Genomic DNA, 61,594 nt, shown 5'->3' with positions numbered 1-61,594 from the left:
ACTGATCTGACCAGGACAGTGCCACTTCAGCATTGTCACACACTTTGTTGGCTGGTACTAACATTCCCCAGTAAATCTGTGTGTCACAAGTTAGGGCATGCAAACCCTGAACTTACGTTTAACATTTCAATTCAACTCTACAACAACCTTCAGTTTATCCTAATAAAAGCACATAAGGGCAATGGGGGCACAGCAGATCTGCAAAACTGTGAAGTGGTTCCCTTATACTGCAGGTACAATCATCCCTTTAAGCTCAATATGCAAGGTTTTCTACAGTAACACACTCTCCCCTGTCCCAGGGATGGGCTACCCTGCTCTCCTCTCTACGATCTGGTATGGCAGGATTCTCACTTCTTCCTTCCTTCTAGCAGGGAGTTTGTTGTAAGATGCTATGGAGGATGACACACCAGAGGGCTGTGCTGCCATTCAGTGAGACCTGGACAGGCTGGATTGCTGGGTGCAGAGGAACCTAATGAGGTTCAGTAAGGTCAAGTGTAGGGTCCTGCACTTGGGAAGGGATAACCCCACGCACCAGTACAGGTTGGGAGTCGACCTGCTGGAGAGCAGCTCTGCCGAGAAGGACCTGGGAGTCCTGGTCAACAGCAAGTTAACCATGAGCCAGACACGTGCCCTTGTGGCCAAGAAGGCCAGTGGGATCCTGGGGTGCATTAAGAAGACTGTGGCCAGCAGGTCGAGGGAGGTTCTCCTCCCCTTCTGCTCTGCCCTGGTGACGCCACACCTGGAGTGCTGTGTCCAGTTCTGGGCTCCTCAGTTCAAGAGGGACAGGGAACTACCGGAGAGTCCAGCAGAGGCTGCAAAGATGATTGGGGGGCTGGAGCATCTCTCTTACAAGGAAAGGCTGAGAGACCTGGGGCTCTTTAGCCTGGAGAAGAGAAGACTGAGAGGGGACCTCATCAACACTTATAAATATCTAAAGGGCAGGTGTCAAGAGGATGGGGCCAGGCTCTTTTCAGTGATACCCAGTGACAGGACAAGGGGCAATGGGCACAAACTGGAGCACAGGAAGTTCAGCCTGAACATGAGGAAAAACCTCTTTACTCTGAGGGTGACAGAGCACTGGAACAGGCTGCCCAGGGAGGCTGTGGAGTCTCCTTCCCTGGAGATACTCAAAACCCACCTGGATGCAGTCCTGTGTGACCTGCTGTAGGTGAACCTGCTTTAGCAGTAGGGTTGGACTAGATGATCTCCAGAGATCCCTTCCAACCACTACCATTCTGTGATTCTGTGATATGGGTGCCTGGCAGGAGTTACATAGCCTTGATGCTCTTTTATAATATCCAATCCCTTTGTGTTTTTAAGGAGGCTATCCTTCTGATGGAGAGCACATTTGTGTTTAATCACAAACCTGACTTGGCCTTTTTTACTTCTCCCATTCTTAGGCTTCATTCGTATGTCTGATCTCAGTTAGCTCTTTGCTGGGAAGGCTTGTTTCACACCTTAAGAGTCTTGACCTACCAAGTTCTTGACTTCCTCATTTTGTTCCTATTTTCTCTCCAGAAATCCTTGGTCATTTCTATTTCAGTTGTCTGTCCTCAAAACTCCCTTCTGGACTTCCTTAATTGGTATCTAGTTTTCTTCACTGTAAAAAATTAAGAAGTACTATTCAACGGCACTCGATGTTTACATTCCTGTCTCAATTGTCTTCCAGCACCACCAAGTATTTATGCTACTTTAAACTTGGATCTCAGTAAGTTCTATTAAATAGCAAGACTTTCCCCCTTGGAAGTGTAAAGGGAGAAAATAGGGAAGTTCTGGGCCAAGTCCAGGAAGGGAATTAGAGAGAATGATCATATACTCTTGGTTGGATGTTTTTCAAGGAAATCCCGTAATTCTTCAATTTAGAGACACAGAGTAATTTAGATTACACAAAACATTAGGAGGTTACCTAATCCAACCTGTTGCTTGAAGCAGGGCTAACTTCACTATTAGACAGGTTATTCAGGAGCTTGCTTAGTCAAGTTTTGAATCTCTCCAAGGACAGAGATAACTCAGCCCCTTCCAGACCTCTGTTCTGTGATCTGACTGTCCTCCCAGTGAATACTCTCCCCTTGGTAGCTAGCCAGAATTTTCTGTGGTGCAATTGGCCTATTTCTCCCATTTTTTCCCTGTGATCTCCAAGAGAGTCTGTCTCTTCCTTTCTACGTCCTTCTGCTAAGTAGCTGAGACAGCATTAAAATTCCCTTCTCAGCCTCATTTTAAGGGTGAAGAAATGCAAATCTCTCAGTATGCCATATGCTCAAAGCCTCTAATCATCTTGGTGACCCTCCACTGGGGTTCACTCTGGTTTGTCAATATTTTTCTTGTACTGCGGAGCTTAAAACTGGACAAGTGCTCCAGATGTGGTCTATAATCACTTCCCTTGACCTGCTGCCTGCTCTCTTTCTGATGCAATCTTTCCATTCAATTTGTCTACCAAGTCCTTTCTGCAAATCTGCTTTCTTGCCAATGGACACTCAGTCTGCACCGGTGCACAGGCTATTACATACCAGATGCAGAACTTAACAACATAAATGACATTTGTTGTTCTCCCTTCACCCACTGAAGCAATCATCCTATCATATGCTATGATTGGTCAGACATAGCTTTACCTTGGTAAATCCATGTTGGCTTGTACACAATCCCTTCTTTTCCATGTGCTTAGAAATGGCTTCCAGGAGGATTTGCTCCATAACCTTCCTGGAAAAGGAAGTGAGACTGATGGGTCTATATTTCCCTGGATCCTCTTTCTTGTGTTTCTTACATACTGCAGACAGCTCCAACAGTACACTTGCATGCATCCCATCTGGTCCAGTTAGTTTAATTGCTCCTAAACTCCACCGTTCTCTACTGTGCCCCAGTGCTGAATGAGAAGACAAAGGCCACAAAGTTTAAGGAAATAAGGACGTAGAACGAGGATACTTCAAATGGAAGCAGTTCCAAAGATCTTCATACTTTCTAGCTGGAGAGACTGGAAAATGTTAATGTCCAAATTTGGAAAGAACTGACTCTTCACATTACAAGTGCGGAGATAAGAGATGGTGATCTCTTCACCCTGGTACCCAGTGATAGGACATATGGGAATGGTTCACAGCTGTGCCAAGGGAGGTTTAGACTGGACATGGGGAAGCATTTCTTTACAGAGAGGGTGGTCAAATACTGCAAAAGGCTTCCTAGAGAGGTGGTTGATGCCCCAAGCCCATCAGTGTTTGAGGCGTTTGGACAATGCCCTTAACAACACCCTTTAACCTTTGGTCATCCCTGAATTGGTCAGGCAGTTGGACTAGATGATCACTGTAGGTCCCTTCCAACTCCACTCCTCTCTCCTCTCCTCTCCTCTCCTCTCCTCTCCTCTCCTCTCCTCTCCTCTCCTCTCCTCTCCTCTCCTCTCCTCTCCTCTCCTCTCCTCTCCTCTCCTCTCCTCTCCTCTCCTCTCCTCTCCTCTCCTCTCCTCTCCTCTCCTCTCCTCTCCTCTCCTCTCCTCTCCTCTCCTCTCCCTCTCCTGTGCCAAACTCAGAGGCAGGCACGTAGGGGCACAGTTGTTTGTGTCTATGGTAGTTAAGGCTGGGATTGAACCACTCAACTGCAGTTGTCTCCCTACACACCCAACCTCTCTCCCTGAGGAGCTCTGGAAACAGAGGCCTGTCTGTGTCAGCAGGACGCCAAGGCTTGGAACAGATTTACTGCAGAGCTGAGTGGAGCACAGCCAGCATCCCTGTGAGCACTCCACATCACAATGTTTGTGACACATAGCTATGGAGGTTCCCACTCATTCAGACTGCAACCATAGTAATGGATAGCTAGAGGGTAGCAAGTTCAGTATCTATGCATAAGAATGGGGGAAAAATTAGTAGGGCAGCTTTGAGTCTGCGACAATAAAAATTCTGAGGGGGAAAAAAACAGGTGGAATAACATGCAGAATGCATTTTCCAGAGGTTATTATGCCACACTAGATATTACTAGTAAAATTGGAGAAGGAGATTTAGTTTTAAGGTAGAAAAAGTGGGGGACAATTACAGATAGTAGTGGAAGGCTGGGGAGAGGGCGAGTGAAATTTCTCAATAATTGATTCAGGAACTGCACTTTTGTATATGTGAATATACATATATGAATATAATAAATATATAATAAACAATATATTATCATACATAAACCCACATAATACATAATAATATACTACATCTATATAGATATAATTATTTAATTGCTTTTTCATAAAACCTAGAAAATGATCAAGAATTGTGCTGACTGAGGAAGATCAGAATGGCATGCGTAGTCCTTGTTACATTTGTCCAAGACAGATGAATTCAAACTAAAGCATGTGTGCTTAATAAGGTTTCTTCTCCAACAGCCCAGAGGACTTTTAGCAGTATCAAATTCAAACGTTGAATCTTTTAAGGTCTTTCGTTTGATTTTTTCTTTCCAAAGTGATGTATCATATATACTTCATTCATAAACTAATTAGTTTATTGCATTTTCCCTTAGTCTTTATTTACATTCTTCTTTATTTAGAATCACGTGATTAAGAAACAACTTGTTTATTTCTGCACACCGGTCACTTTAAGGTCTCTTGGTTCTGTGCTCTGATCGCAAAAGAACAGCCCCACAACCCAGCAATCCCAGCAAAAACGCATGCTGCCAGGCTCTGCTTGTAGCAGCATGCCTGCGCCCCTGCTACTTGATGCAGTACCACACTCATTGGCATTTAAGACAACTGGTTATTGAACCGGTGTAGAATGTAGAGATGAACAGAGAACATGTGTGCAAGGGAAATACAAGGCTCAGCCTTACTAGAAAAGCAGAGAGGAAATCTCGCAAGTCAGAAATCAGCCTTACAGGAAACTTACACAGATTTCTAATGCAAGATATATCATGTACATACTACAATGTATATGAATAAAGCTACAGTAATATATATAGAAAATTACTTATATGAATAACATTTTCTTAAAATAATAATTGATGCTCCCTCAGATCTCTCCTTACAAACATACAGGAAAAAAAAAAACCCTGATAAATATCAAATAAGCATTTATTCAAAATAAAATTATTTTTTACTATTATTCGCTACCACACGATTGTCTCCACAGAACATAAAACTTAAGGTAAACAGTACTGGAGTGCAATCTCGGGTATTCAGAGGATTAGTAACTCCAGCAGCAGTTCCATAGGCAACTGTCCCTACTAGTTTGGAAGGTAAGTCTCAAGGGCCTGTTTTGTGCTAGCTATCGTAGTTTGTTTTCCTCTAGCGCTCCAAAACATCATTCAAGGATTTTTTTTTTTCACTGGTTTACACAAATCTCTGCAAATAATTGTAACTCAGTCTTGTCTTCTGGGATAAAATGTCTTTTGTCAGTCTTGAATCTGTGTATTCCATTGGATAATTCTTAATAAATAGCTTGTGGCTTCTGCATGTTTCATCTCTCTACTAAAACCTACTCTTAGTCATACAATCAATGGGAAAACATCCTTTGTCTTCAGAACCTTGCCTTTGTTCACCAAGCTGTATTGTTAATTTTAAAAGTCCCTTTCACCTGTGGAAATGAAAGGTTTTCTACTGCTTTCTAGAATATGACATGCAACTGCTGCTTGATCTAATGACTATGCGGGGGAAGAGAATCTTAAACTTGGAGGCAAGTGGGTAAAGTGGAACACTTTACAGTTCCTGTGCTAACTAAAGCAAGTAAAAATGGGCAATGAAAGGAAAATCAGTATCAAAATCAGATATTCTCAATAAAAAGATGTGCATTTTCACTATGGGACTAGAAAATTTTAGAAAATTACTTGCTGTCGGTGCTCTGAATTTGAAAAAGTAAAATAAATTCTTATTACAACAAGAAATAGAAAAGACCTGAAGAACTAGCAGTTTTAAATTGTGTTAAGCATAGTTCAGAATAATTTACATCCAACAGGCTTCAAATGAGCTAACTGGAGCTTCCTGAACTATTGATACTGGCAAATCCTGGATATTGTGAACAGGCAGTCTGCTGTTCACCCTGGGAAAAATCATGGCAAATGTGGTATGAAAGCCAGTTATCGAATTATTAAGAGGTGTGAATGTAATATTTATGACTCTTCAGAAAACAGACAGCAGGAAAAAAATAAGCTCGTTCAGTGTTGTAAATTCAGCAGATAAATGCAAGTGCTGCTGCAGTATATATACTTCAGTTTCTTTCAGAGGTCTAATTCTGCTTCGTACAACATTCTATGAAGTTACATAATTTACAAAATAAATGCAACACTTGTGTTTTAAAATAGTTTAAATCAAACATCTTGAGAAAATTCAAATAGATATACCCGGCCAAAAAAAGATGTTCCTGTGAGACTTTGCTTGAATAGTTACTGGCCTACTGCGACAAGATATCTCAGCTTCTGACAGTAGCAAACACTACCCTGCACCATGGGAGAACACCCGTTAGTCTGCTACCATACCCAGCAACGTCTTTACCCAGTTAAGCGTACGGAGCAATCTAACGCCTTTCTACACTTTGACAGCTGGCAAACTAGCACTTAACACTCAAAAGCGAGCCGTGTTTAAGACCAGCACAATATCTGACTGTGTACAGCATATTTTCAAAAACAGCGTTTAGAAAAAAACATGGAAGGGCAGAGGAAGGCTGTAAGGAAAATAATTCAGGAATCTCTTGGAAAGAGTTGTGGCTGAAAAGAGACTTGGAACTGTAACCAAAGAAACTGCCTTCTGCTGCTGCTGCTGCTTTCTCTTGTGTTCAGGGCACCAGTAGACTGTTTCCTGAAAATAAATAGGTTGCTTTCCAATGGAAACAACTTGCAAGATCTGGACTACTACCAAGTAGCTCATGTGTAAAGGGACGACACAACAAAAACATTGCTAGGAAACATAGCAGATGGTGCAGTCGTAATTGTGTATAGCTGATCCGTCATTGTACACAAAGATTCTTGTAATACTTACTAAATTGTCCATTGTCGTGTTTTCTTTTTTTTTTTTTTTTTTCCCAAATGTTAAATTAAACCCCAACATAGGTGCTGCAGGTGGGCAAGTTCACTATATATGTGACAGGCAATTATGACTGTAAAGGGACTGGCACAGCATGGGTCATGGCAGTAAAGAAGTACACAAACTGTATTAAACGGAGGTGGGTCACTGCAGTTACGTGACTTTTGAAAGTCTAAAGAAGGCTCTGAATAGCGCAATGAACAACGATCAGATGACTAGCAGCGCTCCGCCTGCTGCTTGTGTCGAAAGTAACGAGATCAAGAGGGTCGAATTCTGGAAAAGTTGTGTGATGCAAATGTGTTTAACTGAATTTCACTTCAGACAGTAATTTCATTTCTTAGTATAATCTCGACAGCATATCAGAGGTTTAGCACCTTATTGAGAGACTGTGCCTAAAAAGCCTTTGAAGAAATTAGTGCTGCCATCCGAGTAGCTCAGTTCTGTGCCATCATAAGAAGGCAATACTTTTTTAAAGATGCTTGCGTGGGAAAGGAGAGAGAATTTCTGTAACTGGGAAAGCACAGGAAAAAAATTGGGAAAAAAACTTGTGGTGATTTGCATAAAGGTGATTTAAGAAGGACAGAGAGAAAAAAATCCCAACGGGTTAAAAGCTGTGCTTTGTTTCTACTCTGTGTAGTGGCTGAAAACGTCGCTGTGTTACCATGCCTTCAGTTTAAAAGCCTTTCTTACTGCGATGGTAGCAAGAGAAATATTTAATCTATTTCAGCCTTTATGGCACCACAGAAGGCCCTAGAGAACACACATCTCAAAGACTCAAAATGGAATTGAAAAAAAAAAACCAAAACCCAAAAAAACTAACAAAAGGAAAACCAATCCCTTTTAACTTCCTCATATTGTTATTCTTTTTTGTCCTGACATGGTAAAATGTTTGCATTTCAATACAGAATATAAGGAATATCTGAAGGCAGTGTTAATATATAGTCGTTCAGAAGGTAATTCTAAATTCGTTTTTTTTTAAATAATGTTCAAAATCTGTTTCTCTTTTCTGGTGTAATCAATTTGAAACTTGGTATATGCAATAAACCCCCAGTACTGCATTTTACACTATCAATCAGGCTGAAAGCAGTGTTAACGCACATCGCATTTAACTAACGCTATAATGCAAACTACAGCCCTTTTCCCTGATAACATTGTGTAGGGACTAAATTACTTCAGGTCCTGATGACCTGCCAAACTCATAAAAGGCCCTTCGGTGGGGCTATGTGGGAACGCGTGCCACAGGTACCTGCGGGGCTCACGCAGAAGCTGTTCCTAGAGAAAGAGAAGGCCCAGGAGGAAGCGCGTGTGCTGAGAGCCAGCGTGAGGCGCGTCTCCCCGGGACTGACAGGCTCTGGAGACAGCTCCTGTCCAGCCCGAAGCACCGATGGACCCGGCACTCCGGGAGCGGAAGGACCTGCCCGCGGCAGCCGGCGCACGGGAAGGACCGGCAGCAGCTGCTCGTGGAACACGGACAGCACCGAGGAGGCCGGCAGCTGCCACTTACAAAGGGCACAGAGTTACCTACGGGCCCGCCCGAGCGGCGCCGGGCCGGCCACCCCCAGCAGCAGCGGGGCAGCGGCCTGCGCCCCGCTCCCTACCCCGCCGCGGGGTTCAGGGAACGCCCCCGGGCCCTCCCGGCCACCGGCCCGCAGGCCGGGGCCTGGCAGGCGCACGGCGCGGCACGCCGCGGGGCCGCCACCAGGCGCTTCTCATTGCCTCGGTCCCCAACTCCCGCGGGGGTGCCCGGCACCCCCCGAGTGAGCCACGGAGTCCGCCTGCGGTGACAGCGTCTTCGCGGGGGCCGTAAGCGCAGTTATGTCACGGGCCGGCAGGCCTCGCCGGGGGCAGCCCGCAAGCGGCACCAAACACCCGAAACACCCTGACCCACCCGCTGCCCCCCAGCCCAGCCCGGCCCGGCCCGGCCCATCCCCGCACCGCGGGGGACGCGCCCCTGTCCGCCCCCCGCCCAACCGGGCCGGCGCCTGCGCAGCGCGACGGCGCGCCCGCCACCCCCCCACCCCCCCGTAAACAGCGCCGTCACGTGAGCAGCCGGCCTCGGCGCGGCGCCGCTCGCCTGACGCCGCGGGGGCGCGCCTACGGGGCAGCGGGCACGCGGCCGGCACCGCCAGCCGAGCCGAGCCGAGCCAGGCCAGGCCAGGCCGGGAGCACCTGGGCCGCGGGAGGGGAAGCCCGCCCGCACCCCCGCTTCCACAGGCCGCGGGGCTGCGCGCGCCGCCCTCTCTCCCTTCGGCGCGGCCGCCGCGTCCTTCCCCCGCGGCGCCGGGGCAGCGCTGGGCGGCGGAGCGGGGTGAGTTACCGCCGCCGGGCCGCGGCAGGTAAAGGAGGAAGGGGCGAGCGGGGGGGGCGGGGGCGAAGGGCTCCGCCGCGTTGCGCGGCCTCGCCCTAGCTTCGCTGGGGCGCGGCGGGAGAGTAGGGCTGGGCTGGGCTGGGCCTGCCGCGGCGGCGGCGGCGGGGCCGCGGCCTGGCCTGGCCTGGCCTGGCGGCGGGGCCTAGCGCGGCATGTCGGCCCGGGTAGGATGCGGCCTGCTTCCGCCGCCGTACCGCCGGCACGGGCAGGGCACGAAGGCCTCGCCTCCGCCGGCCCTTGTGCAGAGGCGGGCCGCGGTCTGGCTGCGGGCCCGGGGGGCGCTCACCGGCCGGGCTCCGGCTGTGCCGCTCCGCCCTGGCGCGGCCCCGCGACTCTGGCGCTGACCTTGCGGAGGCTGCGCCCCGCGGGCCCGGGGCCTGCCGGGGCCCGGGCTCCTTGCCCCGCTGCCTGACATGGCGCTCTGGCCCCTGCCTCGCTGCCTGCGGCGGCCTTTTCCGTCCCCGCCAGTCTCGGCGTCCGTGCGGGACCCTGCCGCAGGCCCCCTGCCCGGAGCCGTGCTGCTGCTGGCTTTCCCGCACCGCCTTCCCTGCCCCGCGTTTATTACGTCTTGCCCCTTCGTAGCGGTGCTTGTCCCTTCCCGCCTCTTGAGCCGTTGATGTCTTCTTGCCCCATACAGACCTGAGGAACAAACACCAATTTAGACCCTGCTGTTCTTCCTGCTATTGGTCTGACCTGTTCCGGGCTCCTCCTCCCGTCTCTCAAACTTAGCATCATCAACAACAATTTCTGTGTTTAACTCTTGTGTATAGTACCAACTGTAGGAGCAAATGCAGTCATCGGCAGTACCCGGGGGATTCAGTGGCCTGGTAGTATTTTCAGAGCCTATTCTTGGATGTGATGTGATTTCCAAGGCAATGTGTGCACGCTTCTTGCTTGCTACTGGAATGTAAATAATATCTGTAAGGCGTTAGAAGAGCCATTGGTTGTGAGTGTGCTTTCTATATGGTCATCACAACGGAGACATGTTACAGCCATGAGGTGAGGGTTTGGAAGAAGAGCGCTTTATGCACTGTAGATTGAGTTCGTAGAAATAGCCTACAGAAGGAAGCGTGAAAGTGAGGAAGGAAAGACAGGAACATGGGATGACAACAACTGTTCTATACAAATAATACTTGTGGTGTTGTCTTTTACGTAGCAGTTAATCCATTATGTAATTTCTATACATTTGCTTTTATAGAAAGGGATAGTAACATTGCTAGACAGTGGAAATATTGTAGGATTAAGTGTAAGTGTGGTAAACATATGGCATCTTTCTAACACCACTATTTTGTGGATTGTTTTGCTTAATAAATTGATCTGTTAAGGTTTGGCACACACTGTAAGGGAAATCTTGAAAACTTGCATTTTATATTCCCTGGAATAATTTAACTTTGAGTGGTTTTTACACTTAGTGTGTACCTCACAATGGAACTGCTACTCATCTCCCTTTTTGTTTTACTGAGTAGCTTCTGCTTTTAATTTCTGTAGTTACCTTTAAAGATTGCGCATACGAGTGTGGAGTTCTGAACACCGAGAGGTTTTTCAGCTGTCATTTCCTGTTACTCAGTTATTCAGTTTTTATGTGCATTTTACATTGGCCAAACCCTCAAGAATTTCAGGCAGCTGAAATGGCACCTAAGTGGGAACCATCTTGGCTAGATCTAATTTAATGTAGTTAACTGAAGTAATTCAACACAATGGTAAGGTGTTTCTAAGAAAGCAAAAGCTCTAAAAAGCCTATAATTCTTATCTGCCGTACTTCTGTCACCTTCTCTTTTTTTAGAAGGCTTAGCTCTACTTCATGGAGTAAGTACTAGTGATGTTGTGCAAAGAGCTGAGCCAATGTATGCTGTCAGAAGTTTCTTTAGCTGTTTTACTGGAAGTTTGTAGTATAATATAAAAATTATTTTTTCCCTGGTCAACTTAAATATTCTTAAGTCCAAGTCTTAAAAATACTAAGAGGAGATACATTATTTGTAGGAAATAATGAACTTCCATTGTTTTATTATTTTATTGAGGCATATTATGTCGGAAACTTTTTTTATGGCACGGGAATATTTTTGAAAGGCAATATTATGCAGTAGCAATGACAAAGCCCACTAAATTGGGATATGAATGTTCATTATGTAGCAGCAAAAAGTGAAAAAGACGACCAGCTTGTGACATCTGACTGAGTTGTGTCAATATAGCTGCATGGTGGATGTGTATTTCTGTGGAAAACTTCACAAGGCTTAGCCGTTAAGCTTCCAACTATTTCTGAAAAAAACCCTACCCTAATTCTAATGTGTGTTTGCAAGCGACTCGCTATCAGAGAGACATTGACAATGTCAAAAGGTGTTGCAAATGAAATTATTCTGTCTGGGGTGACTGACAAATAATCAGTGCAACCTGTTACACAGCTTAATGTTTATACTAGGTTCAAGCTGAAAATACTTGAAACAGTTCTTACAGAACTTGAGGTTGGAAGAGAGTTGAAGAGCATAGCAGTGGTGATAGAAAAATAATGTGTCCTCATCTTTTTCTTTTCAGGGAAATGTCTCTTGGTAGTGAGCTTACAAATTCTAGAGGTATATACAGTGATGGAGAGATTAATAAAATTATGTATAATCTTTGATTATGCTTAATTTTCATGGGATTCAAGAGTATTCATTGATGGGACAGTCCAGGAAAACAGCATTTTTAACAAAAGACATTTGAAAGATTTCACAGTGTAAAGGCATTTTTGTGGCAGAACACAACTTCTAGTGCAGCACTATGCGCCTCTTCTAGCTGTAAAGCGAGGGTGAGGAACGTGGGGTTTTTGAGGAGAGGTTACTCTGTTCAAAAGGTAACTGTTAGGTTGATTTTCTGTGATACAGTAATTTGATCTTGTATGATTAAGAAAAAGTTTCTTTGTACTTTTTCTGCGTTTCTTTGTCTTCTAATTAAATCCTTTGTTTGAAATTTACGTTTTCTTCCTGTTCGCTGAAATGAGGTACAGTTCTGGCTAGTGAATGTAATTCTTCTGGATAGCGAAGCTTTAATAAAGAAAATGTCTTGAGCTGTTTGCCCTTCTTTCAAATACCGTGACAGCAAGTAGTAAGGGGTCTGCTGTGTCAGTGAGGGGAGCAGCATGTATTTTGAGATTATAGATAGGTTTGGGGATGTGGTTATTTGGTGTGTCAGACTACTGAGATTTCAGTAGCAGTGTGGTAAGATTTGGGTCAGTTGGTGTCTCAAGTCTTTAGGGTGAGGGAAACACAAAAATAGTGTAGAAGAGCTGGTTGAAAATGAATTGGATACTCAGATTTATGTTGATTGTTCTTTGATCTGTGACAGGGCTTTGGTGCCACTAAAAAGCTAGATCTTCAATTTTAAATGAGGGATTAAAATAATAAAAGGGGATTTAAATAAGGGAACAGGTGGCGTGTGGATACTTACGTGTTGATATTTCTGGCGTACAGCTTTATCACTACACCTGGGCCTTCTTTACAGCAATATTGATATTTCAAATAAATCTGTTGTGTGTGTGTTGCTGTTAACCAGGTCTTTGACAGTGTCCTGTTTAATGGGAGGTGAATGAACAAGAAAGATCAGATTGGATTATGCTCAAAGGCCAAAGCTCAGCAAACTGTATTCCATCCAAGTGTTGTATCCTTTTTTTGAGAAAGGACACTGAAATTTTATTTCACAGTTCCAAACACATTTTTGTGGCTATATTGCAGTTCATATGCTCATAATTCAAATCTCTTGTCTTGTCAAAAATGCTTTGTCAGTTAATTTAATTCTTGAAGACTGCCCTAGATGATGGGATTTGAGCCAATGTGAACCAGAGTAGAAAGTGTGTTGGTGTGAGAGTTGTAAAGTTGAGGTTTCTTCCTGGCTCTGCCACTGATGCACTGTCTGGTATTAATTTCCTCTTTTGTCCCATGGCATGTTTAGACTGTGAGCTCTGTTGGCCAAAATCTGTGCTACAGAGGACCTGGGTCTTGGTTCTGGCTTTTGGTGCTGTAATACCCATAAACGTTGTAAGAATGAGTGCAGCTTCTCGTGCTTAAAACATGGGCATGTGGCAACTTAGAGCTAATTTTCAGGTAGGTGCTTGTGACCTTAGACTTTAAAGCTTTGTATATGAGGAAGGGGGAGGATGGCAGTAAAACTTGCCTGCGCTCAGCATCAGCGCTTTGAAGCAATGTTGATTGGTAGGTGGATTTTAAGTGTCAGGGTGTCAGTGAGCACATGGGGTGGCTCAACAACACAGCTCCAGTGAACAAAGATAGACATTTGGTACCTTGAGTGGTCTTTTTAGGTACAGTAGTTACCAAGCAACTCAGATGAGGGATTTTTTTTTTTTTCAAACTTCCTGTGTTGTTAGCTAATTTCAATGTCAGTTAAGGTGCAGTTTTCCCTCTTTTGCTGAAAAGTTTTTGTCAGTTATTGTTGTTTACTATTTGATTCCTCTGAGACAGTGTTGAGTCAGCTTTTCCTGTTTGTTTTGACATCTAAGGTGCTATTGATCCAAATAACTCTTTTCCTTTGTATACTTTTCTGACCAGTGTTCATTACTACTACTTGAAGAAATAAATATAATACAGATTTTTTTTTTTTTTTAGGTAATCTGTTACTGTTGTTATGACTAGTCCTTGCTCTTGGTCATTTGATGTGGGTAAGCTGAAGGAAGGTGTTTACAGGACAAGAGATCAAGACTTATATTTTGAGTGTTGCAATGTTTCTGACATAGTCCAGTCAGTTACTAGATTTACAAAAGCTTTTAAAAGCACTGGATGGAGTCAGTGAATTGGAAGCAGCAGACACTATTCAGAAAGGCACATAAATGGAATGTAAGGAATTGTAATGTTACTGTGCTATCTTCAGCAGCTTCAGACTCACTGATTCAGTAGGTCGATAAAGTAGATAGGATCTTCTACATCTAAGATTTTGAGTATCCTAAATAAGCAGTGTGAGCTTTTTTCTGTTCTTTTGTTAGGTTCCTTCAAATTTTCCCCCCTTTTTCCCAATTTAGGCAATTCTTTTTGTTAAATTTCTTTGTAGAAATATTTTGTTTTTCTGAAGTCCAGCTTCTGAGGACTTTCATAAACCAGATCTCTCTTTAAACTGACAATCATTAAACATACCGGAACTTCTATTTTATATTCTTAAGTTTAAAGTACAAGCTAATGTATGAAAGTCAAGTTTAAATGTAAACTAATATATCACAGTCACCCCCTGGGCAGAGAGGGGAGGAGAGAAAGTAATTACAGCGAATATTATTTAAAAGTGTGAAACTTAATTTTTGCTTAGTAAAATAAATGATATAGGAATACTGTTAAAACTGAGTAAAATGAATGTAAAGGGAAGTAGTAAAATACTGAGACAAATACATCTAATGAAAATCCAAATTTGTAGTTGGAAAATTAAACGCTTGCACGTACCTGGTGTTTAAGGGAGACTTAATTTAGAATGCAGCCAAAGACAGAGCATGCTTGGCTTGTACATCAGCTAGGAAACACTCAGGATCTCTAGTGGTTTATACAATGTGTGATCACCTCTGCTTGAGGTGATTTTTTAGATAAGATGACAGAGACATGCTGTTGCAGTTGGATATCTCCACTACACTGTTTTGCTCTGTTCCGATAAGAAAATAACACAACAGGAACCAAAGTATTTTTTTGCCTCTTTCACAGACAAACTAAACAATGTGAAACCTTAATGATGTAGAATATCTCTTGTCCAGATATTAATCTTCATTCCCTTCTAAGATTAGTTTGAAAGGATATGCTTGTTTGAGATCCTAGTTTCTTTCCGTAGGAAGTGATCATTCTGGCTCTTTATCTCTTAATTTTGGCAAGTAATTTAGAGCTGCTAGAGGTGTAATGGAAAGTAGTAAATGGGGACAAGATAAAAATCTGCCATGTCAGATCCTACAGCATGTTTATTATTTCATACCAGTATTTGTTGGGATTTGCAGCAATGTTGTGACGTACCCAACTTGAACTAATTCAAGAACTCAAGAAATGAGTTTAGCCTGGAAGACTCAGACTGAAAAAGAAAATGATGAGAGCATGGAAAGATTTTGTGGTAAACATAATGTAGGAGAAAATCTGGAAGTCGCGTTTAACTGACATGCTTTTTCTCTATAACACGGTTGGTTTTAGTGATGAATCACTTAATGATGAAAGGTTTTGGTTGGTGGGTTACTCTTGTGAGTACCTATTGTTGCAGCAGGGGGACTGAAACCAATTGGTCTCAAAAGTGTAAAAGAAATGTGTTTTATTTAAGACATTGAGAGGAGAATGCTATCTATATCTTTAGCTTTTCTTGGTGGTTGGATCTCATTGCACCCAAACGCCTGTATCTTGCTGTGCCATAGCAGTCTCAGTACATCCCCTGATGTTCTAGAAGCCAGCAGGTGGGAGAAGTTTCACATCTGTCCAGACTGAACCTGGCTGGGACTTCCTCCTCTGTCATTTGCACCTTTGCCTCGTTCGTGAACGCTTCGCTTCCCACTGGTTCTCCATACATGAGACTTTTCATATTCTGTTGCTTCCGATTAACTACCCAGTGGGGAAACACTTTTGAATTATTGTGCGATGGGAGTATGCTTGGTATGTGCACTTCTGCTGTGAGTGATACCAAGCCACTGGCCTTTACGGTTCAAATGGAGGACACAGCTGTGTTCCAGGAGAACAATACGTTCCTCCTTGGGGCTGTTAGAGTTATCTGTGGAAATAAGTGACCATGAAAAAGTATGGGCTTTTTCGTTTTTACTTATACCTCTGGCTTATTTTCCTCGTGTTCAGAATATTTCAAATGCAAAATAAACCGTTCAGAATTTGTGCACTTTAGGCATTGTATAAGGAACAATTTTTTTTTTGTAGCAACTGTTTCTAACAGTTGGCTGTCTAGCAAGAAGTTTATCTTTCATTACCAGTCCTGCAGATTCTACACTTCATGTGATAGTTAATCTGGTAATGCTAGAAATAATTTTCTAAACGTGGTACTGTACGAGTTACGCAAAGAATTGCACAGCAGTTTCCTGAATTTTTATTTCACGTACTTTACTGGGATAACCTCTCTATTTTAAAAATTATAGAGCAAATTCTTTAATCTTAGATTTTGTGGTGGTAGGATTTTTATGCAAAATCACTTTTTTTGTATCCTTACAATGGATTTTTGATGCAAAATTTGCATAGAACTTATACTTGCTCACAGACTCACGCTCCAGAAATAAAGCTTTCAATAACATTCCCCTTGAATTTTCTCTAATAGCTAGTTAGATGTTGTTGAAGGTGGCTGTGGCCATTGCACTGCTTTGAAGTTATTCTGCAGCCCTTTCAGTGTTCTGAATGGCTGTGTGGTAGTCTTGCAAAGTTGTAAGTGTTCTTTTTTCATTACATTGCTGAAAACAGGAATTAATTTCTGTCAGCAGTGATTTTTGTAGCAAGAGCTAACATTTTGCTTGACTTTGCTACTGAACACCGCTTTAATGAAGTAGTCAACACTGCTTTGGTAACAGCAGTGTTTGAGTAACAATTATGTAAATGTTCCTCTCCTATCCAGAAAAAAATGGAGATATATTATTGTAAATGTGTTCAAAGCCCCTGTCACTCTTTAATTTTGGGTAGGAAAGGTTCCTTACGGTAATTCAGTGTTCTGTTGCAGTGCAATTGGCATTTACTAGTGTCAGGGTTCACCATTGTTTTATCCTGTTACTCTTGTGCTTGTGTGATGCTAATACGAAAAAGTCCCTGTCATTACAGGCAGGTATTTTAAGGTAGTGGATTGGGGCATTTATAATTATTTTCTTTGAGCCACTGCAGCTCTTCTGGTTTATGCTGCGTAGTACCAGATTGTCGTAACTACACGGCATAATAAAAATAGATTATACAGTGCAGCATAGCACTTCCTCTGTTAGTTTGCTGCTTTATTTGTTGCCAGATTTGGAAATTATTTTGACAACTGCAGAAAGAATGTGGACTGCTGTAGGTGCTAGTTGGCATGGTGTATATGTAGATGTACTTCATTGCTTGATAAAAATAGTCCATTTTTTGTGAGGGAGTTTTCAAATTATAACATACTTGCTGCTGTAAGATTGTTTGTTGCTTACTGAATGCCTATGATTTGGCCTGACTTTCCTTCTTGCTGGCTGTTTGGTCAGTAGGACGTTGTGTATTAGACTGTTTTGTTGTGGTTAGTGTGTAGGTACTGTAAAGAAACCACGCTGTGCAAAGGCATAGTGCGCTACCTGACCATTGTTTGCTTCTGAGCTGCCCTGTGGGAGAAGGCAGACACTGTCGTCGTTTTGGAAAAACAAAACAAAACCCAACCCGAACAAAATGAAACATTTTTCATGCCCACCTGTAGTTTTTGTAAATTTGTAAAACGAAATAAATTGCATTAATAGGGTTGAAATTGTAGCAGAACTCTTATGTGTGGCTAGGATTTTATCTTTTGATTGCTAAACCAGAAATGTCCCATTAATGTGTATAAAGAAGCATACTTACTGTTCTAGTAAGCATGAGTAGGTACTGGATTTATTTAGTGGCAGGTTGCTGGAATAGGGATCTAGAAAGTAGTTCAAGCACTACAAAGTATATATCACTTCTCCTTTTCCTTTAATTATTGTGTTAATTAAAAAAAAAAAAATCCTGTCTAGTGTGTGGGAGGAGGATGATGAAGGAAGGAGCGGGAGAGGATGTATGTCCTTTTTCTGTTTTCAAAAGCTTGATCAGCTTTGTGTGCGCCAAAACTGGTCTCCCAGACTTTCCAATATGCTAAATTAAGCGAGGCACTACTGCACTACTCCATTTTCTTTGCCTCTCTGACCATATTTGTTATAATTATCTCTGTCCACTCTAAGTATATGCTTATGCTAAACTTATGAAGAAACATTTTGCTGACTTTTTTTTTCCGTTCTGTTGTGTATTACACATTCTTATTAGTTGAATCTCTGCTGCAATAGTTGCATTTCTGCTATATCACAAAAGGGATCTAGAAAATAGGGAATCCCTTCTTGTAAAATGTAGGGGCCGTCTTTGAATACAGTTCCTTAAGTTTTGCCTAAACTTCTTCAAAATTGAAGTTTCTGAAAGGCTCCTGGCCCTTTTGAAGCCAGCTCAGAGTTCTGTTATATTTGATTTAAGTTAGTTTTTCATATAAAATTTCGGTAAATTTGAATGTAATGAATGATAGTTGAAAAATAAGAGATAAGGCCTTGCTGCTTAAAAATAGTTACTTGGTAGTTCCTGTGCTACTGTGAATGGAAATAGAGTCCCTCTAAATTTTGGGCTTAGTATGGCAGGCTTCTTGGCTCCGTTGGTGTTAGTGGTGAAGAAAGATGTGCGTTCACAGTGCTGATGGCGGAGTTTATATTATCTTAGCATGAGATTTATTTTGACAATAATCAGTTGATTTTTAGAAATGCAGTGGGCCGTGCTAAGCCATAAGCAGATTTTTTTTTTTTGTTACAATTCTAAAATACCTTAAGCATTCTTCATAGAACTCAACAGCCAAAACAATTTGCTGGTTTCTTGGGTTTTTTTACAATTTGTAGCTTATTTTCTTATGGTATTTTTCTTGTCTTTCTATAGGGCTGAAAGACACACAGGAGTCTTCATGGATATAGTTGATACATTTAACCATTTAATTCCTACTGAACACTTAGATGATGCCCTATTTCTAGGATCCAACCTGGAGAATGAAGTCTGTGAGGATTTTAGTACAAGTCAAAATGTCTTAGAGGATTCGCTGAAGAACATGCTCAGCGATAAGGATCCTATGCTAGGATCTGCAAGTGCCCAGTTCTGTTTGCCTGTTTTGGATAGCAATGATCCCAATTTCCAGATGCCTTGTTCAACAGGTAAATCTTACGATTTTTTAAGATTACAGTTTAAATACAGTTATACTCTAGTACCAACCCTTTTTTGTAATGTAGAAATAATAATATGGGATTTCTGTCTCCTTCGTGCCCTTTTTGTTGCGCTGCTTACATGCCTGGCATGTAAACTATGTGCAGTTCTTTTTAACTTTGTCGCGTAACAATAGAAGAAGGCTCCTAATCTGGATCAGAAGTAATTTAGGCTTTATCTTGAGTATGTATAAAGTTGTGATTTGTTTAGTGTAAGCGCTATGCCTGATCAGTGAAGCTGCTAGTTACCTTCCAAAAATGTAGTAATTCTGGATTAGCAGTAGGAGCATGAGGGTTGTGCAAATTATTGCCCTTACCTCAGGGTTATTCTGTTAGTGCTAGGCCTTCTAGTACAGAGCTCATAACAGGTTTTGAGTGTTTTGCTTTGGTTGGCTTCAAACAAAACCCTGGAATGGAATGATGATGCAGTTCTTGTTTTTTGGAAACACCTGATTTGGAACCAATTTAGAGTAGTTTTGGAAGATGAAAAAAAAAAAAGGGTGATCCAGTCCCTAAAATTATTTGTATTGATGAATAGTTGGAATAATTACACTGAATTTGGTGTAAGAGACAAAAATACACTCTATGCTTAAGAGATATTTTTAATTTGACTGGAAGTTTAAAAAAATTTTTTTTTTATTACTGAAAACTGTTGTAGACTACTGCAGATAACTTGGATTATATCAACGTTTAAATTTTTTTTTCTGGTGACTTTTACGCACTGTTTCTGAAAGTCTTGATATTTCCTAATAGAATATGTATTTTATTTCTACTAACAGTCTAAATTCTCACCTTCACTAAATTAAATGGTATTACAATATGGAAAACTGTAAATCAAAGATGATATTGACTGGGGCAATGAAAAAGTTAACTACAAAGCCAAAACAAGATATTTGATCTTTTTACTACTTTAGTAGAACATTATTTGAGGCCATCGTTAAAGTTTTTGTTTGTTCTTGCTGTAGTCCTTATCCTTCTACACTTTTGTCTGTAACCCACCAAACAAAACTGTGTCACTCTTTAATGTGCATAAGACTGTACAATGTACAGAACTAAACCAAGTTCCTCTTTTCTGAATTTTTTTTTATTTCCTTCCAATGTAACAGTGATGCAGATTCTTGTTTCCCATTGCATCCTGTGCATCCTCTGGTAAACCTATACTGCATTTAAAATCTTTGAATTAACTCACAGGGTACAGCTGGCTATTTTGGAAGTTTCAGGGAGACTTTTGGGGGCTTTTTGGCACATATTTCTCCTAAAAGTGATCAGCAGTGCAATAATTAATACTATTGATACTTAAATAATCACAATTAATTTTTAAGGTCCATTAAAGTGAGCTAATTTACTTGGGGACTACTATTTCAGGCTATCTGCAGACTAAGGGAATTAAACTGATTTGATTTATGCTTATTTCATGAATTTAATGTTTTGTTTTTAAATCTGAAAGCAAGGGCAGAGCCACGTTCCAGTAAGTAAATTAAAACATGCAGTTTGGATTTAATGTAGCAGGTATCCAAAAGGACATGAAATGTTCTTGCTGTTGCTTATTCTTTGTACGTCTTGATAAGAACTGTCCTTATTCTGAGATGATAGGACCACAGTGTGTTTTTGTGGTTTTTTGGTTGAGGATAATGATTATCAGCTTGAAGCAAAGTTTCTTTGCTTTTCTGTCTTGAGTATTCATGTAGCTCATGATTTGTGTGACTTGCCTGAGGCTGTTGGTGATCTAACACAGCTGATGTAGTCTGCTGGTGAGAACACAGTTGTGCAAGATGATAGTACCCTTAATAAGAATGACCCATACACAAGCTGTGTTTTCCAGACAGTATGTGTGAAATCTCTTCTCTATACCAACATCGATTTGTCTAAAAAAGAAAAAAGCCTAACTCTCCCCGCAAAACTTGTGTTACTTGCATCCTTAGAGCTAGAACACCATTGGTGTGTCATACAGAATGATAGTTTGCTGTATTCTGATTCTTCCAGTTCTTTTTCCCTGCCTCCATGTAGGATCTCACTATGCGTTTATTCTGTAATGCGTTAAGCAGTATGGTGACAGAGTGGTTGGTTGTTCGTGTTTCTCTTAACATTTCACTAGCGTTAGAAGTTACCTCAAAATGTACTTTCCGTAAGGTTTTGCTAAGTATTGGTACATTTGTTGTTACCTATATATGTTAAGCAAGGCAAAACCTGGGTAGTACTGAAATGGTAGGTGGTGTTGTTTCTTACATTCTTGATTTAATTCCTGAAGAAAAGAGATAATTTTTTTCAGAGGCACAAATTTATTTACCACAATTTATTTTAGACCTTAAAACAGTATTTTACGTAACCCATGTCTAAAGCATGGAACAGTTTAAGAAAAGGAGCAAAGTGCTCATGGAAATTAGTTCAGAGGGCCAGCAAAGGGCAGATTTATCAATGCTTGCTGCTCCATGAGTAACTGGAATGTACTCTGTTCTGTCCAGTTTTTAAAGTGGTAAAAATTTCATGCTACAGCTTATTTGATTGCTATGAGCAAGCTGAAGTGAAAAAGGTAAAAATAGTGGGACTGAGCAGGTGATTTGGCTAAAATGGTATTAGGTCTCATAGATAAAATGGAGCAGAAGGATGGCTCGCTAATGCTTCTCTGAAATCCTGGTCTGAGCAGAGTTCAAGAGTATTTGTAAACCTGTGCACAAAACAAGATGCTATCTTTATATGCCTTCAACCCAAAGAACTTGTACTGTGTTCCAAATATGACATTTCTTATGTGAACATGAGTATGTGTGAGTGGCAGAAGCTTTGAGAAAGGCTTATTTCAGGCCTTCTTATCCTCATACCAAATTTATGAAGATTTTGACAACATTTTCTCTGCTTTACTTTGGAGATCAGGTTTTTGTTTTTTTTTTTTTTTTGTCTAAGAACCCCTTCTGTCTTGCTCTTGAGTTGGTTTTGAGTATGGATTTGTTTTCTGCTCTTGCTGCAGAATTGACATTAGTTCTCGTTGGGTGTTATTTACAGGCCTAATCCAAAGTTATTACTCATCAACGTTGCATCTGTTTCGCTCAGCTTTAGGGTTTATGTTACACATCATTCACCGTGAACTAAGCCTTTTGTTAATACTAAGCTCTTCATATAGTGAGTTACCAGTTATCTGACTGTATGTGGTGGATGCTGGTAGCAGTTGGATATATGTTCTTTAAACAGTTTTAGTACTTGCCTATGAGACAGAAACACATAGATTTTTGTAAGTTGATTTCCAGTTGCTGCTTGTTAGAGGCATCTACTCAGAAAATGCAAGTTTTGTAAATTGCTTTAGAGATGCTTCTCTTGAGGATGATGATAGCATAGAATCATGGAATGGTTTGAGTTGGAAGGGACCTTTAAAGGCCATGTAGTCTGACCCCCCCGCACTAAGCAGGAACACTTTCAGCTAGATCAGGTTGCTCAGAGCCGTGTCCGACTTGACCTTGAATGTTTCCAGGGATGGGGCATCTACTACCTCTCTTGGCAGCCTGTTCCAGAGTTTCACCACTCTCATTGTGAAAGAATTTCTTCCTTATATCTAGTCTGAATCTGCCCTCTTTTAGTTTAAAGACATTACTCCTTGTAACAGGCCCTACTAAAAGTCTGTCTTCATCTTTCTAATAGGCCCCCTTTATGTACTGGAAGGCTGCTTTAAGGTCTTCCTGGAGCCTTCTCTTCTCCAGGCCAAACAAACCCCAACTCTCTCAGCCTGTCCACATAGGAGAGGTGTTCCATCCCTCTGATCATTTTTGTGCTCCAGCAGGTCTGTGTCTTTCTTGTACTGAGCATCTCATAGTCAGCAGTACTGGTGTATGGCAAAGAGCATGAGAATGTATGTCTGCTGCCTGTCTATTGATAGGAAGAATGGTATCAGTACCAGTAAAGTGGTCTCATGTTCGTGTCTTGGCTTGAATCCAGTTTGTGCTGGATCTAAGTGGTTTCTTCAGTTAAATGACATTGTTGGTCTTTGCTCTGTGAGCTTGCTCTGTAATTGCCACTGAGTGATAGAATGGGGTTGTCTTTTTTTCAGCTTTGATTGAACAGTTACATGTTTGGAGAGGACAAGAAGATTCTTTGCAGGTGATCCTGGTAATAGCTTTAGGCAGAGGTAGAAACTCTTTATGACCCTCTCAGAAGCTGGAAAGGGTATGGGTCAAATTAATAAATGTTATGCTGAAATCCTTTTAGGATGTGTTTGTGAAGCATAACTGCTAAATTGTAAAGGTATAGTTGGGTTACTGGTTTGTGGGGTTAGACTGAGCAGATTGCTGCTCTTAAAGCATAGTTAGGAAGTTTTCTGTTATTTCAGTGAACCAAGGAACAGGCTATTGGCAATCTTATTATACACTGCAGCTCATAGGAGCTTAGCATAAATGGAGGCCGTTTACTGTTCTGAGGTAGGTATTAGCAGAAAGAGCTAGTGTCTATAGTGGAAGTTGATATAACTGCTCTCTTTGCCAGTTAAAGGACAGAATTTGACAAAGGGAGGCTTTTGAGAATGAAATGAAACCCAAGTTCTTGAAATAATTAGAAGTGTCCTGTATTATGTTTTAGGTGTCTGTGCTTCTGTTCATCAGTGTGGTCAGGTGGATGTTCTTCCAAGAACTGGATGACTAACATAAGAGGGTAGATTACATGGAACAGCTCTTGGGTGTCTTCAGTGTTTGGGTAGTGTGGGGGTGTGTGGATGTGTGGTTTTGGGATTGCCTTTTTTTTTTTTTTTTCTTTCCCAGCAATTCCTTGATCAGAAGTGGAAACTGAAGTTTAGGAGATGACATAACTTTTGAGAGCAACACCTTTTTTCAGCTTTGGATGCTACCCTAGTGATAGATTTTCTGTTTTGTTCTGGTATTTCTTGCTGGAAGACATGCTGGAAGCTTATCCACTAGTTTTATAAGCTTATGAACATAGCAGGTCAGACTGGTCACGTACTAGTGTACTAAATAACAATTCATGCTAAATTGGTATTTATCAGCTATCACAAATTCAGTAGCTTTTCAGGATGTGATTTACAGAGGCAGTTTGATTTATTTTGTGTGTCATAGAGGGAATGGAGTTTGAATTGCATATCAGCTGGAGACATTTCTGGATTTCATAGTAAAGTCAAACTTAACCAATTTAGTTTATGGGTATGCTTATCAAATCGTGCATTTCTCATAAATAATGAGGAAGACTGATCCTATAAGAGTGTACAAGGACTGTTAGGGACATCTTTTTAATTTCCTTTTTTTTTTTTTTCCTGTCCATCTGGATTGCTGCTGGTAAAGTGGTTCCCCCAAGTGCAGTCTGTTCTTTCTGGTTTTAGCCTGTGTTTTCATGAGTACTGTTGAAAGCAGCATTATCTCTGCTAAAATCGTGATCACCTACTGAATCTTTGGTTCCAAACCAATTGTTCTGACTACTAATACTACTTTTGTTTAGCTAGTGTACTGTCTGGCTGTGTTAGCCATTTCAGGCTCTTTTCACTAAAACCAAATGTATGTATATTTTTCCTCCTGCCTATGAAGTAATTTTGAATGTAAACTGCAGATTGCAACCCAAAATTGGGTCTACAGTTGTTTCTCTCAGTTTTCTTACCTTTTTGTGCCTTCCTTCCTCCAAGCTGTCCATGTGAACAGTTGCACAGTGTCTTGTGACCAAGGTAGTAACTTCCCTATATAAAATTTAAATTTACTATATTGGTATTATATTGAGAACCTGGAGAATGCTTATTTTGCACGCTTTTCTGTTTGTAGGTTACAGGCCACCAGTTTTTTTCCTTTTAGGTCCTTCTGAAGACTTTAGTTATTTATTCCTTTTGATCAGTTTTATGGATGGAGAGAGGTTGGATCTGTCATAGGTTTTGCAAGGCCGTTTATGCATTTATGAATCACAGAGCTCATCTAAAGGCTCTCTTCTTAATAAAATAATTTGATTTAAAGTGCTTGGTTTCATGCTGTGTTTTTACTTTCTTGTTGAAATTTCTGCTTTACTGCTCTTTACTTCCAAAGTAACAGGCTCCTGTGGCTAAAGAACCATAAATCAGTAGCCCTGTGATGTAACTCCCATCTCTTTTTAAACTGGGAGTTCAGTCCTCTGTCAAGATACACGCTGTATTAAGTTTATTAATCCTAATTGGTTTTCATATGTTTTTATTCTAAAGACAGGAAAAATCCCTCTTTACAATTCAAATTTAATGGAGAATGGGAGTAAATGTTTAGTTAGGATTTCACATGGTACTTACTGTGATTCTTTTCTTGCCCTGAGCGGTCAGTACAAGTACTCGCAGGCAAATTCTCAGTTAAACAGGTTACGGGCTTACAGGAAAACTTTTGTGAGACAATTGGAATTTGGTATTTTCCTATGTGAGTTATATAATCAATGACCTCATTTCTCTTGAAAATATATTTTTTTCTAACAAAGCATTTTTAATTTTGTTTTTTTGAACTTGTGCCTTGCAAATACCCATAGGAAAAAGGTTTTCATATAAAATACAGCATTTTCATTTACAGTCTTGAGACATAGTGATATTTTTTGACTATTGATACATGTGCTTCATTGCCTTACTAGAGTTTATTAGCTCTTCTTAAGGCTTACCTACAGGTGCTAGTTACTGCTTTAGACTGTTACTGTTCTTTTCACTGAAGCATAATGTTAGGTTTTTGTGTTATCATCTGCATATAACATAGTAGAAATTGTAAAACATTCAACCATTTCTGTATAATTTGTGATGCTCCTAGAATTAAAATCTGGAATCCGCTGTGGACTTGCTCAGTCCTGCTGTTATCATGATTCAGGTGGACATAGCATTTACAACAGCGCAAAGCAGCAACAACGGTGGAGATCTGTTCTGTGTGGTTAGCTAAGCAAAAGGAAATCAGGGATAACATCTACAGAAAATAAATTTATTTTTACATTTGATATTTACCTTGACTAGTGTGTCAAAAACCTGAATATTTCTGTCTAATTTTGGCTGAAGATAATAAAGGGAAGCCTTATGTTAATGAAAGTAAGGATTTATAAATTTCTAAGGTTTTGATGATGTTTTAAGGGGTCTTTTCTTCTCTTTTCTTCATCTTCTACCAGCAAGAAAGGTTTGTTTTCCACTATTTTACATTGCTGCAGAACTAAAAGAGGTCACACTTTTGTTTTAATGCATGAAAAATTTTACTTTAAATTTGCAAGTAGACTATTTTTCCTGTATGCTGTTCTAATATTGTATAACGCATATAAAAATGAGTCAGTAGCACAGCACAGTAGTTCAGAAATTTAAATACTTTACAAGTAACGGAGAGACTCAAAATATTAAGTTGAAGTCAAGTAGTGCCTCTTCCAGTATGAATATGTTCAATGTGACTTGTATTTTCCTTATTTGCAGCTTGTTAAGTTGTATGCTGGTGTACAACTTTTTGTATTCAAATACTTTTTTTTCTTTATTTTTTCCGTTCTTCTATCTTTTATCCTTCTGTCTTATTTTCTGTATTTATTACTGAGATAATCTTCAGATATTTATTACTAAGGTAATCTATATCTCTTTCTTTTTAGTTCTGTCTGGCTTTGCTTTTGTTGGTTTACTTTTCCCAATGCTGTTTCTCTACCTCCACTTCTCTCTCACAATTTAATTTCCTAGTCTCCTCTGTATCTATTACTATTCTCTGTCACTTTTTCTCTTCCCAGCAGGGTCTGTGTCGAATGCTTCTCATCCGGGGGCCTCATGGGGCTGTACTAGCTGAGTTATAGCTCAGGTGGTTTGAAATTAGCAAGGTTCTGTGCTTCAAATTCCTCTAAAATTAAAGCCACAGCACAGAGTCTTGTAAGTATGAAAATACTTTAATTCTAACATTTCAGACTGTCTGTCAATAGTAGACTGAATGTGTCCCTTTTGTTATTAATAAAGGAGGGTGTATAAATTCAGTAACTTGAGCAAGAACATTGGAAAACCTGAGGCTCTAATGACAGCCCAGAAATCTGCTCCGGAGCTGTTTCAGAAGTTATCCAAGTAGTTGTTATCTGTCATGTTGTCTTCAGTAGGTTAGCAGTTTAGTTCTACACTGAAGAAACAGAAGAGGATCTGAAACGAGACTCCTTTGTCACAGTTCCGTGTTTTGTAGGAACATTCTTTACTGAGAACACTAATACCATTGGGAGGACGTACACAGGCTTTGAGAACATGAGGATGGGCAGCTGGAGTTAGGGCGAGGGTCTATCTCATTCCGTTTTCAGTCTTGGGCAATGGCCAGTGTTAGATATATAGAGGAAAATGAAGTCTAACAGGGCAGTTACAATGTCATCTTTTTGCCAGTGTGTCCTTTCTCTCAGTATGTGGCTTATATCAAGTGAGTGACTAAGGAACGTTTGGATCAGTGGGGTAAGACCAGCATTATCAGTCCTCTGCAGCTTGTGTGTGGTACCTGTGTACATATGTACACATACACAGGCGTAAAGGTGGCTCTGGGGATTGGAAAGCAAAAGCTGCCAGTAATTTCAGGAAACATGCTTTTCCTGTAAACTGATGTGTATAATGCAGTAACTAAAAATTATGGTTAAAAGAAAATGAGTACTGATAAGTTGTCAGCTCAAGAGACTCCTAGCATTCAGCTCCTGGCAGCCATCTGATTACAGAGGTCCAGAGTGCCGATTACCTGGTGTCAGGGTCAGCCTTCCTTAAGAGGCTGTTTAAAAATCTTTCTAATATTTGAACTTTAAAATTAACAGGTTGGTTGGTTGTTTGTTTCAATTCTTCATGACAGATGATTGTGGATTGAATTACAGTCGTGATAGACTTGACTCTTCATCAGTGTTTGGCTTTAGCAATGTTTTACAGCTTCCAGTGTTATTTGAAACGTTGTTTACAATATTTTAAAAGTATGCTCGTTATTGTAATCCTTCACAAGAGCATTATTTTTTTAATTTGCAGTAACATCAGATTTAAAAAGGAGCAGGAACTGATGGATTTTTCTGAGACAGTCTAAAAATTCTAACAATTTTTAATTATCTTCTTTCTTATTTTGATTTTAGATAAGAATTTTTAGAAATTTTTAGATACTTATTTCTGTCTTGTGAGTTAGTTTACCTTAATGTACCTAGATAGATGCCTGAATAGTGAAAAATAGGCATTTGGTGATATAGAGTCTGTGTTGTATTTGTCAGACCCTCCTACATGTTTTGTAAAATCACTTTGGGTGTTTGGCTTGTTCTCATAAATTTCGCATCCCACAGGGACCAGGATTCATTAATCACACATAGGATCTTGGGATAGGAGAGGCTACCATTGCAGAACCAAACTTAGAGAAAGTGAGGAGAGAATGGCTGGTACAGTGGCCTGACTGCCTCTTAGGAAACCTATTTTCAGAAGCAACCTCTGGGATCCTTCTCAGGTTAGTGGAGGATAGGAATTTGACAAAGACAATGTTCTCTGACTCTTCTGGGAGACTAGTGCATGCTGCACTCAGTGCTCTTCCAAAAAGGGGTTGCAGATGCAGATATGTGATGTGGGTGGGACTTAGAGTTTTAAAATTGTATCCTGTGAGAAAACTGTGATTTTTTTTTTTTTTAAATTATTTTTTTTTAAACTCTGCACTTCTGGATCAGCTCTTTCTGCTGTTTACCTTTCTTCACTTTTTCTTAGGTGGGAAGGGACAGTGAGGGACAGCTGATCCTCTAAGCCTGGGGACCTTCCTGTGGCAAAAAAACAATAAAAATGTGAGTCCACCAAAAAGCTATGAGGACTGTCTACAGAAATTTTAAGCTTTGGGTGATAGCTGCTTCTACACTGAAACTGCCTCACATGGGAAATTTTCTGTCTTGTCTTTCTTCATTTTTTCCCCCTTTTTTTAGACGGCCAATTTATTTATTTTTCCCTGTCTCTTCCCCTGTCTTGCTCAGCATTACAGCTGCAATGTTTTTTGATAATTTTAAGTTTTAGGGTCTTTCTTGTTTCTTTGTTTTTTCCAGTTATTGGTCTTGATGATATTATGGATGAAGAAGGAGTTAAAGAGAGTGGTAATGACACCATTGATGACGATGAGCTTGCTTTACCTAGCAGGAATTTGAGGAGCCGTGGTGAAGAAACGTCAGTCACATCACCAAGAAAATCGCCACGTTTAATGGCACAAGGTGATCATTCAATAGATTATGTGTGTTTGCACATTTGAAGTCAATTAAATTTTTATAATCCCAGCCCCCAACATTTATAAACTTAAAGTACAGCTTTGCTTTTTGTTTGTGTGAATTCAAGTATAGACACTTGCCTTTTTTTTTGACACTGCAGCTAGAAGTTGTCATCCATAGGGTACTACTCAATTTTAATTCCTCTTTGATAAGTATTTGGTGTCTTCCTTATGGCCTGTGGTCCTTAAACTCATTTTTGAGATTTTGATTCTTTTACTTACATCAGATTAGCACTGTGGATCTTCACCAACAAAAGCATGTTGTGTTTGCAAACAGCATTGGAGTATTAGGTTTATGTGTCTCTATTTCCAGCTAAAATTTTAATTCTATTTTTATTTGTGTATTCCCTTTTTGTTTTAGATTAGGTCATAGTAATTGCAGTCAAAGTCTTTCATCCAAATATCTCAATATGCTTGATAAGTATTTTGATAAAATATTTAAATTCTGTGTGGTAGCTAATTGATTATGATTAAGGTTTTTCTAACTTGTTGAACTGGTAGAGTTAATGACAGCTCTGCTTTTTCCCCCTATAGAGTACACTGAGTTAAAAAGATAAAATTAATTAATAGGGAAGTTGGAATTTAAATGAGAGCCTGTGGTACAAAGCTGATGCGTATGCTTTTTAAAAAGGTGCTGGAATGGTTTCTTGTTTAGAAAATGTGAGAATGACTGGACCTCAGATTCATATACTGTGTTCTCCAAAAGCTTTGTAAAACTTTGAATCACAATATAACTTATGCATTTTTTACTTGAGGTGGAAAAAGCTGAGTGGTAGAAAAGTAGAGTGGGTTTTAATTGTCTTTTTATCATCACTTCTGTTTTTATGTATACTATTCAGAACTTTCATAGCCGTTAGAACAGTGACATTTTTACATCCAAACTGTGGCAGTCTAAAATTGAAATGCAAGGAATTTATAACTTTGTAAAGTAGACAGCTGGGAATTTGTGGGGGGGAGGGCACATGTTGGTGTGTGTGGGTTTTTTTTGTTTTGTTTTGTTTTGGGGTGGGTTTTTGTTTGGTTCTGTATTTGTTGGTTTGGGTTTTTTTAGTAAACTAAGTTTTAATTCTCTTTATGTCCGGTAAGCTGAATCAGGCTAAATCAGTTCTGTTCTAGGTAAGTCTTGTATTTGCAAAGAGAAGGAAGCAGTATAGCTAAGACATTTTCTTTTTCCCTTCCTAGAACAAGTACGGAGTTTGCGACAGAGCACGCTAGCAAAGCGTTCGAACATTGCACCTCTTGTTAATACGAAGAAACCATCTGTAAAAAGTGGATCTGCTCCAAAAACCGGACAGAAACAAGAGAGAAGTCCTGCTAAAGAGACAGATGTTGCTGCACCCTTGAAAACAGAGCAGCCTAAGGAAGTTAGGCGTAGTACAAGACGATCAGGACAAACAGAAGGAAAGGCAGCAGCAGTAACAGCATCCCAAAGTAATACAAAATGTCTTCCTGGTCCTGAAGAGGTGAATAAAATAAAGTCTGAAACCCTTGAGCAGACAAAAGCTGAGGAAACATCCCAAGAGTTAAGTTGTGCTAATTTAGCAGGTGCCTGTTTTCCTTGTCATGGGGAAACAAAGGAAATAACGGAGGTTGCAGCAAAGACTGAATCTGGGAATGCTGAGTCTGTTGGTTCAGTATCTGCAGATACTGAAATTACTGCAGTTAAAAATGAAGCAAATGATGTGATTGTTTCAATGGGCTCTGAAACATCTTCAGAAGAAAAGACTGAAAATAAAGTGGAGGAATTGGAGAAGAAAACAGAAGAGCATGATCAAAGTGGGATAACTGGAAAAGCTAATGATCCATCTAGTGCTTGCGTGAATCCAAGTGAAATTTGTGAGACCTTTTCAAGTTTGTCCACCTCTGTAGAAGAGAGGGTTGATTGTGGTTTAGATTCCCACAACGTGGAAGTTCCTGATGAAAATGTATTGTCAGTAAAGGAGTGCGTAACAGAACCTGTAGATGATGAAAAGATAGTGAAGAAAACAGTAACTTCACCTGAGAAACTGTTGGACAGTACAGAGTTTGATAATAAAGACTTGGAAAGCAAAGAATTATCTTCTGCTGACCCAGGAAATAGCATTGTAGAAAGCACTGTTCTTGACCAAACAAACCAAAATGTACAGCAGCAAATCAGCAGTACTGAAGTAGAAGGCCCTGAGGCATCAAAATTTCAGGATGATGATAAACAAATTAGCATTTCATCAAAATGTGAAAAGAACATTAGGCCCCGGCATAGTAAATCTATAGTACAGAATAAGCAAAATCTGACTGTAGGTACTCGACAGAAATCAGGTGCAGCACAACAAGAAATAATGCGTTCAAGAACAAGAGCTGGTCTTACTGTTTCAGGTCTTCACAGTCCATCTTCAGCAGGTCTGAAGCGGAATGCAGATGAGCAAGAGAGTTACCAGCATCTGAATAACCCAGTTAAAATTAGGAAGAAACAATCTGATCTGGGTTTGAAAGCAAAGAGCTGTGTTTCAGGGGTGACCATAAAAAAGCAGGCCAATGCAATGTTGAAGAAAATACCCCGAGTCCAGGCTTCTGGGCAAGTACAGAAGTCATCAATTCAAAGAGCAAGTGAGAAATCTCCTACCCATCAAAGCTATTCTAAAGATACCCACCACTCTGTGCACTCATTATCAGGGCATGTTTCAAATCTTGGTCAGAAGCATGCCCAGGGTCAGAAACACCAGCTTGCAACTGTGCTAAAACCAAATAGCTCCACAAAGGAAGAGGCAGAGACAAAAGATCCCCCTGTTGTAGAACATCTGAAGGAGGATGATAAAGAAAAAAACAAACCAAAAAGAATTGATAAGAATCTCCAACCTCGCCAGAGAAGAAGTAGCAAAAGTCTTTCACTTGATGAACCTCCGTTGTTCATTCCAGATAACATTTCAACTGTTAAACGGGAAGGCTTGGAACATACCTCTGCTAGTGAAAGCAAATATGTTTGGGTGCCCAACAAGCAGTGTGGCTTTTGCAGAAAGCCACATGGCAACAGGTGTGTGTGGCTTTGTGTCTGAAGAATTTATTACTGGTCTCAGAAGATAACTTTTTTTTCCTCTCTTACCAAATGTTTTGTACTGCTGCTGCCAAAACAAAAAGGTGTAGCCCTATCATGGAAGCCTGACTGTTACACTGTCAATTAATTTCCTTTGCACGCATACTTTTTTTTGTCTTTTAAATAGAGCATTAGAAACTAGTTTGACCAGAAATTTTTACTTAGGAATGTTTTATATGAATACATTTTTTGATAAATGTGTAATTCTGCTATGCCGTTAATACATACTTTAAACTTGACATTTTTCTTCATAGAAAAGAAATAAGACTAAGATGTCTGTGTTCCAGATTGTCATTTCATTTTTTTTCCAGAGACCTCTTAAGTTGAAGATCACCAACCAAAAAAATCGATTAGTTGTTTACGTGTGATTTTTATCTGGAAGAAGTGTGATTCTAATACCTAGAGGTTCAGATTTTTTTTTAAAAAAATTTGTGTAATCTTTGCTGTGAGGCTTTCATGTAATGGGAGTGATGAAGTAGTTGCGGGGTGGGGGATAGGAAGAAATCCATCCTAAAAAAACACTAGAAAACTTCCATGTGAGCACATCTGAAATTGCCTTTAACTAAACCTGATAGTGAGGTTGCATCTGAAGTTGATGTCCCTCTGTGGCAAAAGTTATTCTATGCTGTAAGTGAACTGAGAAAGGCCGTTGGGTTCCACTAATGGGCTATCAATCTAAGAATAAGAATTCTTTTATTACCTCTTCTTATTTTCTGGATTTAATACTGTATTTTCTCCTAGTTGCAGTTCTACCTGCCAACCGTTTTGTTTGTTTGTTTGTTTTGTTATTTCAAATTGAAGGTGTTTCTGATTAGTCCTTTGCTTATGCGAGAGAAACTTTTAATAGTAATTTTCAGTGACTGTGCTTTAGAAATCCATATATCAGAGTGAAATACGGAACAATTACCTTAGGTGCTTGAGGTTTTTATAGCATTCGTTTGTATCGGAAGAAGAGCCCTTGTGAGTTTTATTGACATTATATCATATTTGAAAAAAAAATACATAAAATTAGTTTACTGTGCAACTATAGTAACTACATCAATGTGGCCTGTTGAAAGAATTAACGCTAGGTTTCCTCTGCCTGATTGGTGAGAATTAGCTGATTGAAGGGGCACTCAGACTTAATTCTATGTGTGATAGTTTGTTGTTTTTTTTTTTTTTTAAAATCCCTTTATTGTTAGGGCTGCCCCTTTACCGTTTGGGCCTCTATAGTAGTGTTTAATTTTCTGCAGTTTGCAGTTCCTTAGTTCTTATCATTTCGTGTATTACCACAGTGGTAGAAGTACAGGGGTAGCCTGTGTTTCAGTGAATTGTTTGCATTCAGAAAGGCTGCTTCATGATACAAAAAGGCTTCTGTGGATATTGTTAAAGCAAAATGTGCGTATTTGGGGTTTAAACTGCTTGATATCTGTTAAAAATTCAGCTTTGAATTGAACCCGCCCTGTTTTCTTTGTATTTTTGCTAACATTTTTTTAAACATTCTATGGGTTTTCTTGTTTGGAATGTCTTGTTACAGTTCAGAAAGTCTTGATTTATTTATTTATTTTTTAAAAAAAATACTAAATGGATCTAAATAGTACTGGGAAGATACAGCAGTAAGGCAGAAGTAAATCTGTTATTTCAGTTTATAAAATCAAAGTAATGCTGCAGAAGATACACATACTATGCATTGATATAGGATTAAACGCAACAAACCAATTTTGCATTACCTGCTCTTACTGCTGCTAGAAGAGTAGTGTAATGTATGGATCACCAGCTGAGGTCAGATTGACAGAGCCCATGACTTGCCACAGGTGGTGATTATGGATATCCTCAACTTTGTGATGTCAGTCTTGTTAAGAATTCTTTTTTTTTAATATATCTGTGTTAGAAAACTGTTGACACAATCAGCAGATTCATCAGGAAAAGGTCAGATTGGCTAAATGTGGAATGATATTTAGTACTTAGACACAGTATTTTTGTATATAAAATGTGACTATGTGACTGAGACACACTAATAGAGTGAGGAATTGTGGTATTGAGTCCTGCGCTTAATAACAGAAGAGTTAAGACTGTTGGTCCAGCACTTTATATCATCTCTGTTCTAAAAAATGAAGTTTTCATTTGTTTGAATTACTTTTATTTTGTAGCTGCATGCTACAGCTGAAAACTCAAACCTTTCAGATTTGCTTAATATCGTGAAGATACAAGAGGAAGCAAAACTTCTCTAGTGCCTTGGCATTTTGTACTTGTTTAATAATTGATACAAGAACAAGAAACATTTCCAGTACGGTGCAAAAGAAAAAAAAAAGCTTAACATGATTTTTATCACTTGGAAAAACATAAAAATTTTCACCATTGACTATAGTGATAAGGTTTTTTTCATTCATTTTGTGGATTGCTTTTCAAGGATTTTTTGTTTCCCTTTTGTAACAGCCTAGCTGGTCAGCCTATTTCCTTTTTTTCTTTATTCATTGTACAGGAGGAAAGCAGAAAGTGTGAGACGCAAATATTGTCAAATGACAGTAACGTCAACGTCAAAGGCAGAGCTAAGATCTAAAACCACATTTGTGCTTATATCCTGCTCTATGTTTATTTGAACTTTGGAAATTTTTACCAATGCTGTGGTACAAATAACTTGTAGAAAAAGAAGTTACAGCCCTGCGTGGGGAAGTAATGTGCATAAGAGCTTTGCAAGTACGTCATGTTAATGAAACATGTTTAGAATTCAGGCTGCAAAATAGTAGTCACTTGAACCTTTTTGTGTTCCCTACAATAAATGCAAAGCCACTAACTTCTTGTTAATGTAATACTAACCTTGGAAAATTGATTCAGGTTGAAGGTAGTGTGTGGAGGTGGTTTCATCAGCTTTGTTTGTGTACAGAATCCCCAAAGGTGGGGAAGCTTACGTAGGCCTTTCACAGCCCCAGAGTAGTCTTCCTGTGCCTGCTAGAAGAACAGTAGAAGGATGATACTTGTATGTTGTTTTATTTCAGAATCGCCACCTGACAAATGGAGTCAATTTATGTCTTTAGAAAGACATGCAGTAATTTGCTGGCTACATGCAAAGTCAAAGTATGCTTACCTTGCACTGCAGATACGATGGATTTGGCTGGGAAAGGAAGAATCTTTTCTTAAACATGGGATTTGCATAATCAAAGAAGTTTACAAGTTGTAATGTGTCATGCTTTATAAGAGGCGTGCCTGTTTTTTTTCTGTTAATAGATTGAACAATGAGCTTTGAACACTGACTATTCATATCTGTTTTCACACTTGTCTTCATGCTTATAAGCTGGAACCAACATAGGTGTTTTGTGTGTATTCCTTACCCAGAGAGTGGGTGGTCAGTATTTGGCTTTAGGATGAATTGCTTCAGTCTCTTTGATGTATTGTGTTGATTCCCATTCAGAGATGCACCTTTGCAACATAACTAAAAAATAATTGTTCTTTCATAGGAAAACTTAAGCCCTGTGTTTCTGGGCAAGTCGGATAATTACGATATAATTTTTTGTGCTTAGTAATTTTCAGCCCATCCGAAACAGGTTTTTTCAGTGCAAAGTTTGATTTATTGTTGTTACATATTGTAATATTGCTTTCAACTTGATTGCCTTTGCCTTTGTGTTCCCGTATTGCTGTCAGGTGTTTTCTCATCAGCTAATAACCTAAATCATGCGTAAATTTTCATTCATCTGTCTATAGATGAAAGGTGTGTGTGTATGTGTGTGTATTGATATGCATATCACACAGAAAAATGTTACAGACTGAAGTTACTACCTCAGCCTCTTAATGAGTTCAAGTGATGTTGAAAATACTAAGCTTTGTCACAAACAATAGTTATTTTTCTTGAAGGCACACCAAAGATCTTCAGAGATAGTTGAAGAAAAAAAAAAAAAAAATTTATTGGCATAGAGCTAGATGAAGCTGATAGCTCTGCAGACATGGAGAAATCTGTTAATGTAAGATTTCTTCTCATATGCATCGTATGCATCCTTCAGATGTAAGGACTTGTATTATAAATTTCTCCAATTTTCACTGTAGATGTTCGTGTTCTCTGCAGGCTGGAGGGCTGAACTAATTCCTTCCTTGTACAGATGGACAAAACCAAACTGATGATTGCCTCCCTTGTCTTCACTCTTATCTTCTTTAATGGAAGAAGTTCAACCATTTCTGATTAATAATTCATAGTACATAACTTGAAATAATCTAAGCAGATTTTGTAGAAAGCATTATATCACAAGGGAAGTTTGTAGCTTTAATTTGTTCCTGTTGACTTCCTCTTTTGAGTTCTGTGATTCTAGTAAGGTTTAATAGGCTGTGGGAGTTTGGGCGTTCTCTTTTGTTGTTTTTGTGTTTGTGGGGTATTTTTCCCCCATTTGTTTTTGTTTTATTCTTGCTTAGGATTTGATCATGCAGTTTGTGTGGTCAGACACAAACTGACCTTCTCAGAGCTCACAGAAAAATTAAGTGATGCGGGACTGCAGTTTTACTTACAGACATCTTTTTCCCCACATTTCAACTTTGCTTTAATGTAGAGGAAAACTTGGTAATATTGTAAAAGGCAATTAACTGGAAAGTGCAGGAGTTGATTTAGCAAAAATAGAGTATTCCTGATCTCTTGCATACACATAGTCACTAAAAAGTTTCTGCACAGCTGATGGATGAAGTTAAAAATCTGAAAACGGTTGTTTTTCTGTAGTAAAGATGGTTATAAAGGCATCTGTTTTTTTGAAAATAGTGCTAATGCTTCAATAAACTGTTTTGGAACCAGGCAATTGTATAATTTGCACAGCCAATACAAAAGAGTTGAGGAAGGAGATTAAGGCTCCAAACTTATAACCACCCATATGTTATATGTGCATATTTTTTTATGGGTGTATGCATATACAGCAAATGAATAATTGTTGTGACAACATTCTTCGCAAGAAACAGTAATTAGAATAATTATGATGCCATAGTTCTAGTATGTGTTTGTTGAATAGTATGAGTACGTTGAACTGCCGATTATGCAAGGTGGCATAAATTTAGTCATGGATGATGCTTTTACATTTTCTGCCTCTGTTGCTGCTTTCCTCCACTGTGAAAAGCCTTGCAGCATTAAAAGCTGTCATTCATGTCCACCCACAGCTGTAGAACTGAATGACAGTATAAACAAAATAGCATTGTAATGTGTAATTAACAAATGGAAAGACTGCACTGTGTTTTATTGTACATACGGTGTATCATTTTATTAGTAGATTTTTATATGGATTGTATTACTATGCTGCAGTATTGGTAGGATTATTATTAATACCAGTACCATTAGGGAATCAAGCAAATGGATAGCATGAGTTGTTTGAAATACAGAGTATTATAAACTACGTGTATATATATGCAGTTTATAGAATGTGCATTCCTGGTCCTCCAAGATGCAACATGTGGGTGCAATCCACTGGTAATGGACCTTCCCTTAATTCTGCCCACCCCACCCCCAGGATTTTAGGAAGTTCAGTGATTTTGGTTTTCCTGTTTTGTTGGGTGTGTTTCATGCATTCACCTTTAGTTCAAAGAGCATAGACTTACTTGTCTCCCTGCTTGCTTCCTTTTTGAAGAGGTTCATGTAACATGAAATTATGCCTTTGAGGAAAAAAGAAACTTATATTACCTAAAATATGGATTATTAAAATTTAATCCTTAGGAAATAAGTTTGCACTCTTTTTCCTATGCTGCAAATTCCGTGTAAAGAGATCTGCTGATAGTGTTTCTTTGAAGATAGGTTGTTCTTTTTTCTAGAGGATCAAAACCTGAAAAATCATATCACCTGTGTTAGACTTGTATAAAAAGCAAACAAGGGAAGCTGCTCATGTATATGTGCTCTGACAACGTAGTGCTGATTTTTTTTTTTTTTTTTTTTTTTAAAACTCTCATTTAACTTGAGTTCTGAATCAAGCTCATACGACTACACTGATGTGGAGCATGTTCACGGCAGCTTTAGCAGAGCCTGTCTTCTCTACTAGTAACATCTTTATTAGCTGAAGGAGAAACAATTGCCTCCGTGCAGTGTCTCTGCATTAACATTGACCAGACTGTAACAGCAATCTAGCTGAGACACAGCTAATATAAACTTTACAACAGATTTTATAAAAGATTGGTGAACAGTGTCAATAAAGGAGGGGAAAATGCAGATGTGGGACACACTTTAAATACTGAAGTCCTTAAAGTTTGTGAACAGAGGTTTTACTCCTCTTAGGTGAGTTTGGGATTAGGGTGTCATTTCGAATAATTTAAGATTTGCCGCCTTTTTTTTTTTAAGATTAGAGTCCTTTTTCAGTGTTTTCTGTATGCTTTGTACCACAAATGCAAAGGACTAGAGAGAGACAGTTATTTCTGAAGTAAATGATTATCTGTGGCAATGTGTCTTACATTATTAATTAATCTTAGAAGTGCTGATTACTGGTCCACACTGAAATATTCTGACAGCTCCAAATTTTTTGTCTTTTGTTTTACTTGTAAGTATAGTGTTACAATGAACAATTATTTTGAATGAGATGGTTTCTGCCCATTTTACTTGTAAAATCTGATTTCACAGTAGTGGATTTCTCTGGAAACTTGCTTTTGTTACATAAATTGAATGTATGTAAATGAATTTTAAAACATGGCCTGTATGTTTTGAAAATAAATCATCCAAGCCTAAATTTTTCATCTAACAGATGAAATTAATTTGCTGCAAATAACACACCAAAGAAAATCTCCCAATCCTAAGAGAGACTGTGGAGGGTTTGCGTTATTATCTCTCTCTTTTTGTGTATCATCTGTTACTTTCTAATTTTAAGGTGAGATGTGTGGACTACCAAGAGGATTCTTTAAAGGAATGAAACAATAACATACTCTATGCAAAGGTCCCAGTGAACTCTAGTGCTGTCACTTGTCAGCTCTTTTTCGATTTTTTTTTTTTTTTCTTGAAGAAAATTTTGGCCTTATTAAAGGCCAGTGAAAGCAATTGTGTTATTGAATGTGGCGTGATTTAATATTTTAAAACAAATTTTTCTTTCTCTTTCAGCTTTACATCTTCCAATCCAGCCTTACAACATGGGTAAAACTCCTGCTCTTCAAACTTGAAGCAATCTACAGTCAGAAACTTTGGTGTTTTAATAGTCCAAGATATCAGAACCTCTTCAGTCACAACTGGCAGCTGTGCAAGTGGACATCCTTGATCCTTCAAGCCAGGCTTCAGTTTCCCTTGACTTCCATTTTTAGTCTTTGAGCATGCCCATTACCCAATTATAATTGCTGTTAAAAGTCACAGTTGTGTTATATGTGCACATGGGTGAAACAGATAACAATGTAAAAGTGGCCTTACGGTAAAAAGGATTATTTACACTACTGGTATCAAAATCAGTATGTTCTCTCCCAGGCTCAGAAGTTGCAGCCTTGTAGTTGTCTAGTGTGAAAATACTAGTGGAAAAGTGAATTTTTTGGGCAGGCAGCACCAATATTTTTATTACCATTTTGTATAACTAGGCTTAAATAAGATAATTGTAAACACTACATTGTGTTATATAGTACAGTTTTCATGGTCATTTCCAGATTCTCTTTGTAGTCTTAGCTTCTGAATCCTGAATTCTGAAGTTTTATTGTGTGTGTTTAAATATGGTGTAATTGAGACCTTATTGTGAAGACTGGAATGAAGCCAAATGGGTATTCCATCTTCAGTAGTTTGCTTATGATGGCTTGAATGACATCTGTCCGTCTTAATGTATATTCTTAGTGAAGAATGATCTTTTCTGACTTGAATTCATTATAGGGTGTTTTTACTTTTTTTTGGATAGACCTGAAAATAAAGATGAAAGACTGGATGCCTATCCTGATGCTTTACTTATGTTATACACCATCTCTGTTGTCTGCTTACTACCTGTGAGCTAAGCTGAAAAATTCCACAAGCTGTCAATATAAAGTTGAAGATGGTCAGCGTCTTGTATATTTCGGTCTCTGGAGTTAAATCTCTCTTCTTGTGCAAATTTAGTCCATTTTCTGAATACTAATCAAAATTTTTATCAGTTGCAATCTGCTTTGCTCATTTAACAAATTAGTTTCCAATGCCTGAATTTACTAACTGGGGAAAAAATACATGTAAGTTTAATAAAAATTCAAGTAGTAGCAGTTGTGGCTTCAAGACAGTATAATCTTGGTTTCCTGTTTTTAACAAACAGGCATTCATTCATTAGTACACTAAAATATCCTTTAATCAAGAAGCACTTGACTGAATGCTTTGATCTTATTTCAGTTCTGCAGAAAATCTTATGTTTGGAATTTTTGTAGCCAGTTTCAGTGTTCCTAAAGCTTTACTAGTATTCTCTTGCAGTGGTACGAGACGTATCCTTTGTAAAGCGTCCCCTTGTGGATCCTTGCGGTTGTGAAACAGGCACTCACTATATTTCCTGTCATCACATATTTGGCTCTAGGTTCTCAGAAAGGAGCAGTCATCTTGTGTTGAAGTTCCATTGCTTCTCTCTTATTTTCCTATTTTGTTCATGAATGCTTAGTTTTGCTCTGGTAAGACCATCAGAAGCAGTTGTCCCCTCATGTTACCTTTCCTGTATCTTCACTTTGCTGGAACATGGATCTGGAAAGAGTGAGATACTGACAAAACATGAAAGAATCTCTGCTGTCCTAATTGAAACTGCTAAATAGATGGACGGATATTGTTTGCTAGTGATAGGTAATACCGTAAATGTACTTGCAGCTCGGAAAAAAACAACACTAGAAATGAGAAAATAGTTTTCTTCATAAACTAGATTAAAAACTGGTTCCTTCAAATCTAGCAAAAAGCATCATAGGCTAGTGAAGCTGACAAAGATCTTTTTCTCAAACTGCTGGAGCTTTAAAACTTCTGAGACTCATTTTGCATTAAAAGACTATTTACTTCAGCAGAATTTAATCCTGATTTGTTTGGGGTAAGCAAGGAGAGCACATAAAGCCACAATATCTTCTGTTCTGTTTCAGACATCTGCTGTTAGATAGGAAGAATTTTCATCTCTTGAGATACCAGTTGTTCTTGAATACAATGCCTGCATGGAGCCATCTGGAGTGTTCATTTACAGTTCTGGAGAATGAGAATTTCTCTAAGCATGTTTTTTGTAATATTTATATGGCTTTGCGAAGTAGATGAGTGAGCAGATAGCAGATCCTAGCCTGAATAGGAACATACATAAGTTAGGAATCATTTTCCTTAGAATCATCTTACAGAAGAGATTTATAGGATATTAGATTAAAGAAACAGGATTTGCAGGTCAGTGTATTTAGGTTGTTGAATATATTGCTGAAATAATCAGCGTTCCATGAATTACTTTTAAAATCAGGTCTGTACTCTATGGAGTTTAAAAACTAGTAATTCAGTCAGTAATTTTTCAGTATTAACAGAGAGCCCATAATTTTCATAATGCACTTGCAGCCTTTCTGGATTTTCTTCATCCAGACAAATATATATAATAATACATATATTTAATATAGTTTATGTAAATATAAAACAAAACCAAAAGATGTAAAAGGGGAAAGTAGATAATTCCAGAGATCTTTCTACCTCATTTGAAAGCAGATCTTTGCTAAAGATGCCAGGTTCGTTATTGTAAGAAAGGATTGTAAAAAATAGTTACTATCATGTAAATCTCCTGAAATAGATTTGTTGGGGTGTTTAACCTGAACAACTTTGAAATTCCTCATCCTTCCCAAAGAGTTCCACTGGAAATTGTACCTATCAGTGCAGTTAGGTACTAGCAATACCTAATGAAGCTTTTGAAATGCTTCCACAAAGTAGTCAGAAATCACAGTTCTATTTTAGACTGAGTGATCTTTGCAACACTTTGAAAATACTATCTGTACCTAAAGTTACTTTTCTTTTAAAATAATGAAGCAGTTGAAGTGACTGAAATGAAAGATGTCTTTTAAATGATACTCATTTTGGTGTTTGAAACGTTCTTTAACTGTTAGCTCTGAGCGAAATAGCTAAGCGACACGAGAGGTGTGTACCTTATTTAAAACAAACCAACCAGTCACTGCAAGCTAGACAGATGTAGTTGGAAGCCAAACTCCTGGCCCCTTACTCACCAGTAAGAAGATTAAAAAGTAGCTTTCTGGATATAATTCAGTAATAATGGTCGAAGGAATGTGATGTAAAATACAAACAATTTAGAACAGCTTGATGTTTCTGTGCTCATCTCATTTGACAAAATCCTTAAACGTCTCTTGCTGCTGTGAAAGATTGCAGTTGCTGATACGTTTTTCCTGTAAGGATGATGATCATATTTGAAGGAAAGCAAGAATAATCCGATCTTGCCAGAAAATTTTCAAGTCTTCTCAAACACAAGTTTATTGCTTTTGAGAGTTTTGGTGATGGTTTTTGGAATTATTTTTTACATTCATACAAAATTTTTTTTAATAGTACTCTGAAAAAGTCCTGTTGGTAGGATTTGGGGGCAGGTTACAAAAACATAATGAGGTTATGATGGTCTCTTGGACTACTGCAAAAGGCAAAAAGGCCAGAAAAATATTTCTGAGGAAGATCATACCATGTCGTAAGGCTGGAGATGGATGTAAAGCTACAGAGAAAATCACTTACCAGGTGAGAGCGAATTATTGAGATGCATAAATCAAAACAAGTGTTACTTTCTGCTTAAGTTGCTGTATCTTCTTTTGTAGTCAATACACTGACTTGTGTCTGAATTTTTTTTTTTTTTCCCTCAGGTTTATGGTAGGCTGTGGTAGATGCGATGATTGGTTTCATGGTGACTGTGTTGGACTGAGTCTCTCTCAAGCGCAGCAGATGGGTGAAGAAGATAAAGAATATGTGTGTGTGAAATGCTGTGCTGAAGAAGACAAAAAAATGGAGTGTTTTGATCAAAGTGTACCAGATGCTCAAGTGAAACTTGAAATCCATAGAGAAGAAAAAGCAATTGAGTGTGAAAAATTTGGGATGTCGAAGCAAACACCTACTTGTAATCTAAATGTAACAGCTGAAAAAACAAAGCAAACAGAGGATGCTGGGAAGCACAAAGTCAAAATCTTCAGACGGGTGAGTCTTATTTAATGCTAAAAGTTCTTTTAATTACTGGTGATAGAAGGAGTTTCCTTCTAAGCCCCTACCATTTAAAATACCATGTGTCAAACATTTTTGATAATCTAATTTAAAACTTTTCAATTATTGTTTTCAGAGTTGCTACATTTTGTAGCTGGCTTGACTCTTTCGAGATGATATTGCTAAACTCCTCTTATATTGAGCAGGGTTATGTGCACGTCACATGCATGTGTATACACATAGGTGTATACAGAAATGGTGAAGAACTTTGCTTTTTTCTTTAAGATTTCTAAACACTTACAGGGCATCTGTCAATTTGTTGTATAATATAAACCACAGATCTTTTAAATATCTGTAAACCAATGTGAAAACAGTATTTCAGTTTTCATTGTTTTAACTTCAGATTGTAGAAGAAAATGCCTAACACTTTAATTAGGGCGTTCCTACTTTCTTTCTGTCTCATTTTCCTAACCAAAGGATAATTTGCAAGAGCAGCGAGATTATTACAGTTCTTTAGAGTCTTTTATTATATAGCATCATATTAATCATAACTTAATCATCAGTAAACATTTTTGTCTTATTTCCAAATAGAAGTGTTGTAATTCTGACATGTAAGCTATTCTGTTTAGTTTTGGTTTACATGTGCTTTCTAAACATGGGTGACTTCCTGTGGATACGTGGCTAAAACTGGTTGAGGGATGTTCGTTGATATCCCTGACATTTTAAAATAACTGAAAACATGGTGGTTTTCAACATAGAACCTAACTGCAAATTGTTTGTGATGTGTTTTCAGTCAATATTTTGGAGAGATTGTTAAGCAGTACTTGGCTGTAATTTGGGATATTGTTCAGTAGCATTTTAGAAAACACTGTATGGTGGTGCATAGATCCAAGGAATTCATTACACAGTATACTTAAAAAGAAAATGAATGGGAAAAAATGTGTGGTAATTACGTAGTGGTTCGTTGCAGCATTCAGTAGCATGCTAACATGTGTAAATGTTTATTTCAGGAAACTGGTGATGGGAAGAACTTGTCAGAGTCCAGAGACTCAGATGCTAAAAAGGGGCAACATGTTCCTGCTCGAAAAGCATCACAAACTGCTGTAATTCCTCGGCGGTCCCCTGAAGACAAAAATGAAAAAATAAGTAAAGAATCCCTTAGTGTGGTTGAAAGGTCCACAAAATCAGGTAGTGAGGTTTGGTGAAGTACTTCACACTATAATTCATATATATGTGGTGTGAAAGATGGTGACTTTCTTTATAGTATCGCTTTTTCAGACCACTTTCTGTAGTGCAAGGGATGATGATCTGAAGAGCTGTTTGTTCCCATGATGATTATGATTTTTATTTCTCGTTTCTTTTTCAATTTTATTTAGCTGGTAAATGTTTCCTGTGTAGGGGGGTGTGTGTTTCCTGTTTGAATAGTAGAGGATGCTCACATAATCAACAATGGGAGAAAAAGTACACAACGATATCTCTGTATTAAACTTTATTTCACATTGCAGAAAACTTGGAAATACTCTTCCATAAAATACTATGAAATACTTAATATGCATAAAAGGGTTTTAATTGCTGTATAAGTTACCATTTGACTTACTGATGTCTTTTGCACAAATTGACAAGTAGTTGTATTGATTCATTTCAAAGGTGAACTTTATATTGCACACTGAGACATCACATTTTCATCTAAATTTTATTCAGAAGGTTGAAGGGACCTATTTCTCCTCCCAGCAACCTCCATCCCCTCCCACGCTCCCTTCCAGGAAGACTTACTCTTCTAAGATCATGGTAATATGAAATTGCTGTCATTTGGGACTGAAATCTCAGCTAGTGAGATTTGGCGTGAGAGCTGTGTCTTTAACTCCTGAACTCAAGCTTTGAATTCTTGTCTAAAAAACCTGACATCTGCTCTTCTGGTCTTTTGCCAATGCTGTTGCATTCTAGAAACTCTCATTGGTGGAAGAAAACAATTGAAAATGTCAGGGTTAAATGTAAATCTGAATGTAAGTATTTTATACCGAATGGTATCTTTCAGACGTCCAATACCTTGTTCAGCTTTGAAATTCTGAGTTGAACTAGGAGATGACAAAAAGATTGTTACAGTGATGATTTCAGAATAGAAGTTAATGTAAAAATCATTTTTAAGCAGAGGGGAGGCTTGGTAGTCTCATTTAGCATAAAATTATTAAGCAGCACATTTGTCTTAATTTCTTAACTGCTTTGAATTATGCTTATAGCAGCATTGTTTATTGCTAATCTTGCCCGTCACTTCCCTGTTACGGGACTGTGTTTTCAGATGGTTGAAACTTTGCCAAAATGTTGCTGGCATGTGGAGATTTTTCATTTCCCCTGACCCCCTCAGGCTACATTTTTTGAAAGGTTCTAGTTAGGTTCTTCATCCTCCTTCTGAGGGGGAGATGAGCAAAAAAATGTATTGAGCAAATAAACGCATTATTAGAGCTGCTTTACTTCAGAAGCCTAGCATATGAATGCTTTAGATGATGGCACAGAATGGCAAACAGGTGTCTCAGGTCTGTATCAGCTTGCTGATGGGGCAGAGGAAATCAGTAATTTTGATAGGGATCGTAGTCGCATGAATGAGTTTCAATAGGAGAAAGTAATAATAAATACTTCTTTCTACTGTCGAACACTCAAGTTAGATCTTTATCAGCCTTCTATTTGTTTCTTTTCAGAGCAGAAAGTGAAAAAATTATTACTGTTTATTTCTCATTGCTTTCATAAATAGAAGACTGCTGCTCTAAATCAGTGAAGTGTTCATGTGCTGAGACAAATGAGCTTTCAGTTGACACTCTGAAAATTAAAGTTTGAAGGAATTCGGGTTTTTTTGCTTTAATGATTTTAATTTGATCAGAAATTGCCATTATTTGTATTATTTATGACACAAACCTTATAATGGCCTTGTTTAAAAGTGTCTATTACCTGAATCAGAAGCTGAGATTGTTATAATTGAAGTACTTTTGATGGCTAACAGATAAGGAAATGCTAACTTTAATGAAAAAATGTTACTTTAAAGTTTAAGGTGTTTATAACACATGCTTCCCAGTACATTAGTTCTCAGTTTACTCGCTGAAAAAAATAATCCATGCTATGTCAAAAAACCTACTTAAAATCAAGCTAATAAGCACTGGTTATCTGGTTCATTGTAGAAGAAAATACCTTAAGTCAAAGGGCAAAAGTCCTGTATGTTTCTGCTAAGGAAGTTGTTTCTGGAGTAATCTATGTAATACAAAATCCAAAATGAAATAAGGAAAAAAAAACCAAACCCAACCACCCTGTGAATCCATTCCTTCTCCTTGAAGGTCAATTCTTAGCAGTTTAAAACTTCATGACATCCAGCAATAGTAGAAGTTTATAGTAGTTGCTTGAGTAGCTTACAGTTTTTAATTCTGTTTGATAGGTGTTCATGAGAAACAAGAGATAAAGAAAAAGAAAAATGAGAAAGCATCCATTAGTGCAACACACCTGCCAGCCGTGCCAGCTTCCAAACCTTCTGCTGATCAGATAAGACAAAGTGTCAAGCAGTCTCTTAAGGAAATTCTGATGAAAAGGTAAAGATATATTATTAAACAAAATTAGTAATTTGTATTTGTAATTATTTTCTTTCAGAAGGCAGAGAAAAAAAATATTACTTATTTGGAAGCATTTGGTAATTTTTGTCTGTGTGTTCTCTCACAGATTGACAGACTCCAGTTTAAAGATTCCTGAGGAGAGAGCAGCAAAGGTTGCCACAAGGATTGAAAGAGAGCTGTTTTCTTTTTTTCGGGACACTGACTCAAAGTATAAGAACAAATACAGAAGTTTAATGTTCAATCTAAAAGATCCTAAAAATAATGTATGTATTATTTGTCTGTTGGGCTTTACAGAAATAATTTATTTGCTGTAGATTAAAGGAACAGCCTTCTGTGTAGATATATTATTAATCCTTTCACAGTCTGTCCTGTTTGTTAATTTTTTGTAGGCTTCCTTGTCTCTTTGATGTTGTTTGTCTTGCACACTCAGTGTTCCCTGTGTTCTTTTTTGCTTGTTCCCCATCATTAATTCTTCAACTCCTTGCTCCCAGCGTACTTTTTATAGTGGGGTTTCAAAGTGTAGTGGATATAGCTTGCCTAGTTTAAGCATTTGTCTTTACCACTGATCTGTTGTTTGCATGTCCCTGCTCTCACCAGCTCTTTGCTGCTTACTGCACTTTTGTTTCTGACGAGTAGCTTGTCTCCCTGTGCTTTTTCATACCCAGGTTTCTCAAGCTTGGTCTTCACTCTCTTTCCTGCTTTCTATGAGCACATTATAGAAAAGATGATGTGCTCACACTTTCTATTCAACATCATACTCACCTCCCCAACTCCTGTCTTTTGTCCTTTTATCAGCTATTCTCATCAAGTTTCTTTGTCTATAGTATTTTATTATTATAAATAGACAACTGTAAATTATGTGAACAGGCAAACTTCTGTCACTGGCTTCTCTTTGCTCATACTGCTAAATTATGTGGGGTTTTTTTACCTTAGGAATTCAGTTCAGTTAGTTAAGAAGCATAGACGTCCTCTTTAATACTAGCTTCTTTCTGCTGTGTGGTACAGGGAATTTGCAGCTTTGGGGAAAAAAAAGTCATGAGTTGCTGCTGCAGTGGGCATAAACTCACTTTCTCCTTTGGAACAACAGTTAATTATACATATGATCATTAAGGGTATACATAGATACATTCTGTTATGTAGAATAAATGGAACTCTGGAATTGAGCTTTTTTATGTTACAAAATCTAGGACCACTTCCTACAGTGGGACATAATTATAAAACCACGTGATCCATATAGCTGTGTAGAGTATGTTGTATGTTGCTTCTCTGCTTTAGTTCCTGCTGCGAGCTGGTTTTGTCTTGACAGCAATAGTTAATTTATCTTCTTTCTTCCAGATATTATTTAAGAAAGTACTGAAAGGAGAGGTTACTCCAGACCATCTAATAAAAATGAGCCCAGAAGAACTGGCTTCCAAAGAACTGGCTGCTTGGAGACAGAGGGAAAACAGACATGTGAGATTTGTCAACTGCTGTTGTATAGTTGACTGCCTAAGCATATTTAACTTCTGTTTTCAGGTTAAGTGTATGGAGAAAGAACAGAATGTGTGTTTGCATAAAGCAGCTCTGACTAATCAGGAGGATCTATTTCATTTATTTGGTATTCAGAACCCAAAGGGTTTGTTAGGACAGAAGTGAGTGTAGTAAATTCCTGAACGGGGGAAACCATGCATTTTCTTTTGCCATGCAACTTTGTTGCTGCTTGCTCTTACTTTCTTCTGTCTCAAGAGTGAAGGCTTCTTTGTCCTTATTTCCAACAAGATTTTAAAGCTAGCTGGAGCTTTATAGACAACAGTTTCATATAAAGGGAGAAAGATCCCTCTGGACAAAACAAACTGGTATTGTTTATAACTTACATACTGATGGAGTATGACGGTTCACCTACCAAGATGTAAACCTGAAACTGAAAACCTGATCTGCCAGTCAGAAAAGCAGTCTAAAGGAAAAATAAAACCTGAAAAAAACCCACAACAAAGTGTAGGAAGTTTTCTTAGGTTAGTTTGAGCATTACTTTTCTTGAAACAGAAAGTCACACTATTTATAGATGTGTTGACAGTTTAGAAGGGGAAGCAGGAATGTGAAGAGTATTATTTTTATAGAAAATGCCCTGTTCTTATATATTACCCTGTTTATTGGGCATTTAGTCTGATAATAGTTAACTGCAGCTGTATGGAAATGTCCGGTTTACAGCATCAAGTTTTCTAGTTTACAAAATCTGGATTTATGTTGGAAGATCCATCTTTGGTATTTGTAGGCTCCTTCACAGAACTGAAAGGCACAAAATTTGGGTAGTGTTAACTGATATGCGTTTTGTGTTTGGGTTTTATGATACTAGGAATTGTGGGTTATATCTGATGAGTTCCAATAAAAAATTAATGCGTATGTAGCGTAACACAGAATAGATGGAAATTCATCCTCTTGAATTGTGTGTCCTCAGAATGAAAGAATGTTCAGTGCTAAGTGATTCGGTACAGTGGGATGCCGTTTTAGAGACTGCACTTCGCATTGCAACATTAATTATTCCTGTGGTTTTTTCCTTTTCTTTGCATATGGTGACTAGACCCGTTTATGAATCGTGACAACTTTTAGCTAGTTCCTATGCAAAAACTGTTGTTGAATTATTCTGTTCTCAGAGTTGTTTTGAGGGCCTAGAAAGGCATGAAAAGTTTGTTTATTTTGTAGCTGTTCAAAGCCCGTCATTTGTAGTACATCTTTATTACATTTATTTTTATAAACATCAATGCAATACTGAAAACAGACTGTACAAAACAATAGTCCACTGCTGTGAGGAACAGCCCCAAAAGAAAAGTGTGAGCTGCTCCAAAATTATAAAGGGTCCTAAATACTTTAGAGAAATACTTCAAAATTTCTGGAAGTTGAAATGGAATGCGACGTGTAAAGAGCAATGTTTCATTTGACTTCTAAGAAGCAATTTTAGAAGTCATGGTTTATGATTTTTGGGTTGGTTTGTTTTTTTCAATAGAGCAAAGCAGCAGTGCTGATCAGAATTAGCATATCCATTACTTTAAGAAAACATTTAAATTTTTTTTGAGGTAGACGGTTAAGTTTATGTACTAAAATACAAGCTCTTGAAAAGTGATGAAAGTCTGTATGTATTTATGTCCTACGTTGTCCCTCTTATCATGGGAAAAGAGTTGATGCATTTTTTTTCTTTAGCTCTTGGAAAACCAGAATTGCCGCCTTCAAATTCAGTGTTGAAGGTCTGCTTTATAGCTAGTTTAAGTACATGCCTGATTAAGTACTTGCTGCACTGTAGGTGAAGTTAGACTGGCTGCTTGTGCATTTGCTTTGTGAAACTACTTGACACTTGCAAAATAACAATGCATTCTTTTTTCCCCAGAGGGTTTTCTAATTGCAATCCTATTTTCTATTGCTATATATATGGCTTTCCAAATGTTATTGTATGGAAGTAAATATACGTGACTTCCTGTTTTTACAGACAATTGAAATGATTGAGAAAGAACAGAGGGAAGTTGAAAGAAGACCTATTACAAAAATTACACACAAAGGAGAAATAGAAATTGAAAGTGAAACGCCAATAAAAGAACAAGAGGAAGTAATGGAAATTCAGGTAGAAAAGAAAACATGGCAATGCAGTGTATTTAGGTCATAGATAATATGGTTATAAAGTGGTTTGTTTATGATTTTGTTGTTCAGATCTGTAATTATATGTTAGATCTGTTTTTTTTTTTTTTCTTTTATCCTTATTGACTTTCACTTTTGGACCTGGTGTTTTTGTTTTTGCCGTGTTGTGTCCATGACTGTATGATGAATTCTGTCAATAGTAGAAAACATTCTAAATCTTACCTAAAAGATATTTAGGAATACAAATTCATTCTTCTAATGCATTTGTAGATTTTGCGATAGCCTTTTAAGACGACACAGCTGAAGGGAGAGATTTATGTCTGAAGGGAAGAAAATACCATAAAATATTTAAGCAATATGAATAGCAATATTAGGAATATTAACCAGAAAAAAAGTCTAACTGTGATGTGTTTGACTTTTCGTAGGAACCTAATATGAAATTGTTTGAGAAGTCTGAGGAAGCTGAAAAAGATAAAGAAGTAAATGAATCTGCATCTCCGGACACCACAAGTCAACATAAAAATCATCTTTTTGATCTTAACTGCAAAATCTGCATAGGTAATTTTGAAAAGCATATAAAAATAAATACATCATGCTTATATAATGCTTTTCAGTCATAAATCTCAGCATACCTCAAGAATGTAAATAAATGGGGTTTTTCCCCTAGTTTGCTGACAAAGATGTGGAAGCAGTTTTTTACCTCATAATTTAGACAAGAGACAATATTAAAATGATGTGCTATTGTCATAAACTTGTCTTCTATTTAAAAAAGACTGCAGAGAAGGAAATCCCTTTGATGGGTGTACATGCTATTGTTGATTTCTTGTTTCTTTGTCCTATCCCATTACAGTGGCAATATTTATGTATAATATTGTATAAATCTATACATTGTATAAAATGTATAATTTCTTCATCTTATCTCACTTCAAAGGCAGTATGTAGTATTTTTAGTGCTTCTTTCATGTATTCAGAGGAAATCCTCTTTTGTTTTTTTAATAAAAAATAAAAAAAACCATTGCAATTCATTCTCTACAGGCCGAATGGCACCACCTACTGATGATCTTTCTGCAAAAAAAGTGAAAGTGTCTGTTGGAGTAGCACGGAAGCAGTCAGACAATGAAGCAGAGAGCATTGCAGATGCACTTTCTTCAACATCAAGTATTTTAGCTTCAGAGTTACTGGAAGATGATAAGAAAGACTCATCAAAATCATCATTCACACCTCTCCCAAAGTAATATCAACTGTAGAAACAGTATTTTTAAATGAAAGACACTATTAATCTTGCTAAGCTATTGTGGCTAAGGCTCATTTTTTTAATGGCATTTCATGAATCCCTTTGTGTACTTGAAGTTGTGCATCTCTTATTAGGAATGGGATTCTCTGCTGGAATAAATTATGCTGTGCATTTATATGCATAATACTACATACATTGTTGAGGTTACAAACTCGTAATTACCACATTTTCTTTTGGTGAAAAGTAAACTACCTTAATTTTTCTGGTGCAACAAGGTCTAAAAAGGCATATGAGTTCATATTAAAAAAGTCAGGATATAGATTTCGTGTTGTATTTTGCTATTAAGGAATGTAGTATGTACAGTGCTGCAATTGAATGTGTCTGTGTATATATAAAGCTAGGGAATTTGAAATTGCTGTTAAGAGAGCATTTACACTGATAAATCAGGTTAGTTTCGAATCTCAAAGCAACACTTTTCTAGAAATGACAGTTAACAGCAGCTTGTTTGATGTTTTGTCATATTTACTGTCAGCCCTCTTCATTTTCTTCCACAGTCTACTCTGTGACCCACTAAAGAGGGAATTGCAGTTCATAAGGCTTTTTTTTTTTCTGGTGTGAGGTAGGATTTTCTAGAAAAACATCAACTCCCAGTTATTTAGAATTGACCAGTGTTTGTGCTGAAGTTCTGCCTTTATCAGGACAGCATGATCCTTTGCCAAGGACAGTGGAATAGCTTGCTGAAGACTGAAAGAAGGAATGTCTAGTGTAGACAGAAAGAAACTCTGTAACAGCACAACATCTAGTACTGGGCAGCTAGCTTAAAACGCTAATAGTATGCCTGGAATGTTTTGATAACAACGTGTTGGGAGAGGTTAAAATGTTCCATGCAGAAACCCTCAGGTTGAGAAACACTCTCCTGTGAAATTATTTAAGTCTTTCCATTTATTCTTTGCAGCTGCTTTGTTGACAAAATGGAGGGTTTTTTTTTGAAGGGGGGGAAACCGCTGTTCTGTACAGGTGATGATACTGGAATGGGGAGGAGGCACACACAGGAGCTGTGGAGGTGATGCGTGGGTGAGACGAGATGAGGAGCCAGCTTGTATGGGAAGGGAAGGGGGATGCAGGTATTCAGATCGTGGACAGACAGTGTTGGAACAACACATAGGAGCTAGGAAAGCAGGGTGAGGGTACGCCAGCAGGCAGTATGTTGTCTTCTCCCCTACTCCCTGTGGCAGGGGAAGATCTTACTGGGTCTGCAGCACCTGTATGTGTTTCTGTGCCCTCTTCAGTAGCATTTAATAACTTCTCCATTCTCAAAAGATACAGTAGTGAACTAATGTGCTGCTTATCTGACTGTCCCTCCTGTAGCATATATCTACTCCACTGGAAGATGAGAAACATGGTTGTCTGCCTGTCTCTTTTCATTGACCCTCAAGTATGCTTAGCTGAAAAAGAAAATTCTTAATGACATGTAATTTGTTTTACAAAGAAAAATTATGATTTACATTATCTTGCATGACGTATCATGTTCTAAACAAAGTGGTTTTTTGTTTGTCATTTTTTTAGGTCAGAAACACCTGGTACTGTGGAATGTGAAAGTCTGTTTCTGGCACGCCTGAATTTCATCTGGAAGGGTTTTATCAATATGCCTTCAGTGGCAAAGTTTGTTATTAAGGCTTATCCAGTTTCTGGCTCTTTTGAGTATTTAACGGAGGTATTTATGTTTACTGCAAAGAATGAAAAATTCATTTATTAACTTTAGCACCTTGTTTACCTAGTAGGCTAATAATAGTATAATGATGAAGGGCAGTGAAGCGTGATCATTGTACTGAGTAAAGTATTTGTTGGAGGATGTAGGTTAGGGTACATATTTGTAAGTAAAGTATTTTTCATTTTTTCCTACATGGCCCCATGGTTCATCAGGATTCAAGTTCTTTGATATATTTTAAGATGTTTTGCTCTCATCTCACTATAAAATGTTTCTTGAGGATGAGCAGCCGTATTTCCAAAGCTGGTTTTATAAAAGTTGAACTGTTTTTTTTTGTTTGTTAGAGAGCATCTTCTGTAGTATAAAGTAGCAGAAAAGATAGGACAAAATTTGCTACTGAAATAACAACCTTGGTGGCATCTATTTTCTGAATTAGAGGTGAGAAAATTGTAGCTCAGTTTTGAATTCAAAGCATTAAACGAGTTGATACCCGTTTTTGGAAGAGAATTGACAATTGGTGGTTTCTGTTGATGGTGTGAGAAGTCGTCTCAACTTCTGCAACAGAAACCTGCATGACAGGGTTTATTTTTTTGCCTGTCTGGTGGCAATTCTGGTCCTAACTTTCCATTGTAAGACTAAATTATCCCTAAAAAAAAGAGTTTATGTAGTGTTCTCTTCAGTTTCTGAGAGGCAGGAAGAGGATGTAAATGCTTATTTTGTGTCATAAAATAAAGATCAGAGAGCTCATAAGGCTCAGTGTTACTTCTTGCCAGTGACACAGGATGCATGAACTTAATAATTCAAAGGTCTTAGGTCTTCTATTAATGTGATTATCTTTACTTTGCTGTCAGTCTTCAGTGAAGCGCAGGGCATGCAGTACCCTTTAATACTAAAGGATTGTTTTATGAATATGATGTGCTTTTCAAAACTTGTGCTCTTTATTTCAAAAAACTATTTTTCCTTAGGTGTTCCCAAATGATTCTGAAAGTCTGGTGAACTTGATAGTATCCAAGAACAAATTTATGTTTATATATAGAAGTGCGTGTAGGTTATGTTTTACCCTCATGATTGTGATTTTGAATGTTTATTGTATACATAGCTGTGAGACTCCCATAGCAGTTTGATCTTGGAGATAACTTGAGTGTTTCCAGAGCCACAGTATGGTTAGCTTTGCAGTTAATGTTACTGAAATAAATAATTTTGGGGAGGTATAGGTGAACGGTATTGAATGATAACTGATTTAGTACAGATCATTGACTTTGCACTGAAAATCTTAATTTGAATATTGAAAATTGAAATTAATTTGTTTCTACTGTTGTAACTTCTATTGATATTTTAAAATTATAATTTAAGAACTAAAATAATTAAGAATGTTTTGAATATATGAAACAGATACTGGACGAAGGATTTACCACAATTTTTATGTTGAATTCAGATTTCTGTTGTCCTTTTTTATAGGATTTACCTGATAGTATTCAGGTAGGTGGGAGGATATCTCCTCACACTGTTTGGGAGTATGTAGAAAAAATCAAAGCTTCAGGGACCAAGGTAAGAATTTTACATATTGAAGGCTGGCTGTTTACATACATCCTATTTAACCTAAAAACTGACCCACCCCACCCCCGCCCTGAACATTTGAAAATACGTGAAACTTTAAGGATAACTGACAGTTACATTGAACAGGATGGATGGCAGCTGGTGGTGTTTATTTTCTTACTATCTAACCTTAACCTGTCATTTGCTGTTTGAGAACACTTGTATTCCTTTGAGACAGTAACTCATCATCAATGTTTAGACACTACTTGACATGTCTCAAGTGTTACCCTTTCTTTTTATTACTGTTACAGTATTCAAAACCATCTCGGTGGTCCTGTGTTGGACTTGTCCCACTGTGTACAGGTTGTCCTTGTTCTGGGGAGCCCAAAACTAGATAGCGCTCTCCAGGTCCTGTCTCACAAGTGATGGATAGAAAAGAATAATCACTTCTCTTGGCCTGCTGGCAGCTTTGGTTCTGACACCCACCATGCAGTTGGCCTTCTTGGCATGGATGCAATGGTGGTTCATATTCAACTTGTCCATCAGGACCCCCATGTCCTTTTATGCCAAGCTTCTTTCCAGCCAGTCAGTCCCCCAGCCTGTCCTGGTGCGTAGGGTTACTCCATCTCAAGGTGCAAGAATTTGCATTTGCCTTTGCTGAACTTCACAAAGGTCAGCCCGTTTTCTCGGCCTGCTGAGGTCCCTCTGAATGGCAGCCAGCCCTTCAGTATATCGACCACTGCCCCTGATTAGGTACTATCTCAGTTTTGCAAGGAGTCTCCTGTCCCATCTTCCAGGTCATTCATTAAGCCATTAAACAGCGTCAGCCCTGGTGTGGACTCCTGAGCTGGGCTTGGGTCATAGTTCTGGGATCTGAATACTGGTCTTCCCCCAGTATTAATGGGTATCTTGGACGCAATAGACTACAAAGTAAAGCTTTCTAGTAATGTTAAGGGTGGCGAGGCGAATAATGACTTGGAAGCTGGCATGCTTCCCCAAAACTTATTCTTTAGCCACCTGATAAAATGTTGGCTGTGTTGACACGCACTATAATTAGTTTTTTTTATACCAAATGCTTTTTATCTTTTTTCTCCAGTTTTCTGTAATTATTTTTGGCCCTGTTTCTGCTTCCGTTTTCTCTGTTGTTCTCTGCCTTCTTAGAGAGGCTATTTCTTCTCCTCTGAATTGTGCTTTTAAATAAAGAGCAATCACTAAACCAATTAAAATTTCACAGAAAAATGTATCTGACCATCTTTTTCTGTCTTTTTGTAAACAGGAGATCTGTGTAGTTCGCTTTACCCCAGTAACTGAAGAGGATCAGATATCCTATGCATTGTTGTTTGCCTATTTCAGCAGTAGAAAACGTTATGGTGTAGCGGCCAATAACATGAAGCAAGTGAAAGATTTGTACCTCATCCCTTTAGGTTCCTCAGATAAAGTCCCACATCATCTTGTGCCTTTTGATGGGCCTGGTAAGTACAGCTTGGAATTTGAAACTTTATTATCGTAATGCTACTTAAAGAGGTTTACAGCAGATATACAAGAGAAAATTAAATTTAAAAATGCCAGCTATTCTGTTCAAACATGTAATGAATTTTCCTTAGTATTATATTAGCTTCCTTGAAAAGATGTTAATTTCCCATCGTAAGATTATTCTGATACTTTAAAGTATTGTTGTCGAAAAAAATTACTCTGTGTAATTGTTTACTACATTCTTCTTCTAACCCAGGCAGCTTTGTAGGTTACAGTCCCAGTAAACTTGGTGATTCAAGTGAACTATCATAGTAGTCATACTGAATTCCAAATTGATACTGTAACTTTAAAACAGTATTTTTCATTATTTGAAATTTACTAAATGTACTAACTGCTTTTTTCTCAAGTGTTCCAAACTTCCGGGGGGGGGGGGGGGGGGGGAACCAAACCAAAAACCAAAACCAAAAACACATGATGGAAAGTTTAAAATGCAGATGGGCAAGGAAGAAAAGATCCTGAGGTGCCTCTCGGTTGTTCTGCTTACACCTGAGTTATTTTGTATTTATTTTGATTATAAAAGTTTGTGGATGATTTCTTCTTTTGGGATAGGCAGGGCCAAAATTGAAGAGAGGATGAGCTACAACTCATCATTTTTTTTGCAAGAACCTAAATTATACAGAACAAAATACATAGTGAAGAGATAGCTAATAGTATACTTTGAAACACAGTGGCTTCCTACAATGAGGGAAGCATTTCAGAAAGTCACTCTTGGTACATCTTTGAAGAAGTATGTCTAGCACAGGTTGATGAGGAGACATTGTGGTTGCACGTGTGCTATTTACCTTCTTTTTTTTCCTCTTGTGCTTTGCTACCGCTGTTACGAGACTGCAGCTGTGTTAGGCTAACATGATGTTTAACTTCTCTGCTGCTTCTTACGTGACTAGGTGTCTGATATAACTGTCTCGTATTCTGTATTTAGAAGTTACAGTGGGCGATACAGTACTTAAAGCAATTTTAATTTGCAGTATTTTAAGTCATAGTTTTTATGTGGAAATACTTTTTTGATTATTTTAAGTATTGTTGATTGTGTTTAATGATGGAATTTCCAAATGTCATAAAATCAATTCTTTCTATAATATATTATGAGAGTATGGGGGTTATTTTTGTTAAAATGATTGCCTTAACCAAAATGTAAGGAGGTGATAAATTGCTGTTACAATTTTGTGCAGGGATTGAAATACATCGACCAAATTTATTACTGGGATTGATAATTCGCCAGAAAATGAAGAGACAGATCACTGCTGTTACAAGTGTTACTAGTAGTTTTGTGGATGAAGCTTCTGAAAGTACCTTGAGTAATGTGCCACCAGAGAAGAAAAGCAAGCCTAACAAACCTGAAGTCTCTCATCATGAGTTGGCATTAGAAGAAGAAGAGGAAAACGATTTTTTTAATTCCTTCACAACTGTGCTACACAAGCAGAGAAATAAACCTCAGCAATCTAATACAGAAGATGTTCCAGCAGTTATTGAACCGTTGGTGGAAAGTACCAAACATGAACCACCGAAGCCGCTCAGATTTCTTCCTGGAGTCCTGGTTGGATGGGAAAATCAGCCTTCTACTCTGGAGCTAGCAAATAAACCATTGCCAGTGGATGATATTCTTCAAAGCCTGTTGGGTACGACAGGGCAGGTATATGAACACAGCAAGTCAGAAGCAAGTCCCAGCGAAGACATACCATTATTAAATGAACAAGCAACCTTAAAAGAAGAAAACATGGATGTTGCTGATGTAACTTCTGAAGTTAGTGAAGTGAAGCCTGGTTTGGATGATCTACAAGAATCCACTAACTCTAATGTAACTGTAGATACAGCAGCTGTAGGCACCTCGAGTTCTGCAAGAAGTGCTGGATCTTTGATGGGGCTGAGTCTTAAGGGAAAACCTCCAGATGTCTCCACAGAAGCATTTTTAGCAAATTTGTCTGCTCAGTCACAGAATAAAGAAACTGAAGAAAGTAAAGAAAACGACCCAAAGCGGCAGTTACCTGACAAGGATAATGTTGCACAGGAAGGTAGGAGGACCACAAATTCCAGCTTTTCTTCTTCCTCATCAAATGCAGGGAAAAAACCCAATGAGAACAACCTTAATGTAGGCTCTGCTGAAGGCACCACTGCTAATACCTCTAAATCACCGCCATTTATTAATCTTAAAAGAGACCCACGACAGGCAGCGGGACGAAGCCAGCAGGCTAATGCTTCGGAAAACAAGGAAGGAGACATTAGCAGAAACGAAGACCGACAGAATGCTTCAGGAAATGATCAGATGGAACCAGAGAATAAACAGTCTTCTGGAGAAGTGGGCTTAAACCCGTATCAGAGTGATGCGCAAACCAGTGAGACGCAGTACAGTTCAGCTGCAGCAAAAGCAGATAATGCACTTGCATCACAAGGGGAAGATACCAAACACTCACAGGAGGATGCACTGATGCAAAACATTGAAACAGTGAACTCATTCAGAAGAGGACCAGCAGCAACTTCATCTCATTTTGAAACTGAAAACTCTTCTCGTTCTGAATTTATTTCTAAAGTCCCAAACCCTATTACAAGTGGCAGCTTCTCATCTGTTAGACCTCCACAGCAGAATTTTCAGCATCCTAAATCTAATCCACCTGGATTTCAGTTTCAGGCTCCTGCACCTCATAACTTCCCTCCACAAAACAACCCTATGTTTGGATTTCCACCTCATTTACCACCTCCACTTCTTCCTCCTCCTGGCTTTGGCTTTCCTCAAAATCCAATGATGCCATGGCCACCAGTAGCTCATTTATCAGGTCAGCCACCACACTATGCTGGACCCATTGCACAAGGGCTACCAGCAGCTCACAAACAATCAAGATTTTTGGGGCCAGAAAATTTTTTTCAGAGTAAAGACAGTAGGAGACCAGAAAGACGCCACAGTGATCCTTGGGGCAGACAAGAACAACATTTGGAGAGAGCGTTCAGTCGAGGAAAAAATGATCAACATAGACAAAGATTTTACAGTGAATCCCATCACCAGAAGAAAGACAGACATGAAAAAGAGTGGAACAATGAAAAATACTGGGAGCAAGATTCTGAAAGAAATAGACGCCGAGACAGAAACCAGGAAAAAGAGAGAGAGAGGAAGAGTAGAGAGGAAGGACAGAGAGACAAAGAAAGATTGCGATCTCCACACAGTGATAGGGCTGCTGATGGAAAAAGCCCCAGAGAGACTAGAAATCCAGAAAAAAAGACAGAGAAGCCTAAAAGTGAAGAACAGGCACATGAAAAAGATAAGGAGAGGGAGAAAAGCAAAGAGAAGCATAGAGAACGAGAAAGTGAAAAGAACAGAGAGAGACATAGGGACCACAGTGACAGAACTAAAAGCAAAAGGTAAAAAGATGCAGGCAGTCTTTTAAAATTCTATTTAAATAAACTGTTAGAGTAATGTCATAAAACTTTGTATAAAAAAAAAAAGCCTGCTAGGATTGTGCCATCTTTTTTATTCAGTGTTGGTGTTTTGCAGAAACAAGTCTGTGTTTTGGTACCACTCAATGTACCAATACTCATCCTTTTTTTCATTATACCAACTATCGCTAGAAGTAGGAGTTTAATATTTTTAAAAATTTTACATTGCTGTATATTCAAAATTTTAAAGATTTCTTTTATTAATATGCAATAAAGGCTTAGATTTTTTTCTTAGCTGATGAAGTTGGCTTTAGTCAAGTCTGCAATATAGTTGCTGCCTTTGGTAATTTGTGCTCTCTTCTGTTTTAAGATGCTCTGATAATTTTAAAGGTGAATTTCATACAATAACCTTCTTTTTAAATTGCACTGTTTTTAAAGACTGTAGCAAAGCCTCAGAATCCACACACATTACAGCAAAATATAACACGCTCAGTGGTGTGAAGAGTTGTTTTTTTAAATTATTCAGTAGTACAATAAAGTAATTCAAGTGTATTTCATTTGTTTTTCAAGTATTTCCTAAGCATCTGAAGCAGTTTGTGACCAGAAATTGGAAGGCTGAGCTGCTCGAATGTTACTGCTTTAAACTGCACTTGTTTTAATAAGAAAGCATTTTTAACCTAAATTCTTGAAAATATGATTTGTAGTAGTAAATTCATTTCTCCCACCGTTTTCCATGCTTCAAAAACTTGAATACCTAAGCTTGTACATTACTTTGTGTTTTGCTATCCTTTTTACTGTAAAATGTAAATATTTTAAGGGATATTTTGATTCTAAAATGATAAAACTTTCTCACATACTGTGTGTGTTTGATTTCATAGGTGTGAAACTGTAGGCTAAAGGAATATAGCAGGCTGAGTACAGAATGCCACGTTTGTGGTACACTTCATGGCTCGGTCATTTCAAGTTTTGGGGGCGAAGAGGGAGGAGAAGGGCAAAAAGGTGTTTGTACCTTTGGGGCTTCTAGTAAATTGGTATTTTGTAGTGACTGCCATCCACTGATGCAAAACAAAAAGCCAAAAAGAAAATGCAAACCTGAAAACAAACTAAAATCTCCTGCTCTTACACTTCTTCAGATACACTGGTGATTTTGTTGAGTGTCAGAAACAACAAAAATATTCCACCATATGAAGAAAAAGTTATGTTTATTGTTCTGTTTTTCAGTGTTCTATTTTTCACTGAGTACATGACCTTATGTACTGACATAGCATTTTGCTATAGAAAAGCCACTTCTTTCCAGAAAGGTCTTTCCAGTTTAACAATACACTAATTGTTAGTTTTGATTATGAATATATTTTAACGTTGAAATTTCATTTTGATACCTTGCAGGTAGCTTCATGGTCAAATTGACTAAAATTAAAAATTTTGCACCAAATAAAGGGGGTTGTGTACTTTTATTAGGTAATGTTTCTTAGACTCATAGTTGAGAAGATTTATAAAGAAAAACTCCTCAGTTTGTTAGTAGCTAGAAGCAATACTTAAACTTTTAACTTTTATAG

The 61,594-nt window shown here is 38.4% G+C and overlaps 1 protein-coding gene across 3 annotated transcripts; it reads left to right on the top strand.

Annotated features, from left to right (window-relative positions):
* Positions 1 to 9,275: 9,275 nt before the first annotated feature.
* On the top strand, positions 9,276 to 60,895 carry PHF3 (PHD finger protein 3). Of its 3 annotated transcripts, none has more exons than XM_086482492.1 (15): positions 9,276 to 9,309; positions 29,164 to 29,325; positions 30,561 to 32,385; positions 43,141 to 43,468; positions 44,482 to 44,659; positions 46,890 to 47,040; positions 47,168 to 47,324; positions 48,397 to 48,513; positions 50,519 to 50,650; positions 51,090 to 51,222; positions 51,700 to 51,895; positions 53,465 to 53,612; positions 55,065 to 55,154; positions 56,419 to 56,614; positions 57,845 to 60,895. In XM_086482492.1, exons 2-15 carry the CDS (start codon positions 29,184 to 29,186, stop codon positions 60,025 to 60,027), a joined length of 5,976 nt encoding a protein of 1,991 aa, XP_086338618.1. In that variant the 5' UTR covers positions 9,276 to 9,309; positions 29,164 to 29,183; the 3' UTR covers positions 60,028 to 60,895. The 3 variants fall into 3 exon arrangements, with proteins under 3 accessions (XP_086338618.1, XP_009946015.2, XP_086338619.1); XM_009947713.2 differs by lacking the exon at positions 9,276 to 9,309 and adding an exon at positions 18,918 to 19,179; XM_086482493.1 differs by lacking the exons at positions 9,276 to 9,309; positions 29,164 to 29,325; positions 30,561 to 32,385 and adding an exon at positions 42,680 to 43,018.
* Positions 60,896 to 61,594: the final 699 nt, after the last annotated feature.

This window comes from Leptosomus discolor, chromosome 2, assembly GCF_034619465.1.
Source record: "Leptosomus discolor isolate bLepDis1 chromosome 2, bLepDis1.hap2, whole genome shotgun sequence".
Taxonomy (NCBI): Eukaryota; Metazoa; Chordata; class Aves; order Leptosomiformes; family Leptosomidae; genus Leptosomus; species Leptosomus discolor.
Note: the sequence above shows the minus strand (reverse complement) of the source record. Positions and strands in the feature narration are given on the sequence as shown.

Excerpts from the sequence above, each read along its gene's own strand:
- PHF3 (XM_009947713.2), top strand. The coding sequence starts at position 18,936 with ATGGATATAGTTGATACATTTAACCATTTAATTCCTACTGAACACTTA. Across the intron at positions 47,325-48,396 it reads TAAAAGATCCTAAAAATAAT|ATATTATTTAAGAAAGTACT; the intron begins GTATGTATTATT and ends TCTTTCTTCCAG. Across the intron at positions 53,613-55,064 it reads CTTTTGAGTATTTAACGGAG|GATTTACCTGATAGTATTCA; the intron begins GTATTTATGTTT and ends CCTTTTTTATAG.